This window comes from Hyperolius riggenbachi, chromosome 3 (genome assembly GCF_040937935.1).
Source record: "Hyperolius riggenbachi isolate aHypRig1 chromosome 3, aHypRig1.pri, whole genome shotgun sequence".
Classification (NCBI taxonomy): Eukaryota; Metazoa; Chordata; class Amphibia; order Anura; family Hyperoliidae; genus Hyperolius; species Hyperolius riggenbachi.
The window spans coordinates 360,881,851-360,953,939 of record NC_090648.1 but is presented as its reverse complement, the minus strand read 5'-3'; positions in this window follow the sequence as shown (position 1 = coordinate 360,953,939).

The window sequence follows — 72,089 nt, the reverse complement described above, 5'->3', positions numbered from 1 at the left end:
GTTCTGAATGACACCAGGAACAAGCATGCAGCTAATCTTGTCAGATCTGACAATAATGTCAGAAACACCTGACCTGCTGCATGCTTGTCCAGGGAGTATGGCTTAAAGAGAAACTCCGACCAAGAATTGAACTTTATCCCAATCAGTAGCTGATACCCACTTTTACATGAGAAAAATAATGATTTTCACAAACAGACCATCAGGGGGCGCTGTATGACTGATTTTGTGCTGAAACCCCTCCCACAAGAGGCTCTGGTACCGTACGGTACTCCTGGCAAACTGCCACAATGTAACAATGTTCAGACAGGAAATAGCTGCTTACAGCTGTCTGTTAAAGCCAGACCAGCTAGCAACAGCTCCTTAATCTGCCCACAGTAACAATGTCACCATGTAATACATGTCAGAATGTGAATCTGGGAGAGGAAAGATTTTACAATGAGCAAACACTGACTAAATCATGTATACATAATTATTGTAAAAATGAAGCACTTTTTTTATTACATTATTTTCACTGGAGTTCCTCTTTAAGTATTAAGGTGCATACACACATCAGACTATAGTCTTTGGAAAATGAAAGATCACAGACCAATCTTACCACTCTTCATGAAGTATGAGAGCCATACTCTATACAGTCTTTTCTATGGAGCTGAACTCAACATCAGAAAAAAATCTTTGCAAGATGCTGCACACACAGATGCTGTACAGACACAAAAGATCAGTATCTGCAAAAGATCTGTTCCTGCCAAAAATCCATTCCTGCAAATTGCAATGATAGTCTATGAGATCTGCAGATCATCACACACACATGATTTAACCTCCTTGGCGGTATGAAAAATACCGCCAGGAGGGAGCGCAGCAGTTTTTTAAAAAAAAATTTTTTTTTTAATCATGTAGCGAGCCGAGGGCTCGCTACATGATAGCCGCTGCTGAGCGGCACCCCCCCGCCCGCTTCGATCGCCTTCGGCGATCTCCGATCAGGAAATCCCGTTCATAGAACGGGATTTCCTGGAGGGCTTCCCCCGTCGCCATGGCGACGGGGCGGGATGACGTCACCGACGTCACTGACGTCGGGACGTCATTGGGAGTCCCGGGCCACCCCTCGGCGCTGCCTGGCACTGATTGGCCAGGCAGCGCTGGGGTCTGGAGGGGGGGGGGCCCGCGCCGCAGCAGATAGCGGCGATCGGGCAGGGGCCGGCGGCGATCAGAGTGCTGGCGCAGCTAGCAAAGTGCTAGCTGCGTCCAGCAAAAAAAAAATTATTAAAATCGGCCCAGCAGGGCCTGAGCGGCACCCTCCGGCGGCTTACCCCGTGTCACACACGGGGTTACCGCCAAGGAGGTTAACTGACATTCATCTGCAGATCAGATCCACCAGGGTGGATTTTCAGATCTGCAGATGACTGCTTGATCTGTTAAATCATGTGTGTATGTTGATCTGCAGATCTCATAGACTTTCATTGCAATTTGCAGGAATGGATTTTTGGCAGGAACAGATCTTTTGCAGATACTGATCTTTTGTGTCTGTACAGCATCTGTGTGTGCAGCATCTTGCAAAGATTTTTTTCTGATGTGGAGTTCAGCTCCATAGAAAAGACTGTGTAGAGTATGGCTCTCATACTACATGAAGGGTGGTAAGATTGGTCTGTGATCTTTCATTTTCCAAAGACTATAGTCTGATGTGTGTATGAGCCTTTAGAGGCAGTTGATTAGCTGGAGAGCCAGGCAACTGGTAATGTTTAAAAGGAAATAAATATGGCAGCCTTCATATCTTGCTCACTTCAGTTATCCTTTAAAGGGACACTGTAGGGGGGTCGGGGGAAAATGAGTTGAACTTACCCGAGGCTTCTAATGGTCCCCCATAGACATCCTGTGCCCGCGCAGCCACTCACCGATGCTCCGGCTCCGCCTCCGGTTCACTTCTGGAATTTCAGACTTTAAAGTCTGAAAACCACTGCGCCTGCGTTGCTATGTCCTCGATCCCGCTGATGTCACCAGGAGCGTATAACACAAGCCCAGTAAGGTCTGTGGGTGCGCAGTATGCTCCTGGTGACATCAGCGGGATCGAGGACACGGCAACGCAGGCGCAGTGGTTTTCAGACTTTAAAGTCTGAAATTCCAGAAGTGAACCGGAGGTGGAGCCGGAGCATCGGTGAGTGGCTGCGCGGGCACAGGATGTCTGCGGGGGACCATTAGAAGCCCCGGGTAAGTTCAACTCATTTTCCCCCGACCCCCCTACAGTATCCCTTTAAAGTATAACTGAAGTGAGAGGGATCCTGGTCCTCTGCCTCTATTACTTTTAGCCATAGCTCCTGAATAAGCATGCAGAAGATCAGGTTTCTCTGACATTATTGTCAGAGCTGCATGCTCGTTTCTGGTGTGTGATTTGGATTCTGCTGCAGCCAAATAGATCAGCAGGGCTGCCAAGCAAATGGTATTGTTTAAAAGGAAATAAATATGGCAGCCTCCATATTCTTCTCACTTCAGTTGTCCTTTATAGAGTCAGGGCAGATTGATGAGTTATCAGATCCACTTCACAGAAAGGGAGACCATGTTATACAGCAAGAGTTACATTTTTGTATTTCATTTTACATCCCTATTCATGAGTAGTCAAGAGATTGTCAATGAGATGCAAATAATTCTGCATTACATACAAATTTCATGTAAATTGTGGGAACCTTGGAATGAGACTAGGGCTGGGCAAACTATGGGCCCCTTAGCGTTTTGAATCTGTCTCCCCGATAGAGGGTTGGATTCCTCTCTACTCCTCCCACCCTCACTGCAGAGTTGCCAGTAGTATGTAATGATAGGTTTAATTCACCCAAACACATATTCCAATCTCCATGGCAACAGCAGCGTCATGTGACTAGAGATGGCCCGAACGGTTACCGGCGAACTTTCGGGGTTCACGATGGCAGAGAACCGCAAACTTTTCCGGAAGTTCGGTTTGCCCCCATAGTGCATCATGATGGTCAACTTTGACCCTCTACATCACAGTCAGTAGGCTCATTGTAGCCAATCAGGCTACACTTCCTACCTGGAGCCACTCCCCCCCCCCCCCCTTTATAAAAGGCAGGCAGTGTCAGGCTTTTCACTCACTCGTGTGCCTGCATTAATTAGAGAAGGGAAAGATGCTGCAGACTCATAGGGAAAGCTTAAGGCTCATACACACATCAGACCATAGACTTTGGAAATTGAAAGATCACAGACCAAAGATTTTTTTCTGATGGGGAGTTAAGCTCCATAGAATAGACTGTGAAGGTATGGCTCTCATGCTACATGGAAGGGGGTAAAATTGGTCTGTGATCTTTCATTTTCAAAAGACTATGGTCTGATGTGTGTATGTGGCCTGAGTTAGGCTCTTGTAGGCTTCTTAGCTTGCTCCTTGCTGATTCTTATTGCTAAACAAGCACGCCTTAAAATTAGGCTTAATTGCCTCAGCTGTGCAGCTGGGAGAGAGGGGGTTATTTACCCAGAAGTCCGCTGTCTTCTTTGCGTTCCAAACGTCTTGCACGCGTCCTATTGGACACGTTGCAAGACTCATTACGCGCACTTCCTCCTTCAAGCCGGGAGGAGGCAGTGTGCGGTAGTGAGTTTTGCAACGCGTCCAATAGGCCGCGTGTAAGGCGTTTGGAACGCATAGAAGAGAGCAGACTTATGGGTAAGTAACCCCCTCTCTCCTAGCTGCACAACTGAGGAAATGAAGCCTCATTTTAATCACAAATTTGAGTAGTGAACTACTCCTGACTGAGCCCATCCCTGGTTACAGCAACAACACACAGTGACCCATCAGGTTGTTTTGGCATCACATAGTAGGTCCCAGCCCTTATTATAGTTTCATTATTAGTACAGTGACCAGATTTTTGTAGGCTCAACCTGGGACAGGGTGGCGGGGGGGGGGGCACCGCACCCAAAAATGGGGGGCTGCATCGTGCCGAAAAATGTGGTGGCTGCGCCGCGCCGAAACGCTGAGACGCTGCGGCTAGTTCATTCAGTACGGTGGCCAGAGTCCCAAGGCCGGGACGTCCCGCTGCTAAAAGCGGGACGTTTCCTGGGACCTCATGCGGCCTGGGACAGCGCCCCCTGAAGGCAGAACGCATCCCGGGTAAAGCGGGACGTATGGTCGCCGTATTATTAGCCATCATTAATTACATTTTTAGGTGTATAACCTTGATCAGCACAGACAACACTTCCAACACCAGCATTTCCTATTGTCGGAGTTCAAAAGTCAGCATCATTTGTTTTATTTGACCCAGAACACAGATGACCAATTTGTTGGATACATCAATAAATGTGTCAATTGTTGCAGCATGTTCTACACATGCTACGTACTTTCAGCAAATCCAGTTAGACTTCAGTCAGGAATATCTGATCTGCATGCTTGTTCAGGGTTTATGGTCATACACTTATAGATTTGCAGCAGATTCGACCAGCAGATAGATTTCTGGCAGATGCCTGTCAAGTCCAATCTGACAGTAAGCTATCTCATGTGTGCCACATACTAGGAACAAATTTCCAATAAATTTAATTCTAAAATCTCTTGGAAAAAAAAAAAAAAATCGATCTAAATGCATTATTGGACCATTAGATCCTATGCAACTCTATGGGCCATCAATCTGCTGCCAGCAGCAGATCGACCTAGATTTTCCATCCTGTCAGATAGATCAAATCGATTGAAATCGGCCGCAAATTGATCAAATGGGGAATTTGATAGAATCGATTTCTGATCGATCGATTCTATAGATCGATGGCTGAAATCGACCAGTGTATGGGCCCCTTAAGGCAGAGGATCAGCATGACATTCTTTAAAAGGAAACAAATATTTTAGCCTCCATATCTCTTTGAGTTTAAATATGCCTTAAAGGACAACTGAAGTGAAAGAGATATGGAGGCTGCCATATTTATTTACTTTGAAAGGGACCCTGAGCAGAGGCATAACATTAAAATCTGGACTTACCTGGGGCTTCTCCCAGCCCCCTGGCATCCTCTGGGTCTCCCTTCCATGGTCCTGCTGGCAGCTACGGTCCGGCGGCTTCCACTTAAATCGCATATGCGTGGCCCATGCGCGCATCTGACTTGTCATCATGTCATCATTCTCTGAAGACTGAACTGCGCATGTGCAGGATGCTTACAGCGACTGGCGTGATGACTCATAAGGTGCACGCATGGGCAACGCTTGCGTGAATTAAGCTGAAGTCACCAGGTTTCCGGTGCCGCCAGTGGGACCAAGAGGATGCCGAGGGACCTCGCGGGCTGCGGGGGGCTGGAGAAAGACCCAGGAAAGTCCATATTTTAATTTATTATTATTTATTTATGCATCTGCTAAGGGTCCTTTTAAACTAAACAAGTTAGCTGGCTATCCTGCTGAACTTCTGCCTCTAATACTTTCAGCCATAGACCCTGAACAAACATGCAGCAGATCAGGCATTTCTGACATTATCATATCGGTAAAAATTAGCTGCATGCTTGTTTCTTGTGATTCAGGCACTACCGCAGCCAAATAGATCAGAAGGGCTGCCAGGCAACTGGTATTGTTTGAAAAAAAGAATATATGACATCCACCATATACTTCTCACTTCTGTTGACCTTTTAGGACATCAAAGCACATGGTGATACCCAGTGCAGGAATTACCTAACCCTTCACCTGTCAACAAAATGGAACATTCATTTGTACTGACATATGAATCCACAACCTAAGTCCTGGCACACACCAATTTTACCACCTCCATGTAGTATGAGTTTACTCACACAAACCGTTCATAGCATTCAAAATCTGTTGGCATACTGCATAGAGGTGGTAAAATTGGCCAATCAAAATTGAAAGTGTGTACCAGGTTTACATTCTTATCAGAATAAAGCCCAGCACAAACTTTCAATTCTGACTGCCCAATAACTGACCAATTTTACAACCTATTGAATACTATGAGCAGATTGTGTAGGTAGGCTCTCATACTACATGAAGGGGGTAATATTGGTCAGTGGTTGGACAACCATAATTGAAAATGTATACCAGGGCTTAGGGTGCATAGACATACAACTTGACTGACCAATTTTACCACTTCTATGTAGTATGGGGGCCTACAGATTTTGAATACTATGGACAGACTGTGTACATAAGCGCTCATACTATGAAAGTGGCAAAATTGTGTGTGTGTATGCACCGTCACTATGCAATGTATGGAATTTTAAAGCCTGGTAAACACCATCAATTTTAATTGGGCAATCACTGATCAATTTTACCACCTTCTCGTAGTATGAGTTTATCTGCACATAGAATACAAAGGCTATCATTCATAAAAGTGTGTTCGGTAAAGAAAATCAGTGTGGGAAAACACTGCATTCTGTATTTTAGACTTCTGGCTGCTCATTCATAAAAATGTTGCCAGTTGCGATAGCAGTGCGGTGATTTCCCAAACTAGGCAGGCTCTAGGCTGTCCTAACAGGAGAAGCTGCCTGAGTCCCTCCGTGCGCTGCTCTCACTGCTGCTGCTTGGGAGGTCTGTCTCCATTGACTTAGCTGTAATCCACATGCTTATCGCTACTTCCAAGGGAGCGGTATTTCCCATACTCATACCACTTGCTCTAATATTTATGAATAATGACATTTAGTAACATTTGTTAAGATAATCACCACACAAGGCGGTAATTTATCGCTCTGCTCGGGAATGTCAGCTTTTCGTGCAGAAACAGCCTTTATGAATAGACATTTTGCTATGTGCTCGGTAAAGTCAGCTGTTTTCAGCATTTCCGCATGCGGGAATGCTTTATGAATGATAGCCATAGTCTGTTGACTCGCATACTACATGGAGGTAGAAAAATTGGGCAGTCATTGGCCAAACAAAACTGAATATGTGTATCATGTTTAATTTTCACATGGTTTCTCATTTTGGTGGTCATTTACTTCAGACTCCTTTATATCTGCATTGTTATGACAATTTGACTTTTTCACACTGTCAGTATTCAGTTAGCAAATACAATCAGTAAAGGCGGGGTCAACAACACATGAACACTTTACCTGGCACTCTCTCTCTGTCAGAAGAACCTGACAGCTGTCAGTGGAACCAAAAGCAGGGTACGATTCCTGAGGCATTCGCCACTGAAGGTGGTGAATTTACTGGCTGCTGTTCACTGGCCAGGTGCTTGCTAGCACAGAGCACAGGCAGCGGACAGGCCACCCCACTATGGAGTTGCATCTGAGCAAAGCAGTTGCTGTCCTCAGACACGATAAGAGATCGGAACACGCATAGCAAAAATGCTAGCGTTGTGGAAAACGCAGCGTTTTTGCTGCTAATGCAAGTCAATGGGCCACATTCATAAATGCAAATGTGTAATGTATGCTTTTTGAAACATGCATTTTTAAAAACGCTGGTTTTGTTGCACAATATTCAATAACGCATCAAAAACGCACATACTGTAAGTCAATGGTAATGCAATGGTATGCGTTTTCCATGCGTTTTTATAGGCTTTAAAAAAAATAATTGTGATGTACTTCCGTTTCCTGTTGTCTTCCTAGTGATTTGCATAAAACACAATATAAAAATGCATGGAAAACACATATGGGTTTTGTAAATGTGAACTGAAAACGCATGCAAAAAGCTTGAAAACGCATATGCTGGGAAAAAACAACAAAGTTTACAGTTTAGCAGAGAGCACCCCTTTTCCAGACAACCCATCTGACTAGCTATTTCCAATACTGGGCCAAGATTATGGTTTATCACAGTGCCACAGGCACTAGTGGCCTCATAGAACCTGCCATACCCCTTAGGTTACTAGTGACAGTCACAGACGGTACATTTGTTGGTACTTTTCCATTAGCCGGGCGCAACTGAGCTATGTACCGATTCTATGTTTTTACTGGCCATCTCGCTGCAGCCAAATGTATCAAAAGTGAGTTAATTGAATTAAATTATGTCGCCGGCTTCGGCTCTCTCTCCTCCCCCTGCCTCTCTCCTATACAATACTGGCAGCCGGGGGACATGCGTGTCCCTCCCCCCCCCCCTAGAGTCGTTTGTCGCGGCAGGGAATCCTGCCGTTCGTTCTTGCAGAGCGGGTGCTGGCAGAAGCAATATCTGCAGTCTCCCGGCTCTGCTTGTTTCTTGCGACGAATGACTCTCAGGGACACACGTTTCCCCCGGCTGGCAGTGTTCTATAGGAGAGAGGCAGGGGGAGGAGAGGAGGCAGAGCCGAAGCCGGCGGCTTCATCTGTTCCATTAATTTAATTTACTCACTTTTGATACATTTGGCTGCAGCGAGACAGCCAGTAAAAACATAGAAACGGTACATTACTTAGCTCAGTTGCGCCCGGCTAACGGAAAAGTACCCATTTTTTATACCTTCACATTACATGGAACAGTCTTACCAGTTCCAGATGCAGTTCCTCTGGGCGACAGCGTACAGTTCAGGTGGGGTGAACACAAGTATTTTCCATGCTTTGCTGTTTCCACACCTTTTCTATATGGTGCATGTTGACTCCCACTTGTAAGTTGTTTTTCATGCATCAGACATTTTAGGATGCTCAACCCCACTGAAAACAAACACATAGCTCCTCTGGCTTTTGGCAATCCAGCTCCATCTGGCAGCCTTCAATTTTACTTCGCTGCTCTGGCACTCTGAAATTTGCGGTAATGTTCATTACAGCTATAGCTGCGCAGCAGGAATAACATTAAAATTACTGTTCTTCGGTGCCAGGAATAGCCGGAACCTGAATTACTCAACCTAAGGGAAATCTATTTGCTAGACTCCCCGAGATTAGCGCCATGTCAAGGCTTCTCCCTGCACCCAAATTACAGGCGGCGGAATAATGCGAATGCCCCCAAACACTTGGAGAAAACTCTCTTATCCAGGTCAGTTTGGTTACCTTTCACAACTTCACCACTCCAGTCACTGATAAGCCCTGAACTCCAGAAATCCTCTTCATCCAGAGCAGGTGCATTACTCTGAACACCGTGAAAAAATGTACACCTCTGCTACTTCCATGCTGGCTTAGACTGGTTAGCAGAGCAGTCTGCAAACGACCTCCTGGTCTGCCACACCTGTATGCCTACAGCACTGGCTGCAAGTTTCTCTTCACAGATAGTCTTTTCTGTGTTTTTAGCTCATGCTCACTGACAATATACTCAAAACACTCATTGCTGTCTTGAAATAGTCTCTCTTGGTCAGCAACTTCTCATTTATTGTTGCAATCTATAGATGTATTGTAAAGTTCATCCATGTGCAAAACTCCAGAGGTACAAAGCAAAAAAAAAAAAAACTTGAAGATGTAACACTTAACCCTTTCAGATTTGGTATGAACACCTTTCTGTTGTTTGCGCTATAGAGGGGTGAAGTAATGATGGTTTATTTAAATTGGTAGTATGGAGTAATACCTTAGAAGGGTCACAAAATGAGTGAGTCTTAGGAGTTGAGTGATGAGCAAAAAAGGCCAGTAGTTTATGCATTAATGTTTGAAAAGAATGAACATTTCAGTTATGAAGCAAACATGTCATTTTGCAAGTTCAGAGTAATTACGTTTGTGGATTCCATAAACTTATTTTCACAAAAACAGCACCATTGTGAAAATACATTTTCAGATTGCATTTTTAATGTCACAGACACACCATAGTGAATACACTGTTAATAGATCAGAGCAGTAGCTCACGCTCGATAACTTTCCTGGAAGCCATTACAATTTCCCTCTTTAAGCACATCATCTCTCCCTACTGCTATCTGATCCACTGACACTTCCCAAATGAGGCAAATGTGTCAACGAGCAGGTTTTTATACTTGGGCATTGTCTGTTTTCTGATTGGTTGATAGTAATGAGGTTTCTGGTATTGCATGGATTCATGGGAGTCCTAATAAGGGATGATTAACGAGATGCAAATAATTTCTCCTAACATTAAAATTTCATGTAGAATATATGAAGTTTGAAGTTGAACCAATCAGGTTAACTACCTGTCAATTTTTACGGGTCCAAGTTCAAGCTGCATATAATTTACATGAAATTTGAATGTTAGGAAACCTCAATGATCATTCCTAGTCCTAATATGTCATGAAAGGAAATTAGTTCAAGTTTAGGCCACTTTTCCATGGGCAGTGGATAGGCAGTGAAATGCATACATATGAAAATGGCGCAGATAGACTTGGGCGCAGGATACAGCTGTTAGGCCTCCTTTCCACGGACCGCTTATAGGCAGTGAAATGCCTCTCAAACTCTCTCAACTGCTCACTGCTGCCTGGTAACTGCTTGTCGCTGCCTGGTAACTGCTCACTGCTGCCTGGCAACTGCTTGCTGAGCACACAGCTCAACAGTTTGTGGAAAGGAGGCCTTAGGGTACATACACACATCAGACTAAAATGAAAGATCACAGACAAATCTTACCACCCTTCATGTAGTATGAGAGCCATACTCAGGGTTGCCAACCCAATTTCGTATTTTTCCTGGACAAAATGGTCAAAAAATCTGGACACCCCAAGGTTTGGACGGACAGGGGGTGGAGCCAGGGGGCGGAGTCAGTAGCGGGCTTTTTTGGAAACTTCTTGTGGGTTACAGGAGGAGAGAAACATACAGTACCTGAAGCAGGCGATTACTGGCTCATGTGAAACAGTCCTACTGAGCTGACACACAATGCTGTCCTGCAGAAGCCCACCACACACAATGCTGCCCTGCAGTGGTCGGCCACACACAATGCTGCCCTGCAGAGGTCTGCCACACACCGTGCTGCCCTGCAGAGGTCTGCCACACACCATGCTGCCCTGCAGAGGTCTGCCACACACCGTGCTGCCCTGCAGAGGTCTGCTTCTTATACACACATAATGATATCCTCCTGGGTGCCTGATGAAGGACATTCTCTGAGTTAAGCCACATTTTTCATCTGCAGGTTGCCGTTCTGCACATTTAGCATGGTTGTGATTGTAGAAGGGGGGGGGGGGGGACTACACTGAACAGAGGATCACATAGGCACTTAAATCCCAGCCTTTACAGCATAAAGAGGGTAAAACTAGCTGCTTGCCACATCTAGCTGGGGTGGGGGGAGACAGGCACAGCAGGAAGGGAGATGATGTGACTGCCCAGTCTGTTTACATTCAGTTCCAGCAGAGGAGACATTTATTAAACAGAATAAAAAACAAAATTGTCATTTGCAGCTGCTACCTCACAAATATTTATTACCTTCAGTTTCAGTAGTCCTTCCTGTGCTCTGACTGACAACTACCCCTGTGGTATTAACTGACTGTCACTACAGTGACAGTCTTGGTGGACGTGACGGCGGGCTGCTTGGCACTAACAGTCAGGTGGTGGAGGTGGTTAGTAATAGTGGCAGGTCCCAGGTGGGTCTCTAGTGGCAAAGAGAGGCTCTGACTCTCCTCACTCAGTCATGTCCTGTCGGAGGAGCGGAGGACCCGTCACACCACCAGACTCACTCACCCTCGGAATGCTGCTGCTGCGTGGCTGACTGGCTCTCTCTCTGGCGGCGGGCAGATGCTGGATTCTGGACGGCGGCGGGGGCTGGTGACAGGTCATTTCCCTCACTGGTTGCTGGGCTGGGATCTCTGGCGGCGCTTCTCCTCTCCATCGTGTCCTGCTCATGACTGGCTGGCCGGGCTGCATGACGTAGCTGCCTCTCTCTCTCTTATTGGGTAGAGAGAGGCGCCAGCTCCAAAAATGCAATATGTGATTGGATGGAAGGAGGGAGGCTGAGGGAGGGGGGAACAGAGAGGGAGAACGAAGCGCATGGTGCATGCGCACAGAAGATCAATTAAATGTAAGTGTATTTGGACGGACAAGTGCCTCAGAAATACGGGCAATACGGACAGCGTTTTTTTAAGAGCATTTTGACGGACTGTCCGTATAAATACGGACGCTTGGCAACCCAGGCCATACTCTACACAGTCTTTTCTATGGAGCTGAACTCAACATCAGAAAAAAATCTTTGCAAGATGCTGCACACACAGATGCTGTACAGACACAAAAGATCAGTATCTGCAAAAGATCTGTTCCTGCCAAAAATCCATTCCTGCAAATTGCAATGATAGTCTATGAGATCTGCAGATCATCATACACACATGATTTAACTGACATTCATCTGCAGATCAGATCCACCAGGATGGATTTTCAGATCTGCAGATGATTGCTTGATCTGCAGATGAATGTCAGTTAAATCATGTGTGTATGATGATCTGCAGATCTCATAGACTATCATTGCAATTTGCAGGAATGGATTTTTGGCAGGAACAGATCTTTTGCAGATACTGATCTTTTGTGTCTGTACAGCATCTGTGTGTGCAGCATCTTGCAAAGATTTTTTTCTGATGTGGAGTTCAGCTCCATAGAAAAGACTGTGTAGAGTATGGCTCTCATACTACATGAAGGGTGGTAAGATTGGTCTGTGATCTTTCATTTTCCAAAGACTATAGTCTGATGTGTGTATGTGGCCTAAGGCCTCTTTTCCACGAACTGTTGACAGGCAGTCAAATGCCTCTCAAACTCTCACAACTGATTGCTGCTACTTGGTAAATGCTTGTTGCTGTCTGGTAATTGCTGCCTGCTGCCTGGTAACTGCTTGCTGAGCACACAGTTCAACAGTTCGTGGAAAGGAGGCCTTATATGGCTGATCCTGCTTCTGCACAAGTCTGGGCCGTGTTAATTACTATCCCCCCTCCAGGCCGCCATGGATAGTGGGGGAATGATATAATTCGGCTTCCATTGCTGGAGGCCGAATTATTGTGATTTGTAGCCACCCTGGCGTTCTATTTCCCCAGGATTTAAGTGCAAAAAGTAGTTCAATTAATTTCCAATAATTTTCAACCCATTTTTTTTTGCAATCATTTTTTGTTTTGATATTGAATTCAATACAGGTTATTGTATTGAATTACATTTTTTTTAAAAAAGTGTTTGCTGCGAGATTTTGATGATGCTGTGTGACACTGGTTCCATCAGCGCCGATCGACGGGGGACATGTGATCGCCAAGGGAGAAGCAAAATCCGCCAAGGGACATGGAAGAAGGCACTGGGGAAGCTATCAGAGGTACACGACGAGGGATCAGCATGCCAATGGTGAGTATAAGACCCAGATGTGTAGCCAGATATATTAGCCAGATGTGCAGCCAGGTGTAGTTAGCCAGATGTGCAGCCAGGTATAGTTAGTCAGATGTATTAGCCAGGAATAGTTAGCCAGATGTTTTGCCAGGCATATAGGGAGCAAGATGTTTGCCAGGTGTATAGGAGACAGATGTGCAGCCAGGTCTAGGGAGTCATATGTATAGGGAGCCAGGTTTACGGGTGCCTCTGCCCCCCCCCCCCCCATTGCCCCCTGACTGTGGCTGGGTGTCCCTTCTGTGGGGGGCTCCCCTTCTGTGCTGGCTGGTAGTGGCCGGCGGGGATCCCCTCTGTGGGGGGGAATCCCCATACTGTGCGTGCGGGTGGCAGGGTGGCCCTTCTGTGTGTGCGGGGGGGGGGGGGGGGTGGCGGGTATCCCCTTCTATGGGGGCTAGTCGTGGTCAGTCGGGGACACCCCTTCTGTGGTGGGGGGGGAGGTGGGTGTCCCCATCTATGTGGGCTGTGGGTGGCCTCTCCCCCCCATCCCTCCCTCCTGATCCCCCGTGCCCCTCCCCCCAATCCCGTGTCTCCCCCGTCAGAAGCCCTGATCTACTCAGCTAAGGGCTTTCTCCTGCGGTGGAAGCAGCGCACTTCCTGCTCTATCGCGAAGTCTCATGTTCTCTGTAATTACAGTACGTGGCTTGGTGACGTCACCAAGCCGCGTACTGTAATTACACAGACCGAGACTTCGGCGATGGAGGAGGAGGGTGTCCATCGCGGCCGGCGCAGGAGAAAGCCCTCAGGTGAGTAAAGCAGGGCTTCTGACAGGGGAGAGACACGGGATCGGGGGGGGACACAGGATCGGGGGTGAGGGGGGGCGCGTGGGACATAGAGGGAGGGAGAGGCCACCCACAGCTCGCATAGAAGGGGACACCCACCTCCCTCCCGCACAGAAGGGGGGGGGGGGCCCGACCGGCCAAGACCAGCCCCATAGCAGGTGATACCCGCCCCCCTGCCCGCCCCCCCCCCCCCCCCCCCCCCGCACACACTAAAGGGTCACCCGCACGCACAGTACGGGGATCCCCCCCACACAGAGAGGATCCCCGCCGGCCACTACCAGCCAGCACAGAAGGGGACACCCCCCACACAGAGGGGATCCGCGCACCAGCAACCCGCTGGCACAGAAGGGGAATCCCTGCACAGCCCCACACATTCTCTGCCCCGCCGGCTGCACAGGGATTCCCCATGGTGGCTGGATGCTAGTTCTGTATGCTGTGGGTAGCACAGATAGCTACCCACAGCGTGCTGACAGGCATCCAGCCATCCTGGGGAATCCCTCTGATGAGGGAAAAGTGCAGCCGGCGGGGCAGAGGAACAAGAAATCTCCCTGGCGGTATTGACAAGCTCAGCTCGTCAATACTGCTTTCAGCAAGTTTTTCCTGGACGAGCTGAGCTCGTCAATACCGCCAGGGTGGTTAAGCAACTTCGGCTCCGTCTTCTGACGGCACCGACGTTACTCACTGAGCACCGCTATAGACTGATTCCCATTATAGTCTATGGCGGCACTGGCTGCACCCAAATCTAGCAGTGCTGAAAAGCACTGCTCCGAGTGCAAGGAACACACTTACAGGGGCCCCAACCGCCCCGATTTCGGCGGGACGGTCCCGATTATGGGGCCGTCCCGCTGTCCCGCGCTGCCCCCCCCCCCCCCCCCCCACCTGGTCCCGGCCGCTGGGGAGTGAGTGGGAAAAAAAACGATCGAGGCACCAGCCCGGTATGCGGCATGGATAGCCGCCGCCCGCCGCCATTACACTTCTCCCTCCCTCCCTCCCTCCTAATATGCCCCCAGTGTCCCCTTCTCCCCCGCAGAGTAAAATGGGCAGCGGAGCGGGCAGTAAGTCTTATTCACTGCCTCTCCGCTGCGTACGGGGATATCCTCTGATCTTCCTGCTTCCTGTGACGTCACAGGAAGCAGGAAGATCAGAGGAGATCCCCGTACGCAGCGGAGAGGCAGTGATAAGACTTACTGCCCGCTCCGCTGCCCATTTTACTCTGTGGGGGAGAAGGGGACACTGGGGGCATATTAGGAGGGAGAAGTGTAATGGCGGCGGGCGGCGGCTATCCATGCCGCATACCGTGCTGGTGCCTCGATCTCTCTCTGCCCGCCCACAGCCACCCTCACCCTCCTCCCCCCCACCCACTGGCACCCTCACAGCGCCTCCCCTTTGGGAGTAATTAATAATTTGAAAAAAAAACTTTTTTTGTGGGGTGGGCGTGACTAGGGGGTTAGGGGTGTGGCAAGGGGCGTGGCCTAAATGTCCCATTTTTCAAAATCAAAATGTTGGGAGGCATGCACTTAGCAGAAATGCTAGCTTTGCAGAAAACACAGCGTTTTTGCCACTAATGCAAGTCAATGGGCCGCATCAAAAAACACATGTGTTTTGTATGCACTTTGAAACATATATTTTTAAAAATGCTGGTTTTGTTGCATAGTTTTCAAAACACACATCAAAAACGCACATAATAAAAGTCAATGGTAACGCAATGTATGTACTGAAAATGAATGTATTGCTAATGTGAAAGTAAGGCCTCTTTTCCACAGGCAGTTGAACTGTGTGCTCAGCAAGCAGTGACCAGGCAGCAGTGAGTAGTTACAAGGCAGCAGCAAGCAGTTGTGAGAGTTTGAGGAGTGCACACATAGCTGTGCATGAAAGGTTGCATTTTAGGTCATGTGTTTTTTTTTTTTGTGTGTGCTTTTTTAGTGCGTTTGCTTTTTTTCCAGCTTATGCGATTTTCTAGCGTTTTGCATGCATTTTTATGCGTTTGCGCAAAACGTGGAAGAAGACAGACTCCTGGAAGAAACCCTCTCTACTGCTCGGCTGTAATGAAGAAGACGCCTGGGTACGTTTTTAACCCTCCCTCTTCTGCCCAGCTGCTGCACCCTCCCTCACCTGCTGTGGCAAACGGGAGTGAAAACAGATCTGATTGACAGGTGATCAGATGCATTTTCATGGATCCGTTTGCCAGTGTGGAGCAAGATCCGCTTTACCGGATCTGTTTGGCTGAAAAACACTGTGTGAATCGACCCTTAGAATAGGCTGCAAGTGGGTTTAACCTCCCTGGCGGTAAGCTAGCTAACCATGCCCCCCCCCCCCAACTTCCTCCACTCTCCCCTGATCACCGCCGTCATACATAGCCCCCAGGGATCCTGAGATGGCGCAGCCTCCCAATCAGCTCCAGGCTTTGCTATGGGGAGAATCGGGACTGCGCATGACGTCATGACGCCGATGACGTCAGACGTCATGTCCGATCGTCGCCATAGCGACGACTGAAGCTAAATGGTGAAGCTGCAGCTCTCGCGGGATCGTGGACGGGTAAATATTGCCGGTGGCAATCGGGGGGATCAGAGTGGTGCCGGGGGACTTGGGGGCTATAGTTAGCTAGCAAAGTGCTAGCTTAAGCATTTAAATCAAATTTTATTTAAAAAATCCTCCTGCGGACGCTGCATCTGAAACTGCGTACCTATAGGGAGGTTAAGCCCTCACAGGCCTAATGACACTGTCTGCCAGTTGTCCAGGCTTCTCCTGGATCTCTAACGCTGGAGTCTGGCTAAAGGTGGCCACACATCATACAATTTTTAAAATAGCTTTTGAATTCAAGAATTTCAATCCATTTTTCTGACTGATTGTAACATTTAAAAAATCTGACCAATGTACCACACACCTATGTTCAATTTTTACCCAATTATGAAAAAGATGATTGAAAACTCTGAGAAAATTGCATGGAAGTATATATAATGCTACGTACACACATACGACAACGATCGTTCGTTGTCAACGACGAACAAACTTTTAATTGATGAAAGAACGACCTAAGTAAAGTTAGTTTTAAAAGGTGTGTAACGATCAGATCGTTAGAACGAACGTTACATCACGTAAAAGTAACTATTGCGCCTGCGCATATAAATGAAAAGTTCCATGGAGAAATAGTGAAATGCGCATGTCAAGTCTAGTACGAACGTGCGTTTTCAACGATGTACTACTTTTGCAAACGATCGTCGTTGGAAAAAATCCGCCAAGCTAGATCGTTCGTTTTTACCGAACTAGCTCGTCCGTCGTTAGACTTAATAGTCGTTGGCTGCTTTTTTTTAAACGATCGTCGTTTGAAACGATCGGGGAACGATCGTTTCAAATGACTATAGTCGCATGTGTGTACACACCTTAACCACTTGAGGACCTAGGGCTTTCTACCCCTTAAGGACCGGCCACTTTTTTTCCATTCAGACCACTGCAGCTTTCACGGTTTATTGCTCGCTCATACAACCTACCACCTAAATGAATTTTGGCTCCTTTTCTTGTCACTAATAAAGCTTTCTTTTGGTGCTACTTGATTGCTCCTGCGATTTTTACTTTTTATTATATTCATCAAAAAAGACATGAATTTTGGCAAAAAAATGATTTTTTTAACTTTCTGTGCTGACAGTTTTCAAATAAAGTAAAATTTCTGTATACATGCAGCGCGAAAAATGTGGACAAACATGTTTTGGATAAAAAAAACCCCATTCAGTGTATATTTATTGGTTTGGGTAAAAGTTATAGCGTTTACAAACTATGGTGCAAAAAGTGAATTTTCCCATTTTCAAGCATCTCTGACTTTTCTGACCCCCTGTCATGTTTCATGAGGGGCTAGAATTCCAGGATAGTATAAATACCCCCCAAATGCCCCCATTTTGGAAAGAAGACATCCCAAAGTATTCACTGAGAGGCATAGTGAGTTCATAGAAGATATTATTTTTTGTCACAAGTAAGCGGAAAATGACACTTTGTGAGAAAAAAAAAAAAAAAAAAAGTTTCCATTTCTTCTAACTTGCGACAAAAAAAAATGAAATCTGCCACGGATTCACCATGCCCCTCTCTGAATACCTTGAAGGGTCTACTTTCCAAAATGGGGTCATTTGTGGGGTGTGCTTACTGTCCTGACATTTTGGGGGGTGCTAAATTGTAAGCACCCCTGTAAAGCCTAAAGGTGCTCATTGGACTTTGGACCCCTTAGCGCAGTTAGGCTGCAAAAAAGTGCCACACATGTGGTATTGCCGTACTCAGGAGAAGTAGTATAATGTGTTTTGGGGTGTATTTTTACACATACCCATGCTGGGTGGGAGAAATATCTCTGTAAATGACAATTTGTTAATTTTTTTTTTTTGTCAAAAGTTAGTGGAAAATGACACTTTGTGAAAAAAACAATAAAAATCAATTTTCCACTAACTTTTGACAAAAAATAAAATCTTCTATGAACTCGCTATGCTACTAACGGAATACCTTGGGGTGTCTTCTTTCTAAAATAGGGTCATTTGTGGGGTTCCTATACTGCCCTGGCATTTTAGGGGCCCTAAGCCGTGAGGAGGAGTCTGGAAATCAAATTCCGCAAAATGACCTGTGAAAGCCTAAAGGTGCTCATTGGACTTTGGGCCCTTTAGCGCAGTTAGGGTGCAAAAAAGTGCCACACATGTGGTATCGCCGTACTCGGGAGAAGTAGTACAATGTGTTTTGGGGTGTATTTTTACACATACCCATGCTGGGTGGGAGAAATAACTCTGTAAATGGACAATTGTGTGTAAAAAAATCAAAAGATTGTCATTTACAGAGGTATTTCTCCCACCCAGCATGGGTATGTGTAAAAATACACCCCAAAACACATTGTATTACTTCTCCCGAGTACGGGGATACCACATGTGTGGCACTTTTTTGCACCCTAACTGCTCTAAGGGGCCCAGAGTCCAATGAGTACCTTTAGGCTTTACAGGGGTGCTCACAATTTAGCACCCCGCCCACTTGCCAGGACAGTTAACAAACCTCACAAATGACCCCATTTTGGAAAGAATACACAACAAGGTATTCCATGAGGGTAATGGTGAGGTCATTGAAAATTTTATTTTTTGTCACAAGTAAACGGAAAATGACACTTTGTTAAAAAAAAAAATAAAAAAAAAATTCTGCTAACTTGTGACAAAAACTAAAATCTTTTATGAACTCACCGTGCACCTCACATAATACTTTAGGGTGTCCTCTTTCCAAAATGGGGTCATTTGTGGAGTCTGTCCTGGCATTTTAGGGTCTCTGCAATCATTACATGTATGGCCAGTATTAGGAGTTTCTGCTATACTCCTTATATTGGGTATACAAGTAATGCACTCTGGGCTGAAAGGAAAAATGAACGGCAAACATACCTTGCTCCACATCAATGGCAGTGATAACCTCAGGAGAGAGACACCCCGTGCCACCCTGCACTCAGGGTGAGCCACCAACTTATGTGACTGGGCCTCAGACCTTTAGTATACAGCATTATGCCTGTAGGATACAGCAATATGCCTGCCAATAGAGATGACTCTGTGTGGCATTAAAGCATCATCATAGGCCCAAATCACATATAAACCGGGGGTGTCCACACACAAGGGAAATTCAAACATGCCGTCTTATATCGCCAACCCAGGACAGATCAGCAATATCAAGCATGGAAACCGATCCTTCTTCCCACTTTTATGCTTACCCGTTTGGTCTTCAAGCTTACCTCTCCTCTCCCTGCGACAATGTGCAAAAGACCACCGAGTGTGTGCCTACTCCTGTGTCTGGAGTTCCCTAGGTTCTAATATTGTACCTGCTCGTGGTACCTCTCAAAACACGGCCCTACGCATAGGCCAGGCTGGTCAGGACAGCGGGGACAATAATAAACGTTGTCACTCCTTGTTCCAGCCCTGCTGCAGACACGGCAACGTTTTCTTCGGATGCGCTGACCTGGGGCACACGGAAGCTGATAGGCGTAATGCCTTCCATGCAGTCGGCTAGTTGCATCTGGGGGGGGGGCCCTGGCACCACCTGGATACAGGATGTCCAGAATGATCTGTTCCTGAAATTGGAGGAAAGATCCAGTTCTCCCAGCCTTACTGTAGAGAACAAAGCTGTTGTAAACCGCCAATTGAATCAGATAAAAAGACACTTTCTTATACCAGCGTCTTGTTTTCCGGGTAACTAAATAGGGCGCTAACCTCTGGTCATTGAAGTCCACCCCTCCCATGTTGACATTATATTCGTGGACGACAAGGGGCTTTTCAATGACCGCAGTTGCCCGTTGAATTTGGACTGTCGTGTCTGTGTGAATGGTGGACAGAAAGTAAACGTCCCTCTTGTCCCTCCATTTCACCGCGAGCAGGTCTTCAGTACGCAAGGCGGCCCTCTGCCCCCGTTCAAGTCTGGTGGTAACGAGCCGTTGGGGGAAGCCCTGGCGACTAGGCCGCGCAGTGCCACAGCATCGGATTCCTTCTAACTTTAAGTGCTGAAAGAGGGCCACACTTGTGTAATAATTGTCCACAAAAAGATGGTACCCCTTCTGGAACAAGGGTGACACCAAGTCCCACACAACCTTTCCACTGCTCCCCAGGTAGTCAGGGCATCCGACCGGCTCCAATTTTGAGTCTTTTCCCTCATAGACCCTAAAACGACATGTATAGCCTGTGGCCCTTTCACAGAGCTTATACAGTTTCACCCCATACCGGGCGCGCTTGCTTGGGATGTACTGTTTGATGCCAAGGCGCCCGGTAAAGCGTAAGAGGGACTCGTCTACGCAGATGTTCTGTTCAGGGATATAAGCATCTGCAAATGTTGAGGACAGGTGGTCTATGAGGGGCCGAATTTTGTGGAGCCGGTCATAAGCAGGGTCTCCCATTTCATGACAGGTTTTGTCGTCGTTGAAGTGCAGGAAGCGCAGGATGGACTCAAATCGTGTCCTGGACATGGCAGCAGGGTACAAGGGAACATGATGTACTGGGTTCGTAGACCAATACGCCCGCAATACATTTTGTTTCATTAGTCCCAAGTGAAGGATAAGGGCCAAAAAGATTTTAATGTCGGAAACTTGGACTGGTTTCCACCCGAAAGGCTGGGCATACATGCTCTCCAGGTGCTCGGTGATGAATTGTGTGGCTTTACGATTGGTCTCAACCACAATTAAGTCCAGGAGAACCTGGGTGATGAACAGCTGCAAAAAGTCTAGGGCCGTTCCTAGATGAGCTGTCGCCACCTGGACTCCAGACTGGGCGGTGAAAGGGGGCACTACGGGTGCGGCGGGAATCAGGGGATTGCCAATCTGGTTGTGCCAGCACCTCTGGGAGTCTATGGGTACTACGGGCCCGTCTTCTTCTTGGTGGCTGCGACGGGGGTACTACTGCACTTGCCACCGTACCAGTTTCAACTTCCATGCTGACGCTCACCACTTCGCCAGGGTCTACGGAAGCACTGGCACTAAGTCCAGGAGATGCTGCGCTGCTGGTGCCTGCCTCACCAAGAAAACTATCAACAGCGCTAGTACCACCCTGCTGCCCTTGAGGCGGATCCTGCGCCACCTGCGGTCTAACGACTTGGGGTCTGGTACGCCTGGCTCTAGCTGGGACCATAGCCTCGTCATCAGTATCGGTCAGGGAACCACTGCTTTCTACAGGTTCAAATTCGGACCCGGAAGATTCGACGGATGATTCTTCCCAAAAGAACTCATCCGACTGGTCCATGTACCTGTATACCTCGTCATCGGAAAGCCCCCTTCTTGCCATTTTGGATTGCTAAATTTATGGGGTTTTCCTCCGAGACTACCCAGAAAAAAAGAGCACCTACCTAGCAAAAAGGGAGTATTTGAGAGGTATTGGGGTTGGTGGGAAGTGGGGTCTCAGAGGCAATCAAACAATCAAATACAATTACAGCACAATCGACTCCAATCACAGCACAATCAAATCTGATGCACTCGGAAGGTGATGGGGGGAGGGTGGGATTGGGTGTGGCGGGAAGTGGGGTCTCAGGCAATCAAACAATCACGGGGCAATCGAAGCCGATCACGGGACAATCAAATACAATTACAGCACAATCGACTCCAATCACAGCCCAATCAAATCTGATGCACTCGGAAGGTGATGGGGGGAGGGTGGGATTGGGTGTGGCGGGAAGTGGGGTCTCAGGCAATCAAACAATCACGGGGCAATCAAAGTCGATCACGGGACAATCAAATACAATTACAGCACAATCGACTCCAATCACAGCACAAGCAAATCTGATGCACTCGGAAGGTGGTGGTTGGAGGTGGTGGGGGGGAGGGTGGGGTTGGGTGTGGGGGGGGGAGGGTGGGGTTGGGTGTGGCGGGAAGTGGGGTCTCAGGCAATCAAACAATCACGGGGCAATCGAAGCCGATCACGGGACAATCAAATACAATTACAGCACAATTGAATACAAGCGCAGCACAATCGAATACAAGCGCAGCACAGTCAAATACAATGCACTTGGACGGTGATTAGGGGGGGGGTCTGAGGGCGATTTGAGGGGGTGGGGGGTTGATCAGGAGCCTGCACGGGGCAGACTGAGTCCTGATCTGATGAGAGGCAGACACAGGGGGTTACTGATCAAAGATCAGTTAGTGATTGCTGGGGAGGACAGATGTAAACAAACAGCAGGGGATGTAATCAGAAGGGGGGTATGAGGGCAATCGAGGGCCTGGGCAGGTGATCGGTTACCCCCGCGGGGCAGTTAGGGTCTGCTCTGATGGGTGGGGGTGCTGAGGGCTGATGGACAGGTGATAGACAGGTGATCAGAGGGGGATCAAAGGGGGATCAGAGGGTAATGTAGCTGTATACAGATGTATACAGTATACAGGGGGGTAGTCTGGGATGGGGTGTGGGGGTGATCTAAAGGTAGGGGGGGGATCAGGGGTGACTAGGAGGCAGTTAGGGACCTAACACAGGGGATAGCGTCGCTAGTTAGTGATAGGTGGGGGGGTGGGGGTTTTAAATGGGTGCAAGGGTGCTGGGCAGGGGTCTGCTGGGGTGATCAGGGGGGGTATGAGGCCTGGGGTGGGAGATCAGGGGGGCTGTAGGCCAAAAAAAACACGTGTGCTGTACTACTCACAAAAGGCTTCCTCCTCGCTGGTGGTCTCTGCAACAATGAGACCACGAGGCGAGGAGGAAGCACGTATAAGGCACTTTGTTTACCTAACAAAGTGCCTTATACTCATTCATTGGTTACATTTGCGGATTCCTCCGCTCGCCGGCTCTGCTAAGTGGCCGGCGAGCGGAGACAAAATGCCCGTGCTTCGATCCCGGGCGGAGGATCGCGTCACGGATGACGCGATCGCTCCGCCCATGCCCTTTAATGGACTGCCGCCTCTGTGGGTGAGCCCGTCCTGAAGGGCTCCACTTCCCCGCCGCCCCTGTGTAGTGGGCGGTCGGGAAGTGGTTAAGGCTACTGACAATACACCATTCAGTTTTCATTAAAAAAATATCAGAAAAATCCAGCACTCCCGATAAACTTTTATCGAATAAAAACAGGAAATCAGATCAGAGTTCTTGCTCGAATGAAAAAAAAAAAAAAAGCTTTTGATTTTTCAGAAAATCCGATTGTTTTTATAGAATTGCCGTAAAATCAGATAATTTTATTGTATCGTGTGTGGCCACCTTTAGGGCTGATTCACATTACAAGAGCTTTTCTAAGCACTTGTGATTTTAAAAGCTCCTGCTAATGTTATCCTATGTGAGGGCTGGTGCACACCAGAGCGGTTCTGGAGCGTTTTTTTTAAACACTTGCAGGGTGGAAACCGCTTGGCTAATGAAAGGGAATGGGATGGTGCACACCAGAGAGGTTCGTTTTTTCCACAAACGCAAACTCGGGGGCTGCAGCATTTTTTAGATTTCTGAGGCGTTTCTGCCTTAATGTTAAAGTATAGGAAAGTGGAAACCAGCTCTGAAAAACGCTAGATCAGAGCTGTTTTTCAGGCGTTTTTGTTACAGAAGCTGTTTAGTAACAGCTTTTACTGTAACAATATTTGAAACCTGCTACACAAAAATGCTCCAAAAACGCTAGGCATGTTTAGAAAACCTCTCTATACATGCCTAGAATCACTCTCAAATCTGCTTCAAAAACCTCTAGCGTTTTGTGGATCTGCTAGAGGTTTTTGGTGTGCACTGGCCCTATGGCCTAGTGCACACCAGAGGAGTTTTTCTGAGCGTTTTGAGTTTTTGAAACCTCCTGCTAATGTTATCCTATGTGTCGATGCACACTGGAGCGATGAGATTCTGTAAAAATAAACCCATAGCATTACATTGTGAAGAGCTTTTGAAACCTCTAGCGTTTGGGGAGCTTTTCTGGTGTGTCTCAGCCCATAGTGTGAATCAGCCCTTAGAGCTTTTTCAAACTAGAGACCCACTAGCAGTGTTCAGTGGTGCTCGAATGTACCCAAATTCGATTCGAGTACATTTGAATTCGGGTCTGGGTCAAATTCGGATTCAGCCGTGATCACGCCCATCGAATTCGATTCGAATTCAACTCATGATAGGTTCTTGAATTCGGGTAATAGTCGTGATCAAGAATTCGGATGGCCTTCAAGCCAATTTTTTTTATTTAAAGGGAAATCACAATGAAATATGTAATGTTAAAAAAAAATGTGACGGAAAACTTTTTTTCTGCATTTCATGTTTATTCTTCTTCACCGTCTTCACCTTCTTCTTTTTCTTCTCTCCATCTTTTTCTTCACCGTCTTCTTTTTCTGTTTTACCATCTTCTTTCTCGTCATCATCATTCATCACCATCATTTTCATCATCTTCTTCTTCACTGGCACCTGGTTCTTCTTCTTCTTCACCTGGTTCTTCTTCTTCTTCTGGTTCATCTTCACTTGGTTTTTCATCTTCTTCTTCACCTGGTTCTTCATCATCATCATCTGGTTCTTCTTCTTCATCATCATCATCTGGTTCTTCTTCTTCTTCATCATCTGGTTCTTCTTCAATCAACTGGTTCTTCTTCTTCTTCATCATCATCATCATCTGGTTCTTCTTCTTTTTCTTTACCTGGTTCTTCTTCTTCTTCTTCTTCACCTGATTCTTCTTCTTTTTCTTCCCCTGGTTCTTCTTCTTCTTCTTCACCTGGTTCTTCTTCTTCTTCTTCACCTGGTTCTTCTTCTTCTTCTTCACCTGGTTCTTCTTCTTCTTCACCTGGTTCTTCTTCCTCTTCTTCTTCTTCACCTGGTTCTTCTTCTTCTTCACCTGGTTCTTCTTCTTCTTCTTCACCTGGTTCTTCTTCTTCTTCTTCACCTGGTTCTTCTACTTCTTATTTTTCTTCACCTGGTTATTCTTCTTCTTCACCTGGTTATTCTTCTTCTTCACCACCACCATCTTTTTTTTTTCTTTTGTGTTCATATTCTTCCTCTTGTACTCAACTATGTTTTTTCCCTTACGGAACTCAACTGTTGTAAAAAATTTTTTACAACAGCATAGCTAAATTTGTGGTGTAATAGCTATTGGCGCATGACAGCAGCGCATAATTCTGTGGACCCTGGTGGTGGGAACACAGAGAGCAGGAGGTTAACTACAGCAGCAGCAGCAGGAGGAGTGACGTGTGGCAGCAGGCAATGTAACGTGCCATGGTACCTAGCATTGGTACCACGGCTGTAAATAAACACCAACAGCAGGAGGTTCCGGACAGCAGTAGTGCAGCCTCATTGTGCCCAATGCAAAACTGGGACAGCACAGTTTTCAACCCAGACACCTCAGAATTTTATTTTTTTTACAACAAAATGTAGCTATTGTAGTGGCGTAATAGCCAGTGGCACATGGCAGCAGCGCATAATTCTGTGGACCCTGGCAGTGGGAACACAGACAGCAGGAGAGCAGGAGGAGGAGGAGTGACGTGTGGCAGCAGGCAATGTAACAGGGCCAATTATTTAAGAAGGGCAAAAAATCAGATCCAGGAAATTATAGACCTGTAAGCTTAACATCAGTTGTATGCAAACTATTTGAGGGGTTACTAAGAGATACTATACATGACTTCATAGTAGAAAATAATCTTATTTCTCAGCATCAACATGGGTTTACTAAAGACAGGTCCTGTTTGACTAACATGCTCAGCTTTTATGAGGTAGTGAATGCTAATATGGATATTGGGAATGCTGTAGATGTGATATACTTAGACTTTGCTAAGGCCTTCGACACTGTTCCCCACAAAAGTCTGGTGCAAAAGATGAGGATGCAAGGACTGGGGAAGAGTCTGTGTGCTTGGATAGGGAACTGGCTAATGGACAGAAAACAAAGAGTTGTGGTCAATGGATCATACTCAAAATGGGAGACTGTTAGCAGTGGGGTCCCACAGGGGTCTGTACTGGGTCCAGTGCTCTTCAATTTATTTATTAATGACCTAGTGGATACAGTAGTGAGCAATGTTGCTATTTTTGCAGATGATACAAAATTGTGCAGAATCATCAACTCTAAGGAAGATAGTGTTATATTGCAACAGGATCTGGATAGGATGGCTATATGGGCACATACATGGCAGATGAAATTCAATGTTGACAAATGTAAAGTCATGCATTTTGGTCGTACCAATGGTCTAACACCATACAAAATAAATGGGATACAGTTGGGGACATCAAACTTGGAGAAGGACTTAGGAGTACTCATCGACAACAAGTTAAATAATCGTACTCAATGCCAAGCCGCTGCAGCTAAAGCTAACAAAATTTTGGGATGCATTAAAAGGGAAATAAAAACTCGAGATGCTAGCATAATATTGCCCCTGTTTAACTCTCTAGTAAGGCCACATCTGGAATATGGAATTCAGTTCTGGGCACCACATTACAAAAAAGATATTGCAGTTTTAGAGCAGGTGCAGAGACGAGCAACAAAATTGATACGTGGGATGGAAGGTCTCACTTACCAAGAAAGGTTAGATAAACTGGGTTTATTTAGTCTAGAGAAAAGACGCCTTAGAGGAGATCTAATTAACATGTATAAATACATCAGAGGGCAATATAATAGCTTGGCGGATGAGCTTTTTGTCCCTAGGCCTTCTCAAAGGACTAGAGGACATGATCTGCGCATGGAGGAAAAACGTTTTAGCCATTTATTTAGGAAAGGGTTCTTTACAGTAAGAGTGATTAAGATGTGGAATGCATTGCCACAGGAAGTCGTTATGGCAAACTCTATACCTGCATTTAAAGGGGGCTTAGATGCTTTCCTTGCGTTGAATGACATCCATGGCTACAATTACTAGGTAATGCCAATGATGTTGATCCAGGGATTTTATCTGATTGCCATCTGGAGTCGGGAAGGAATTTTTACCTTGTAAGGGTTTTTTCGCCTTCCTCTGGATCAACAGGGATATGTGAGGGAGCAGGCTGGAGTTGTACTTTGTACTGGTTGAACTCGATGGACGTATGTCTTTTTTCAACCAAAGTAACTATGTAACTATGTAATGGTACCTAGCGTTGGTACCATGACTGTAAATAAACACCAAGAGCAGGAGGTTCCGGACAGCAGTCGTGCAGCCCACATTGTGCCCAATGCACAATTGGGACAGCACAGTTTTCAACCCAGACACCTCAGAATTTTTTTTTTACAACAAAATGTAGCTATTGTAGTGGAGTAATAGATAGTGCCGCATGGCAGCAGTGCATAATTCTGTGGACCCTGGTGGTGGAAACACAGACAGCAGGAGGTTAAATACAGCAGCAGCAGCAGGAGGAGGAGGAGTGACATTTGGCAGCAGGCAATGTAACGGGGCCATGGTACCTAGCATTGGTACCATGGCTGTAAATCAGGGGTCTCAAACTCAATTTACCTGGGGGGCTGCAGGAGGCAAAGTCAGGATGAGGCTGGGCCGCATAAGGAATTTCACAATCGTGGCGCACCGCCGCCCCTGCCCGCCCCTCACTCTCCCTTCACAGAGAGGGGCGGGGAGAGGTGGCGATCCGTGCGGCGATTGATGTCAGGAAGCTGAAAGCTCTGCCCCTTCCAGGAAATGCCGGCGGATTGCCCCCTGGGCGATTTGGAGGCTCTGCAGCCCTCATTTAGCGGCGGGGATGTGGCGGATTACTTGGGAGCACTGAAGCAAACTATAAGGAAGCTTTTGCCGGCGAGGGCCACAAAATATTGTATCGAGGGCTGCAAATGGCCCGCGGGCCGCGAGTTTGAGAGCAATGCTGTAAATAAACACCAACAGCAGGAGGTTCCGGACAGCAGTCGTGCAGCCCACATTGTTCCCAATGCACAACTGGGACAGCACAGTTTTCAACCCAGATACCTCAGATTTTTTTTTTTACAACAAAATGTAGCTATTGTAGTGGAGTAATAGCTAGTGGCGCATGTCAGCAGCGCATAATTCTGATGACCCTGGCGGTGGGAACACAGAGAGCAGGAGGTTAACTACAGCAGCAGGAGCAGGAGGAGGAGAAGGAGTGATGTGTGGCAGCAGGCAATGTAACGGGCCATGGTACCTAGCGTTGGTACCACGGCTGTAAATAAACACCAACAGCAGGAGGTTCCGTACGGCAGTCGTGCAGCCCACATTGTGCCCAATGCACAACTGGGACAGCACAGTTTTCAACCCAGACACCTCAGAATTTTATTTGTTTTACAACAAAATGTAGCTATTGTAGTGGCGTAATAGCTAGTGGCGCATGGCAGCAGCGCATAATTCTGTGGACCTTGGTGGTGGGAACACAGACAGCAGGAGAGCAGGAGGAGGAGGAGGAGGAGTGACGTTTCGCAGCAGGCAATGTAACAGGACCATGGTACCTAGCATTGGTACCATGGCTGTAAATAAACACCAACAGCAGGAGGTTCCGGACAGCAGTCGTGCAGCCCACATTGTGCCCAATGCACAACTAGGACAGCACAGTTTTCAACCCAGACACCTCAGAATTTTTTTATTTTTTTTTTACAACAAAAATGTAGCTATTGTAGTGAAGTAATAGCTAGTGGTACATGGCAGCAGAGCATAATTCTGTGGACCCTGGCGGTGGGAACACAGACAGCAGGAGGTTAAATACAGCAGCAGCAGGAGGAGTAGGAGGAGGATGAGTGACGTTTGGCAGCAGGCAATGTAAAAGGGCCATGGTACCTAGCATTGGTACCATGGCTGTAAATAAACACCAACAGCAGGAGGTTCCGGACAGCAGTCGTGCAGCCCACATTGTGCCCAATGCACAACTGGGACAGCATGTAAAGAATGGGGAATTGTCTCCGTGGTCAGCGCACAACTTGTGCGCTGACACTGCGGAAACCCTCCACAAGCATTTAAATAAGAGAACCCAGCTTTGGTGCAAATGCACCAGTAGAGAGAAATTCCAACTGGCAGATGGAGCTGTGGAGTGCAGAGGAATAAACCCTCTGCACTGCCACAGATGCCAGGTAGAAATTGTACGAGATGAAGCAATACAGGGCAAGATAGCCCCTCGAGAGAGAGTGAGCACAGAGACAGAATGTATGTATGTCCACCAATCTAGTCGCCACCCAGTGACGGTTGACATACAACAGCGAAGACCAAAGTGTGAAAGCAATCGCAAGAATGGCGATTGCTAGCAGAGACACAAGACAGAGTAAAGACAGAACATAGGATGAATAAAGACAGAACCAATTAGCAACTGCAATCCAACACGAATGAACAGACAGGACTAGCTACACGTGGTCACCACATGTTAAGCGCAATAGCGACAAAGCGCGTGCAAGGCACGGTCACCGCACGTTAAGTGCAACAGCAACAAAGCGTACCAACTCTGACTAACAAATGAAACATGAAAAATGAAAACAAACAGAGAGCGCGAACGCTTGCTAAACGTTTGCCTCACCCAGACAACAGCAAGCGTTTGTTCCAGACAAGACAGACAGAAGGAGTAACCAGTAGCTACCGCAGCTCTGGCTTACACTCCTAGACAGAGTACAGAAGGAACCACCGCCTCTACCGCTAGGGCGGATGCGATCCAGACAAGACAGGAGTGTAAGCCAGAGCTGCGGTAGCTACTGGTTACTCCTTCTGTCTGAGACAGAATACAGAGAGATCCACCGCCTCTAACGCTAGGGCAAATGTGATCCAAACAGACAGAGCGATTGCCTGTCAGCCGCCGCTGGTGACAGAACAATCGCAACAGATAAGACAGAACTAGGCAATACAGATAATAAACAACCTGACTACGCTAGAAGGAATGCTAGTGCACTCCCAAGGATAACTGCTCTAAGATAATATTAGCAAACAATTAGCATAGGGCTGAAACTCAAGGTAAGTCTAGCAGGACCAAACCTTTATGACCAGCAGGGAATTCTGGGAGGAAATGGTATTTATACTGCAAGCCTTCAAAGGAAGCAGATAAGCAATTTGCATGACAAGTGGATGCAAATCCCTCACCAGAACAGCAACTCTGAAACTTGCAGAATGAAGACAGGTCTCCTTTCCAGGGACCTGAAGCATACAGACCTGAAAATGGTCAAAAAGCTGCCTGCCTGTGCAGACAGCAGAGCAGATCGTGACACAGCACAGTTTTCAACCCAGGCATTGGTACCATGGCTGTAAATAAACATCAACAGCAGGAGGTTCCGGACAGCAGTCGTGCAGCACACATTGTGCCCAATGCAGAACTGGGACAGCACAGTTTTCAACCCAGACACCTCAGTTTTTTTTTTACAACAAAATGTAGCTATTGTAGTGGAGTAATAGCTAGTGGCGCATGGCAGCAGCGCATAATTCTGTGGACCCTGGCGGTGGGAACACAGACAGCAAGAGGTTAACTACAGCAGCAGCAGGAGGAGGATGAGGAGGAGTGACGTGTGGCAGCAGGCAATGTAATGGGTCATGGTACCTAGCGTTGGTACCACGGCTGTAAATAAACACCAACAGCAGGAGGTGCCAGACGGCAGTCGTGCAGCCCACATTGTGCCCAATGCACAACTGGGACAGCACAGTTTTCAACCCAAACACCTCAGAATTTTTTTTTTTTACAACAAAATGTAGCTATTGTAGTGGTGTAATAGCTTGTGGCGCATGGCAGCAGTGCATAATTCTGTGGACCCTGGTGGTGGGAACATAGACAGCAGGAGAGCAGGAGGAGGAGGAGGAGTGATGTGTGGCAGCAGGCAATGTAACGGGGCCAATGGTACCTAGCGTTGGTACCACGGCTGTAAATAAACACCAAGAGCAGGAGGTTCCGGACAGCAGTCGTGAAGCCCACATTGTGCCCAATGCACAACTGGGACAGCACAGTTTTCAACCCAGACACCAAACAAAAATGTAGCTATTATAGTGAAGTAGTAGCTAGTGGCACATGGCACCAGCGCTTAATTCTGTGGACCCTGGCGGTGGGAACACAGACAGCAGGAGGTTAACTACAGCAGCAGCAGGAGGAGGAGTGACGTGTGGCAGCAGGCAATGTAACGGGCCAATGGTACCTAGCGTTGGTACCACAGCACCTAAAGGAAAACCAGGCCAAAGTAACAGGGGACTGATGGTTGATGTTGTCAGCGGTCACAAATTAATTCCCAGCCACCTCATGTCCTCCTGTCACCGACAACAGGGGCCTGGAACGTGCCTTCAATCTAGGCCTGGTTGACTTTCAGGAATCACTACAGAGAGAATTGAATGTGTGCATTAAACACCAAGTGAACACCTGACAAAACTGGCTAAGCAAATTTGGCCTAATTGGCTATTCATGAGGCAATGCTCATGCAAATATGCATTCTCTTTCGCATGCCAAATTATGCAGGGTCCAAAACGGCTGCCGCAATGCGGTTGCCCTGCGGGAATTAGTTCATGCTACAATAGCACTATCCAGGAGCGCCACGAGGAGGCTTCCCAATGCCCCCATACAACCGGGGGACCGCGGGGTCCCAGGCGCTCTCACTGCCTGAGAACCACAGCAGCACCCGGGAGGGGAAGGCTGGGTGGCACAGGCGACCCCCCCAAGCGTGGCCAGCGCCGGGGAGAGCCGTCCGCACCCACCTCCCAATATTTAAAAACAGGCACTTACCTTAACGTCCATTGCGTTCTGCTACTGAGCATAGCTTGGGTGCAACACATTTGAAAAGGAAAGGAATGAAGCATGGGTCGCACTGAGCTTTGGAGCTCAGGGCTGGCTCACACACTGCACTCCAAGGGGGGGGGGGAGGACAGGCGCAGACAGCCCACTCCAGGGCTCACACCACCTGGAATGAGCCATCCACCACCCGCCTCCAAAGGGGCGTAGACATTAATCACTACAGAGAGAATTGAATGTGTGCATTAAACACCAAGTGAACACCTGACAAAACTGGCTAAGCAAATTTGGCCTAATTGGCTATTCATGAGGCGATGCTCATGCAAATATGCATTTGCTTTCGCATGCCAACTTATGCAGTGTCCAAAACCAATGCCGCAACGCGGTTGCCCTGCGGGAATTAGTTCATGCTACAATAGCACTATCCAGGAGCGCCACGAGGAGGCTTCCCAATGCCCCCATACAACCCTATGGACCGCGGGGTCCCAGGCGCTCTCACTGCCTGGGAACCACAGCAGCACCTGGGAGGGGAAGGCTGGGTGGCGCAGGCGACCCCCCCAAGCGTGGCCAGCGCCGGGGAGAGCTGTCCGCACCCACCTCCCAATATTTAAAAACAGGCACTTACCTTAACGTCCATTGCGTTTTGCTACTGAGCATAGCTTGATTGCAACACATTTGAAAAGGAAAGGATTGAAGCATGGGTCGCACTGAGCTTTGAAGCTAAGGGCTGGCTCCAGTGGCGGCGCCACGCTGGGGCTTACCCAGGCTTCAGCCCCAGCTGGCGACTCATTAGCCCCCCTAAAAGCCCCCCCGCCGAGTCCGACCCAACAGTGACGACGAGCCTGGCTGGGAGTCTGAATGGGAGGAGCCGAGGAGGGCTTGGGCTGGCGCTGACTGACTGTCACTCACCTCACCACACCACCAGCGATCAGTCACCGCCGCCCGCCCAGTCCCGGGTGCTGCTGCTAGTACGCGCTACGTGTATATCACGTGACGTGCAGCGTGTGCTCCTCCTCGCCCGCCTGCGCAGCTAGTAATTTTGCCGCTGCACCCGCCCCGCATAGCCAGCCCAGCACGTGACTCGTCGTCGCCGCCCGGTCAGTGCGACCCGACCCAGGCAGCCAGTCTGGCAGTGTGTGACCCCCCCAGCCAGCCCAGGCAGGCACGTTGGCACCCCACCCACGGTGACGGTGGTCAGCGGCAGCGCACACAGTCAGGTCCATCCGACGGCGACTAGAGGCTACAGTCTGCAGCTCAAGGTGGGTGTCCTGTCCTGCTGACTGTTCACTACTCCGGCAGCCAGGTCAGCCAATTTTTTTTTTTGCACCAGTTTGACAAGGCACTGCAGGCAGCCACCCAGGCCTGAGCTGCCCTCCTGAGCCTAGCACCACCACAGCCATCGGCCAGGCGGCACCACCACCCACACCAGGCCTGGGGGGCCCCCCACCCACCACCAGCCAGGAGCCAGGCCTTAGCTGCCCTGGGGCCCCCAGCCTCCCACCACCAGCCAGGCCTGATCTGCCCTGGGGCCCCCAGCCTACCTACCACCACCAGCCAGGCCTTAGCTGCCCTGGGGCCCCCAGCCTACCACCGCACAAGCCAGGCCTTAGCTTCCCTGGGGCCCCCAGCCTACCTACCACCACCAGCCAGGCCTTAGCTGCCCTGGGGCCCCCAGCCTGCCACCAGCCAGGCCTTAGCTGCCCTGGAGCCCCCAGCCTACCTACCACCACCAGCCAGGCCTTAGCTGCCCTGGGGGCCCCAGCCTACCACCACCAGCCACGCCTGAGCCCTTCCACCCAGCCCACCACCACCAGCCAGGCCTAAGCTGCCCTGGGGCTCCCAGCCCACTGCCACCAGCCAGGCCTGAGCTGCCCTGGGGCCCCCAGCCCACCGCCACTAGCCAGGCCTGAGCTGCCCTGGGGCCCCCAGCCCACCACCACCAGCCAGGCCTGAGCTGCCCTGGGGCCCCCAGCCCACCACCACCAGCTAGGCCTGAGCAGCCCTGGGGCCCCCAGCCCACCACCACCAGCCAGGCCTGAGCTGCCCTGGGGCCCCCAGCCCACCACCACCAGCCAGGCCTGAGCTGCCCTGGGGCCCCTAGACCACCACCCCCAGCCACGCAGGCCTGAGGCCTCCAGCCCACCACCAGTCAGGATTGAGGTGCCCTGGGGCCCCCAGCCCACCACTACCAGCCTGACTACATATACTGGGGAGAGCTATACGCCTGGCTACATATACTGGGGACAGATATACACCTGGCTACCTATGCTGGGGACACTGTCTGTCTGTCATTATGTGCATTTACTGGTGAAAATTGTCTCTTATGTGCATTTACTGGGGAAATGCTGTCTGTCATTATGTGCATGAACTGGTGAAAAGTTGTCTCTTATGTGCATTTACTGCGGAAATGCAGTCTGTCATTACGTGCATTAACTGGTGAAAAGTTGTCTCTTATGTACATTTACTGGGGAAACGCTGTCTGTCATTATGTGCATTTACTGGTAAAAAGCTGACTCTTATGTGCATTTACTGGTGAAAGGCTATCTGTCATTATGTGCGTTTACTTCTAGAGTTGGGCCGAACCTCCGATTTTCGGTTCGCGAACCGGGTTCGCGAACTTTCGCGAAAGGTTCGGTTCTCGTTAAAGTTCGCGAACCGCAATAGACTTCAATGGGGATGCGAACTTTGAAAAAAAAAAATAATTATGCTGGCCACAAAAGTGATGGAAAAGATGTTTCAAGGGGTCTAACACCTGGAGGGGGGGATGGCGGAGTGGGATACATGCCAAAAGTCCCCGGGAAAAATCTGGATTTGACGCAAAGCAGCGTTTTAAGGGCAGAAATCACATTGAATGCTAAATGACAGGCCTAAAGTGCTTTCAAACATCTTGCATGTGTATACATCAATCAGGTAGTGTAATTAAGGTACTGCTTCACACTGACACACCAAACTCATCGTGTAACGCACCGCAAACAGCTGTTTGTGTTGTGACAGCCGTGCTTTACTGGTGCGCACCATGGCGAGAGTGCAGGTTTTGGTGGCTTTACAGCCCATATGGTCACCTGGCTGATGTAGCTGAATGACAGAACAGTGACTGTCCAGCTGATCAAATTTGGTCTGACCACAATTAGGCAACGACCTTATTATCGTGGGTGTGCCCCCCGAGACACTCATCTAGGCGCCGGTCATTGCTCCATTGTGATACGCAAGTCCCTTCACCACGGCAAGGTAATGATCACGAAGGGGAATGGGCGCATGTACATGCCTTTTCTTTTGTTGTTGCAGCTGCCCGCAGTGCAGCCAGAAAAATTAGGCAGTCATGTACACGCACCCGAAAAATTATTACAGCGGCCGCTGCTAGCAGCGGCCTAAAAAATTCAGCAATCCGCCTGGAGTCCCGGACCCTGTTGGTGGTGGCGGAGAAGGTAGTCAAGCGGCCTGCAGGCAGACATGCTGTGTGGAGGGACTGGGAGCGACTTAGTCTTCTTGGGGCAGGCCAGGCAGCCAGTCACACGGCGTGCAGGCAGAGATGCTGTATGTGCGGGGACTGACTTAGTCTTGGGGCGGGCAGCAGCCCTCCGGGATCCATGCCTCATTCATTTTGATAAAGGTGAGGTACTTAACACTTTTGTGACTTAGGCGACTTCTCTTCTCTGTGACAATGCCTCCAGCTGCGCTGAAGGTCCTTTCTGAGAGGATGCTTGCGGCAGGGCAGGAGAGAAGTTGGATGGCAAATTGGGACAGCTCTGGCCACAGGTCAAGCCTGCGCACCCAGTAGTTCAAGGGTTCCTCATCGCTGTTCACAGCAGTGTCTACATCCACACTTAAAGCGGTTTAACACCCAGCATTACAACTTTGCTTTAAAAGATTGCGCACAGCTTACAAACTATTATGCCAGATTTTTTTTTAAGCAGAAATTCACTGAATGGGTTAAACATGACATTTTAGTGCTGCATTTAACTAGGAATCCGCATCCGTTCTTATCTTTAGTTACAAAATGTATCTTAATTTGGAATACAAATAGACCTTTGAAAAGCCTGCCGGGGAAGCCCTCTTTGTTCTCTCAGAGCAGTGTTTGTTTGTTACATTGTAGATAGATACATTTGTAACTAAACAAGCAAGCACGAGGAGCATTTCTAGCTAAATGCAGCACTAAAATGTCATGTTTAATCCATTCAGTGAATTTCTGCTAAAAAAAAAATCTGGCATAATAGTTTATAAGCTGTAAGCAATCTTTTAAAGCAAAGTTGAAATGCTGGGTGTTAGACCACTTTAAGGCCAGGTAGTCAGCTACCTGCCGTTCCAGGCGTTGGTGGAGGGTGGATCCGGAAGGGCTACGGCGAGGCGTTGGACTAAAGAACGTCCGCATGTCCGACATCACCATGAGATCGCTGGAGCGTCCTGTCTTTGACTGCGTGGACACGGGAGGAGGATTAGTGGCAGTGGTACCTTGCTGGCGTTGTGCCGTCACATCACCCTTAAAGGCATTGTAAAGCATAGTTGACAGCTGGTTCTGCATGTGCTGCATCCTTTCCACCTTCCGGTGAGTTGGTAACAGGTCCGCCACTTTGTGCCTGTACCGAGGGTCTAGTAGTGTGGCCACCCAGTACAGCTCATTCCCCTTGAGGTTTTTTATACGGGGGTCCCTCAACAGGCAGGACAGCATAAAAGACGACATCTGCACAAAGTCGGATCCAGTACCCTCCATCTCCTCTTGCTCTTCCTCAGTGACGTCAGGTAAGTCAACCTCCTCCCCCCAGCCGCGAACAATACCACGGGAAGGTTGAGCAGCACAAGCCCCTTGCGATGCCTGCTGAGGTTGTTCTCCTGCCGCTGTCCCCTCCTCCTCCTCCTCCTCCTCCTCCCCCAAAGAAACACCTTGCTCATCATCCTCTGAGTCTGATTCGTCTTCTGCACACGACTTCTCTTCTTCCTCCTCCTCCCCCCTCTGTGCTGCCGCAGGTGTTGAGGAAACAGCTGGGTCTGATGAAAATTGGTCCCATGCCTGTTCCTGCCGTAACGGTTCCTGGTCACGCTCATTCACAGCTTCATCCGCCACTCTACGCACAGCACGCTCCAAGAAGTAAGCGTAGGGAATTAAGTCGCTGATGGTGCCCTCACTGCGGCTCACCAGGTTGGTCACCTCCTCAAACGGCCGCATGAGCCTGCATGCATTTTCCATCAGTGTCCAGTTGTCGGGCCAGAACATCCCCATCTTCCCAGACTGTTTAATTCTACTGTAGTTGTAGAGGTAGTGGGTCACGGCTTTCTTCTGTTCTAGCAGGCGGGAGAACATGAGCAGGGTCGAGTTCCAGCGAGTCGGGCTATCGCAAATGAGGCGTCTCACCGGCATGTTGTTTTTGCGCTGAATTTCCGCAAAGCGTGCCATGGCTGTGTAAGACCGCCTCAAATGCCCACAGAACTTCCTGGCCTGCTTCAGGACATTCGCTAAGCCAGGGTACTTTGCCACAAATCTTTGAACCACTAGATTCATGACATGTGCCATGCAGGGTATGTGTGTCAGCTTCCCCATATGCAAAGCGGCAAGCAGATTGCTGCCGTTGTCGCACACCACGTTGCCTATCTCCAGGTGGTGCGGGGTCAGCCACTCATCCACCTGTTTCTTAAGAGCAGCCAGGAGAGCTGCTCCAGTGTGACTCTCCGCTTTGAGACAAGCCATGTCTAAGATGGCGTGACACCGTCGTACCTGGCATGCAGCATAGGCCCTGCGGAGCTGGGGCTGTGTAGCTGGAGAGGAGAACTGCCACTCAGCCAAGGAGGAGGAGGACAGCGAAGAGCATGTAGCAGGAGGAGAGGAGGTGGCAGGAGGCCTGCCTGCAAGCCGTGGAGGTGTCACAATTTGGTCCGCTGCGCCCTGCTTGCCATCGTTCACCACCAGGTTCACCCAATGGGCTGTGTAGGTAATGTAGCGGCCCTGCCCGTGCTTGGCAGACCAGGCATCCGTGGTCAGGTGTACCCTTGACCCAACGCTCTTCGCAAGAGATGACACCACTTGCCTCTCAACTTCACGGTGCAGTTGGGGTATGGCCTTTCTCGAAAAATAAGTGCGGCCTGGCATCTTCCACTGCGGTGTTCCGATGGCCACAAATTTACGGAAGGCCTCAGAGTCCACCAGCCGGTATGGTAACAGCTGCCGAGCTAACAGTTCCGCCACGCCAGCTGTCAGACGCCGGGCAAGGGGGTGACTGGCCGAAATTGGCTTCTTCCGCTCAAACATTTCCTTCACGGACACCTGACTGCTGCTGTGGGCAGAGGAGCAGGAACCGCTCAAGGGCAGAGGCGGAGTGGAGGAGGGTGCCTGTGAAGGTGGAAGGGAGAAAGCGGCAGAAGCAAATAATGCACCTGATGGAGGAGGAAGAGGAGAAGGAGGGTGGCTTTGCTTTTGTGTGCTGCTGCTGCTTTTGCTCAGGTGGCCATCCCATTGCTGTTTGTGCCTTTTCTCCAGGTGCCTTCGTAAGGCACTTGTCCCTACGTGAGTGTTGGCCTTTCCACGGCTCAATTTTTGTTGGCAGAGCGAACAGATGGCTTTGGTCCGATCTGAGGCACACACATTAAAAAATTTCCACACCGCTGAGCCACCCTGGGATGTGGGCACTATGGGGACCTCAGCAGCTGATGCTGAAGGGCAAGTTGGCTGGCTGTACATAGGTGACAATACATGGTGCCGGACACTGCCACCAGCTGTTTCTGACGAAGAGCTGCCCCAGCTTCTTTCAGCAACTTCTCTCCTCCTCCTACTCTCTGACTCCCCCTCTGAACTGTCCCCCTCTTCATCTCCTCTATTGGGTACATACAGAGGATCCCTATCATCGTCATCATCGTAATCATCCTGCCCAGCTTCGCTTGCCTCAGACAAATCCAAACATGCACCAACATCAGTAGGTCCTTCATCCTCCTTACACGTTACATCCATAATGTTGCCGCGTAACTCAGACATATGAGCTGGTGAAAATTCATCTGGCTGTAACAACAATGGCTGTGCATCAGTGATTTCACCACTAAATAATTCTTGCGAAGTGTCAAATGCAGCGGAAGTGGTGCTAGTAGTAGCACTGGTGGCTGAGCAAGATGAGGTGTTCTGTGTCGCTAAATACTCAACCACGTCCTGACAATCTTGGGAGGTGATGGGACGTGCCTTCTTCCGAGCACTGTACTGTGGGCCAGGTCCACACGAAATTACATTTACACGACCTCGCGCAGACCTGCCGGGTGGCCTTCCTCTGGCTCTGCCACTACCTCTTCCTCTACCTGTTTTGTCCATATCGGGTATGCACGGAGTGGTATATCACACTGCGTGCACTCACGTAGGTAGGTGGGTTCACTTAACTGCACAGGTATGCGCACTGATGCGGTGGGTTCACTGAACAGAACAGGTATACAGTGGCGGGTTCACAGAACAGGTATGCAGTGGCGGGTCCACTGAACAGAACAGGTATGCAGTGGCGGGTTCACTTAACTGCACAGGTATGCGCACTGATGCGGTGGGTTCACTGAACAGAACAGGTATGCAGTGGCGGGTTCACTAAACAGAACAGGTATACAGTGGCGGTTCACTAAACAGAACAGGTATGCAGTGGCGGGTCCACTGAACAGAACAGGTATGCAGTGGCGGGTTCACTTAACTGCACAGGTATGCGCACTGATGCGGTGGGTTCACTGAACAGAACAGGTATGCAGTGGCGGGTTCACTAAACAGAACAGGTATACAGTGGCGGTTCACTGAACAGAACAGGTATGCAGTGGCGGGTTCACTTAACTGCACAGGTATGCGCACTGATGCGGTGGGTCCACTGAACAGAACAGGTATGCAGTGGCGGGTTCACTAAACAGAACAGGTATACAGTGGCGGTTCACTAAACAGAACAGGTATGCAGTGGCGGGTCCACTGAACAGAACAGGTATGCAGTGGTGGGTTCACAGCACAGGTATGCAGTGGTGGGTTCACAGCACAGGTATGCAGTGGTGGGTTCACAGCACAGGTATGCAGTGGTGGGTTCAATGAACAGGTATACAGTGGCGGGTCCACTGAACAGAACAGGTATGCAGTGGTGGGTTCACTAAACAGAACAGGTATGCAGTGGCGGGTCCACTGAACAGAACAGGTATGCAGTGGCGGGTTCACTAAACAGAACAGGTATGCAGTGGCGGGTCCACTGAACAGAACAGGTATGCAGTGGCGGGTTCACTAAACAGAACAGGTATACAGTGGCGGTTCACTAAACAGAACAGGTATGCAGTGGCGGGTCCACTGAACAGAACAGGTATGCAGTGGCGGGTTCACTTAACTGCACAGGTATGCGCACTGATGCGGTGGGTTCACTGAACAGAACAGGTATGCAGTGGCGGGTTCACTAAACAGAACAGGTATGCAGTGGCGGGTCCACTGAACAGAACAGGTATGCAGTGGCGGGTTCACTTAACTGCACAGGTATGCGCACTGATGCGGTGGGTCCACTGAACAGAACAGGTATGCAGTGGCGGGTTCACTAAACAGAACAGGTATACAGTGGCGGTTCACTAAACAGAACAGGTATGCAGTGGCGGGTCCACTGAACAGAACAGGTATGCAGTGGTGGGTTCACAGCACAGGTATGCAGTGGTGGGTTCACAGCACAGGTATGCAGTGGTGGGTTCACAGCACAGGTATGCAGTGGTGGGTTCAATGAACAGGTATACAGTGGCGGGTCCACTGAACAGAACAGGTATGCAGTGGTGGGTTCACAGCACAGGTATGCAGTGGTGGGTTCACAGCACAGGTATGCAGTGGTGGGTTCACAGAACAGGTATGCAGCCAGACAGGAACAAGCTAAGCCTAACTAATCTTTCCCTGAGAGACAGTCTGCAGCAGCTCGCCCTACTCTGACTAATGCAGGCACACGAGTGGCCGTAATGGCCGCCGCTGCCCTCCTTATATAAGGGGGGGTGGGGCTCCAGGGGCTAGTGTAGCCTAATTGGCTACACTGGGCCTGCTGACTGTGATGTAGAGGGTCAAAGTTGACCCTCCATGTGCATTATGGGGCGAACCGAACTTCCGCAAAGGTTCGCCTGCGGGACGCGAACGCGAACCACTGAAGTTCGCATGGAACCGTTCGCAGGCGAACCGTTCGGCCCAACTCTATTTACTTCATTTTCTTAATTTAACTACGTTAGCTGGTACAACTACATTACAGTTAGCCCCGCCCACACGACGTCATGACCACGCCCAATTTTTCTCCCCCCCCCCCTCGCACTGAGCTTTGGAGCTCAGGGCTGTCTCACACACAGCACTCCAAGGGGGGGGGGGGGGGGGGAGGACAGGCGCAGACTGCCCACTCCAGGGCTCACACCAATGAATGAGCCATCCACCACCTTGCATTAAACACCAAGTGAACACCTGACAAAACTAGCTAAATATTGGTCGGTGGGTGCGGACGGCTCTCCCCGGCGCTGGCCATGCTTGGGGGGGGGGGGGGAGGTTGCTTGCGCCACCGAGCCTCCCCCTCTGGGGTGTCGCTGTGGTTCCCAGGCAGTGAGAGCGCCTGGGACCCCGCGGTCCCCCGGTTGTATAGGGGCATTGCGAAGCCTCCCCGTGGCGCTCCTAGATAGTGCTATTGCAGCATGAACTAATTCCTGCAGGGCGACCGCTTTGCGGCATTGGTTCTTGACCCTGCATAAGTCGGCATGCGAAAGTGAATGCATATTTGCATGAGCATTGCCTCATGAATAGCCAATTAGGCCAAATTTGCTTAGCCAGTTATGTCAGGTGTTCACTTGGTGTTTAATGCACACATTCAATTCTCTGTGTAGTGATTTATGTCTATGCCCCTTTGGAGGCGGGTGGTGGATGGCTCATTCCAGGTGGTGTGAGCCCTGGAGTGGGCTGTCTGCGCCTGTCCCCCCCCCCCCCCCTTGGAGTGCAGTGTGTGAGCCAGCCCTGAGCTCCAAAGCTCGGTGCGACCCATGCTTCATTCCTTTCCTTTTCAAATGTGTTGCACCCAAGCTATGCTCAGTAGCAGAACGCAATGGACGTTAAGGTAAGTGCCTGTTTTTAAATATTGGGAGGTGGGTGCGGACGGCTCTCCTAGGCGCTGGCCCCGCTTGGGGAGGGGGGGTCGCCTGCGCCACCCAGCCTCCCGCTCCGGGGTGCTGCTGTGGTTCCCAGGCAGTGAGAGCGCGGTCCCCCGGTTGTATGGGGGCATTGGGAAGCCTCCCCATGGCGCTCCTGGATAGTGCTATTGTAGCATGAACTAATTCCCGCAGGGCGACCGCTTTGCGGCATTGGTTCTTGACCCTGCATAAGTCGGCATGCGAAAGCGAATGCATATTTGCATGAGCATTGCCTCATGAATAGCCAATTAGGCCAAATTTGCTTAGCCAGTTATGTCAGGTGTTCACTTGGTGTTTAATGCACACATTTAATTCTCTGTGTAGTGACTTTCGGGAATGTCAGTCTGTCCACGGATTCTGTGGACAGACGAGAGCGCTTCTCGGTGACCACGCCACCGGCCGCACTGAAGCACCTCTCGGACAGCACGCTGGAAGGGGGGCAAGAAAGTACTTCCAGGGCGTACTGCGCCAGCTCACCCCAGATCTGCAAGCTCTCGTCCCAGTACTCCAAGGGGTCCACAGACTCCTCGCTGCCTGTGTCAAGCCCGCTGAAGGACCCCATGTAGTCAGCCACCATCGGGGTCAGGCGCTGGCTGTGACTTTGAGAGGAGGATGCTGCTGCACGCACCTCCTCTCTCGGCTGCTCTACCGTCATGTAGAGCGCCTTAGTCAATGACAGCAGGTCTTCTGGGTGCCAGACGCTGCTGCTGGCCGCAGGCACCGGCTGCTGTGCTGGCTGGACAGGGACAGAGGGAGTGGAAGGCTGGGGATAGGCTTCCTCCAGTCGCTGAACAAGGAGCTGCTGCAACTCCCTTGTTCGCTGCTCACGGTCTCCAGCAGGCAGGAACTGAGCCACCTTCCCCTTCAGCCGTGGGTCCAGGATCATGCTGATGCAGGTGTCCTCCCGAGCTTGCATCTGCTTGACCCTGGGGTCTGTGCGCAGACAGCGCAGCATGTGCGCTGCCATGGGGAACAGGGTGGTCCGTCCAGCGGAGACATCAGGGTCAGCGGCCGCAACGCTGTCCTCCTCCTCCTCTGGCCCCTGAGCCTCTTCATCCTCTCTCCACCCTCGCACCACTGCTGCTGCGCTACGCTGTTCCCCCTCAGCAGCAACATCCAGGACCTCCAGCTCCTCTTCCTCCTCCAACACCTCAAAAACCTGCGCAGAGGTGGACTCCGCAGGCAGCTGCTGTTCCAGCTGGATAAGGGCCTCCTCTCCCACATCTACCAGATCACAAAGTGCCATGTCCAGCAGACCAACAAAAGGCACCCATTGGCAGAGGGATGCCCGTTACTTGCTCACCAGGTTGGTTCCCTGCAGGAAGGGAGCCAACACCAAGCAGACCTGCTGCATCTGCCCCCACTGTGCGTTGGAAAGGAGCTGGAGTTTGGTGCTGCCGGCGAGAGTGCCCTCAATGATGTGGTGGTTGACAGCCCTCCTCTGCTCAACCAGCTGCTCCAACATCGCCATGGTGGAGTTCCAGCGAGTTGGCACATAGATGATTAGCCGGTGTCCTGGCAGGCCCTCGGGCTGCTGCATGTCAGCCAGGTTTGCTGCAGCAGCTGCTGAATGGCGGAAAGTGCGCACAATTTTCCAAGCCGCTTGCAAAAGATTGTCCATCCCCTGATAGGTGCGCAGGAACTTCTGCACCACCAGGTTCAAGACGTGGGTCAAGCAGGGGACGTGGGTCAAGTGTCCCCTGTTGATGGCAGACAGCAGGTTGGCCGCATTGTCAGACACCACCAATCCGACTCTGAGGGTCAGCCACGTCTTCTCCTGCTCCCTCAGGTAGCGGAGCACGTTGGCTGCTGTCAGTTGGGTCTTCCCAAGGCTAACCATCTCCAGCAGTGCTTGGCAGTGGTGGGCCTTCACGCTGCTGCTAAGGCGGGTCCACTTGGCAGCGGGAGCTGCTGCTTCTCCCCTGACACCGCATGGTGGCACCACATAGTGGGCGACTGGTGCTGCTGCTGCGCCCGAGGATGGACCTGCTGCTTCCTCGCTCCATGAATCCATGGTTATGGGGATCCGCTCATTCACGGCATGATCGAGCGCGCGGCCCACATTCACCATAGCCAAACGATGAAGTGCTGGGATCGCCGTGTGGGAGAAGTAGTGACGGCTGGGGACTTGCCACTTCAGCTTAGCCTTTAACACCATCTGTCCGGACATTCTGATCGACAATCTTGAGCATCTTGGGGTAGATTCCCTCCTCTGCAGCTGGGTGAAGGACTTTCTCTCCAACAGAACTCAACGGGTCAAGCTTGGTAGTCGCTTCTCCAGCGAAAGAACCACTAATGTTGGCGCACCGCAGGGCTGCGTGCTGTCACCACTCCTGTTCTCGCTGTATACCAACAACTGCACTTCAGCCTCCGACTCCGTCAAAATTATTAAATTCGCAGACGATACCACACTTATCGGCCTCATCGACAGAAACGGGGAGGACGCTTATCGAAATGAAGTTGCGAAGATCTGCAATTGGTGCAAGGACAATAATCTTGTCCTGAATACGGCGAAGACCGTGGAACTGATCGTGGACTACCGGAAACTTCCTCCGGCCCCCCTACCTGTGTACATCGATGGGTCAGAGGTCTCCAGAGTTCAAAGCGTTCGGTTCCTAGGCACAACCTTAACAAGCGACCTCAAATGGGGGCAGAACACTACCAGAACTCAGAAGAAAGCTCAGCAGCGGCTATTCTTCCTACGCCAATTGAAAAAATTTGGTATGTCACGGGAACTGCTTACAAGCTTTTACTCCGCGACCATCGAATCCATCCTCTGCTGCTCCATCATCGTCTGGTATGCAGGAACAACCGCTAAGGACAAATACAAACGCCACAGAGTGGTAAAAGCAGCAGAAAAGATCATTGGCGCCCACCTGCCCTCGCTAGCTCTCCTCTACTCCACAAGAATGAAGACAAGGGCCTCCAAGATTTTACTCGACCCCTCCCACCCGGGCAGACGCTACTTTGAGACCCTTCCATTGGGCCGCCGTTTCAGATCCATCCCCGCCAAAACCACTATGCGCATGAACACCTTCTTCCCCCAAGCAGTTCTCCTGTTGAACTCACTGAACTCAAGACACTCCCCCCCCCCCCCCCCTAATGACTTGAAACACGGACTGTCACAGCTGTAAACTCTGACCTCCCAAGACTCGAATTGCGATGCTCTATCTGTTTGCTGTATGTTTTGCATGCCTTGCTATGTTTGCCGTGTGTTGTTATTTGTTCCTGATCTGCCTCTTGCCATGTGAACCACAAGCAATTCCGGGCACTCCATTCGGTGTGCTTGGCGACAAAGATGATTCTGATGATTCTGATTCTGACTCCAGGTTCCCAAACTGCAGCAGCATGAGTACGGCAGGAGCTGGGAGCACATGGCCCAGGCAAGCAACCCATTCAGCACCCGGATGCGCCTGTTGGTGGGAGGCAGCACCTTGCTCACACCGGGAAATGACTCGTTGAGAAGGGTCTGGCGGCGTTTGCCTGCACGGGACGAAGAGGAGGGGACTGTGGAGGGAGCAGATGATGAGGCCACTGTGGACTGGCTGCCCAGGGGGGGAGCAGTGTATTTCTGTGCTCCTGCTGCTGGATGAGCAGGAGGGTGGGATGCTGCTGCTGCTGCTGAAGGCTGTCTGGCTCTGACCACTGCCTGCGCCACTGTCCTTCAGCTTCAGAAACTCATTGTAGTCCTGAAAATGTTTGGTCTCCAAGTGGGTCTGAAGGCACGAGGTACCGCAACTGTGGCAAATGACATGGGTCTTGTTGTCTTCGCACACAGTGAAGTAACGCCAGACTGCGGATTTCAACTTGCCCTTCAAGCTTGAGGGCTGAGGAGCTTTTTTGCCTTTGAAGGGCTGTTTTTTGGGGGGGAGGAGCTTTGGTGCGGGTGGTGGTGGTAGCGGCAGAAGCAGCAGGCTGTGGCTCCTGCCTTCCATGCCCTGTACTGGCTACCATGCTGCTGCCACGCCTCTGTGCCAGAGTCACCTCCTCCTCCGATGATGAGCTGCCTTCAGCCAACTGTGCTTGTGGTGGCACATAGAGACGATCCAGCGCATCATCATCATCTCCAAACATTTCCTCTGAGCCCGCCTCAACCAACTCCTCTGCCCCAACATCCCCTGCATCATCCCCCTCCTCCTCCTCCTCAGCAAAATCAGGTTGTTGTTCAGCGCCAACAACAAATTCCTTCACCTCCTCCTCCTTGCATGCCCCCGTCTTCTCCTCCTCAAACTGGGCAACCACATCCCTGAAAACGCGGGTCCCTGGGGTGAAGAGCAAGCTCAGTGAGGGCAGGCTGGTCGCTGGGGTCGACGTGACCTCAAGCGGTGGTGGAGACCTGCTGCGGACCGGAGTGCTGGTGGTGGTGGCACTGGTCTTGCTGGCACTGGAGGTCTGGCTAGAAACGGTGGCTTGCTGCTCCGCCATCATTTCCACCACAGCCTATGCTTGGCTCTCCACAATGGGCCGGGGGCGACGACCCGTCTCAAATATGGGCGCAACACCCTGCTGTCCCTCCTCCACAACTCTGTGGTCAGTGGTGGGAAAGATGTAAACTTTAATAAAGAGTCTGGGTTGGTGGTGAATGGTGACTTTGAGTGACCCCCCAAAAAAATGAAAGTTTTTTTTTTTTTTTAAATAGTTGTAGTACTAACAGACTGTAGTGTAGTCTACACTCAGTACACGATAACTAACTCGTGCGACCGAGAGGGACAATCAAAGTCTGTCACACACGGACGCAATCAATAGGGTCAGGCAGAGATGTGACAGGCAGTCACTCATAGATGACAACAGATGCCACCCTCTGTAAAGTAACTAACACAGTACTGAAGCTAATAAACTCACAGAGTAACAACAGTACAAATTAGGTAAACTAGTACGTAGGTAAATAACAACTAAGTATAATCTCTAGTAGTAGTAGTGTAGAATGGACTAGTAGTCGATAACCAACTCGTGTGACCGACGGTGACAATCAAAGTCTGTCACACATGGACGCAATCAATAGGGTCAGGCAGAGATGTGACAGGCAGTCACTCACAGAGGACAACAGATGCTGCCCTCTGTAAAGTAACTAACACAGTACTGAAGCTAATAAACTCACAGACTAACAACAGTACAAATTAGGTAAACTAGTACGTAGGGAAATAACAACTAACTATAGTCCCTAGTAGTAGTGTAGTGTGAACTAGTAGTCGATAACTAACTCGTGTGACTGACGGTGACAATCAAAGTCTGTCACACACGGACGCAATCAATAGGGTCAGGCAGAGATGACAGCTGATAGGCAGTCACAGTCAGATAAGATCACAACAGATGCTGGCCTGTACACAGTCACTAACACAGTACTGAAGTTAATAAACTCACAGACTAACAGTAGAAATTACGTAAACTAGTACACAACTAACTATAATCCCTAACCTACCTAAACTAGTAGTAGGCTAAGGAACAGTTTGTTAATGATCACTACTATTCAAAGCATCTATAGAAGTGATTATTACCACCACAGGACCAATAAACAGCTAATACTTTGGTTGAGGAAGCGCTCCATGGGGCCCCTCTGGCCCAAGGGCCCCGATGCGGTCGCTACCTCTGCAACCCCTATTGCTACGCCACTGCTAGTCTGCACAGAGACCTAACACTAGCCTAGCACAGTATACAGTATACACTGACTAAACTATAACAATTAAATCACTAACTATAAATCAACATAATCAATGTGTTAAGAATGTGTTAATCGCTTGGTTTAACAGTTGAAAAGCACTTGCTAGACACGCAGCAGCACTGGAGATGCTCTCAGTACGCTCAGTCACAAGCAAGGACCGGCTCCGCAACATGGCCGCCGCCTTATATAGAGGAGAGGAGGGCCAGGCTCCCCTCCTCTGATTGGTTGCTAGGGCCTCGGCTGGGGGCCTTCTGATTGGCCCAATGACGTTCTCCCATGGATACCGAAGCCGAATTTGTGATCACGCGTGATCCCGGCCGAATTCCGAGAGCGCTATTTGGGTACATTCGGATTCGGCAGCAGCATAGCTCTTTGAAATTAGACAACCATGAAAATCTACCCGTGATCACAGGTAAATTTGAATTCGCGATGCCTGGTGAGCACCACTGGCAGCGTTTTTCTATGCGCTTGTGACTTGAAAAGCACTTGCTAATGTAATGTAATTTGTGTGATCCCATTTGAGAGATGTGATGTGAAAATCCCCCATATCATTTCATTAGCAAAAGTTTTGCAAATCACAAGAGCTCAGGGCTGGTGCACACCAGAGCGGAATTGTGAGCGTTTTTGAAAATGCTAGCGGTTTGAAAACCGCTTGGGTAATGTATTTCAATGAACTGGTGCACACCAGAGCTGTTCGTTCTTTCCACAAACACAAACTCGGGGGCTGCAGCATTTTTTAGATTTTTGCTGCATTTATCCCTCAATGTTAAGTAGGAAAGTGGAAAAACGCTAGATCAGAGCAGTCTTCCAGGTGTTTTTGTTACAGAAGCTGTTCAGTAACAGCTTTACTGTAACAATACTGTATATGAAATCTGCTACACAAAAAACATTCCAAAAAACGCTAGGCATGTTTATAAAACCTCTCTAAACATGCCAAGAATCACTCTGAAAATCTACTTCAAAAACCTCTAGCGTTTTGTGGATCTGCTAGAGGTTTTTGGTGTGCACTGGCCCTCAGAAAAGTGCTGCTAATGGGTTCCAGACTCCCAGAGTTTTAAACATGAGGTAGGGTCAAAGAAAAAAATGTATGCATAGCTGGGGGTTCCTCCAGCCTGATCGCTCTCTGGTTGGCCTCAGTCTCTGCCTGGATCCTCCACAAATTGTCCCAGAAAGTCCTGCGGTACGGGGTATACTGCGTATGCGCAACCCGGCCATACACGCGCCCTGGGCACGCTCCCATGGCCAGGAGAGATCTGAGCAGGCCCAGAACACTCGGCCACGGGAGCGAAACAGGGGCGTGCGTACAGCCAGGTCGCACATACGCAATATACCGCAGGTCTTTCCAGAGGAAATTTGCGGAGGATCGAGCCTGAGACTGAGGCCAACCAGGGAACGATCAGGACAGAGGAAGCCCAAGGTATGCATATATTTTTCCTTTGGCTCCATCTCAGGTACACTTTAAGCCACAGCGAAAAAGCTCCTGCTAATGTAATGCTATGGGTGAGTTAAAAATCACATCGCTGAAGTGAGAACACACAGCATTAAGCCTGGTACTCACCTTCTATTTTGATTGTCCAATCACTGACCTATCTTACCACCTTCATGTAGTATGAGGGTTTACCTACACAATGGGCTCTATTTACAAAGGGCAGTTTGGTAAAATCATTTTGGTTGGTAAAATACCTAATTCAGTATTTTACACTTTATTTCCAAATTCACAAAAACATTTCTGCATGAGGCAGCTGTTCGGTAATTTACAGAACACACATGCCTCAATTCACTAAGCCTTGGTCGGTAAGTGTCACTTACCAGCCATGTAGCAGGTCAGCGTTGAGGCAGGGAGCTGCGTGTATCAGAGGTTTTCTCTGCAGTGTATCCTGTCACCCCTTTAGATGTGCTGCTACAGGGGGAGCTCGTCTGTATGCTAGAATACAGATTTTCACATCTAAGGGCCCATTCACACTAGTGTCAGAATCTCATATTAATGCAGAGAAATGATCATCTCCCTAGCCATACTGTGTCCAAATATTTGAAATGGTTTGCAGATAAATTGAGTGAATTTCAAGATCCGTGAGTACGGGCAAAATCAAAATTAGATTGTGTACTTTTCAATGTTATTTTTGGAAGTGAGCTGTTTATTCCTACAAGGTTAAAAATGAGATAGTATTGAAGAAATGTTCACGTTATGCAGTATTGTTTTTAGTAAGTTTAACCATCTAGGGTCAAGATATACAAGATATACCCTGCTTAAGCTAAGCCTATTTTATACGTAAGATGTTAATTTACGGTAATCACATAGTGTTCACGCATATCTAATAAGCTGATCAATAATATACACTCAATTTCATATTGAAACAGTAGGCCATAAGCCTTGTGTCGGCCATTACAACTTATAACCACAGGGTGCATCTCTTGTGCCTGCTACTACCACATATAACCACAAGGGGAATCTAGATATCCCTATCTAAAAATAAAGGGTGAGGTAATGTTATAAAAAGAACATGACTTCATGTAAAATCCCCTACCCCGACACCATATTGGAAAAATTACAATAAAAAGGCCTGGCAGGCTAGCACATTGGAGCATCAAGCCTGAAACTCTACTGAGATCGATTGAGGCCTAGCAAGAGACTACCTTCCATTGTGATTCTGAAACCCAAGAGAGGTAATATGCAATTATTCTTGGTGAATTCTTTGACAATTAGTCTATATAAACGTTAAAGACTTGTCTTTTTAAACTTCAGCAGTTTTTTGAGTTTTTTAGATAACTTTTTTCTATGTTATTTTTCATATACAATCAGTAAGCATTACTATTCAAATGCAAATGCAGGCTTAGAGATAATTACCAAGCTTTGAGTGATTAAGAGATATCTACTTTAAGTTCTTTATACAAGAATAGAACTTCATATATCATATTTTTTAAGGATAAAGCTATATTGTGTGTACCATACACTGTACAATACAGAGACAACAATTATCGATGAAGGATAAAAGCTACAGCAGAATATTTGCTATATTTAAATGGACTGGTTTAACTAAAGGAACTTTGAAAATGTATTTTTGGATGAAAATGTATTTTTTGGATGATTGACAACTGGAGAGATGTATATTCCTGTATATAAGCTTTATCAATTTTTTAATAACAAGATAATTTTATAAAATTCAACAGCTGAGTGTTGCGTATTTCTTTCAGAGGTAAAACTGTTAACCTATAAATATTCTGTTTATAGTGAACAACGCACCCACTACTGTCTAATCTTGGTTATGACGACCTCAAGGCTGGCCCTTTGAGGTAGTTGGTAATCATTTTAAGCAGATATCGATCAGATATTTGACACTAGAAGCGCTTTTCTGAGTGTTTAGATGTACTGCCACAGGGGGAGCTCGTCTGTATGCTAGAATACAGATTTTCACATCTAAGGGCCCATTCACACTAGAAGCGCTTTTCTGAGCGTTTTGCGATTGATTAGCGTTTTTAAAATCGCTCCCATTCACTTTCATTAAAATCTCTGGAAAATTAACCGCAATTTTAATGAAAGTGAATGGGAGTGAATTTAAAAACCGCTAATCAATTGCAAAACGCTCAGAAAAGCGCTTCTAGTGTAAATGGGCCCTAAGGGCTTGTTCACGCTACAAGAGCTTTTCTAACTGCTTATGATTTTAAACTCTCTTGCTAATGTTATCATATTAGTGTGTTCACACTGGAGTGATGTGATTTTGTAAAAATCACCCATAGCATTGCATTAGCAAGAGCTATTATAATTCTCTAGCGTTTAAAAAGCTCTTGTAGTGTGAATCGGCCCTAAAGGGATGCAGAAAAGCCCCCCAAAATGTCACCTTACTCTGCTCTGCTACAGTGAAGACTCACCCGATACCTCATCACATCAAACCAGATTGAGCATCAAGCTGCACCGCATAATTATGTATTACACTGGTGGGTGTGCTATGTGGGGGAAACCTACTGTGTGCGAGCTGGTGGCCTCTTGCAGATGGAGCTAGAGACCCCACTGACATTTCCCAGAGAAAAAAGTAAATGCTCAGGTGACGACAATGTGGATGATCTGTAAATGAGATTGGAAAGGGTGTAGACCTCATCCACACCATGCCTGTTGCGTAAACAAAGGGATAGCACTGCTTGTATAACTTAGGCCTCTTTTCCACGGACTGTTGAACTGTGTGCTCAGCAAGCAGTTACCAGGCAGCAGTTACCAGGCAGCAACAAGCAGTTACCAGGCAGCAGTGAGCAGTTGTGAGAGTTTGAGAGGCATTCCACTGCCTGTCAACAGTCCGTGGAAAAGAGGGTTACGTGGGCAAATGCACATCTCTACATCACAATGTGCTGACTACAGCATACTTCTGTATGATGCACATAAAGACATGTATGGACTGTAGTATCCACCAATTGGGGTGTGAATATTACATGCATAGTGTAACTGTCAGTACTATACACTTGCATTGTAAGGTGTGTCATATGATCGAGGTCTTGAGCCTCATTCACAGTGGTGCGTTACAGTGCTGTGTAACAGCTTTGTAATGTGACTTACCACACTGCAATGCACAACCCATGTGACGTACACAATGCGGCACCAGCATTGCAGTATGGTAACGTACCGCATGCAGTTACCGCAAAACGCGCATACAGTGAAGCATACGTTTCATTGACTGTATGTGACACAATGCAGCCCTGCGGTGTGGTACAACTTTTTTTTCCGTTGCAGTTCCTGTTATACATGGAACACAACATCCCACTGTGAATGTGGCCTCAGGCTCCGCAGGTTACCCGCTCATTGCGTTGCATACGGTCAATGAAAATTATGCTTCAAGGTCACTGTAAATGCGAGCATTTTGTGGTAATGCTCTGAATGCAGTGTGTTACAATGCAGCACACCATTAAACCCCAACGCACCCGCCACACTGTGAATGTCGCTATAGGTGGTGCATTGCATTGTGGAAAGCTGCGTTACAAAGCTGCAGTTATGCCGCACGACAACGCACGTGAATGTAGTCTTACTCATAAAAAAACGAAAACATAAGTGTTATTTTATTTTTTAAATGTGTTATTTTCATGATTTATTGTGTTTTAATTTTATTCAGTTAAAATGCATTAAAAGAAATACTATGACTGTATATAGAGTCACGCTAAATCCGTATAGCCTTAACAGATGGTGAAGCTTCTAAAACGTGCAAAAAAAAAAGTGAGATCCGCTGAGAAGTGGAGAGGGTTCACGCTAGCAGCTGGAGTGGAGACTTTACACAGAACAGAGGAGGTATTTATAACCAAACAGAGAAAGTGGACATTTCTGTGTACAAGTAAAAATATTTCCACATACATTTACCAATAACAGGAAGAGAAATAAGCTTCTATTTCTGTCCTTGAGCCTGTATCAAGTCACCTTTTTACTCCAAAAGCAACCCCCACATAACCTTGGACATACTGTAGGTTCCTGTTTTAAGAAGACATCTTTTCAAGAGTAAAACCTGTAACTTTTTTCTTTCCCAAGTAAACCTCCTTCAAGCAGATACCTTGGTTCTACAGCAGAAACTACATCTGCACATCAATAGTTATAACTGATTTTTTTTTTACTAATGAAACTCTGCATTCAAGTATTGCTAATGCTAACTGTATGGCCTAGTGCACACCGGAGCGTTTCCGCTGCGGTTTGCGATCTGCTTGCGGGTGCGGATCCGCTAGGGTAATGTATTTCAATGGGCTGGTGCACACCAGAGCAGGAGGCGTTTTGCAGAAACGCATACTCCCGGGCTGCTGCAGATTTTGGATTGCGGATGCGTTTCTGCCTCAATGTTAAGTATAGGAAAAACGCAAACCGCTCTGAAAAACGGCACTTCAGAGCGGTTTGCCAGGCGTTTTTTGTTACAGTAGCTGTTCAGTAACAGCTTTACTGTAACAATACATGAAATCTACTATACCAAAACCGCTGCACAAAACCGCAAAACGCTAGCTGAAACGCTGCAGAAAAATAAGAAAAAGCGTTTCAAAATCTGCTAGCATTTTGCGGATCTGCTAGCGGTTTTTGGTGTGCACCAGGCCTATGTGTTTTTACTTTTCTAGTAGGTACCACTTTCTGTTGTTCCCACTGTTTATTATACCTATCTTTTCCACAAGAGGTGAACAAAAGAAAAAGCAGTATTGTATCCTCATCAGATTTATTTTTTTTCAGCACCCCCTTCCCATTCCTTGTCCAGTGCCCTCTCTCATGTGTAACATCCATGTGCTGCAAGCCCCTTCATTTGTATACAGCTCCCCATTTCCCCGTGTTGCTCATCATTTGTAACCTCTCCTTTTAAAGGGGTTCTGTGGCATGTTAATAAAAAAAACAAAAAACCTGACACTTACCTGGGGCTTCCATCGGCGCCCTGTAGCTGTCATGTCCCGCGCCGTCCTTCTACGATCATCCGCTCACCGCCTCCGGTCCTCAGTCTAATTATTCTTCTAACGCGACTGAAAAACCTAAAAAAAAAACTGCGACTGAAAAACCTCGTCCTGGGCCTGCGCAGTAAGCTCCCAGAGACGCGAGTGGGAGCACGCACTGTTCGGCTTGTTAGACGAATAAATTGACTGGTGCCAGCGGCGGGGAACGGATGATTGTAGAAGGACGGAGCGGGACATGACAGCTATAGGGGGCAGATAGAAGCCCCAAGTAAGTGTCAGTTTGTTTTGTTTTTAACATGCCACAAAACCCTTTTAAATTGCAGCAAACCCTCTTCCATGTCCAACTACCCAAGACCTAGGCCTTTGTGGCCCCTCATCCTCTTTAGGAAAATCCACATGAAAGAGATTACTAAAAATTTCCGTGACCAGGTCTGAACAGTGTGTGCATCATGCAGTCATATGATCATAACATGTGTGGGAGTATTATTGGAAACTCTGAGCCCCCAGTGGTTACATGTTGTACATCCACTGAGATTGAACATAATAGATTATTATATCTAGCAGGCCCATCATGTTGAATATGGCTAGAAATACAATATTATGCTGTTTTTAGCTTTTTTTAATTTTGTGTATTATTGATATGTGTTTGCAAAGTTTGTAATAAAGAATTTTTTAATTGATACATATGGTCTGCAGTGGTGCTGTTTATAGGGGTATCTTTTCTCTTATAGTATTATGTGTACACGTTCTACCCCAGCACACGCAGTCAATATTACTTGGGGTGCTGACAAACCCTTCTGTGTCATACTTGTATTATTGGTGATTCTGCATATCATCCATAATCAGGTATACATCTGTATTGTTGATGATTCTGCAGATCATCAATAATCAGATTCTCTCTGTGTGCTGACACCAATCGTTACAGTTTTAATGGGAAAATAGGAAAAAATGTGGGAAAAAAATATTATTTTTCAGTTTTCGGCCATTATAGTTTTTAAATAATGCATGTTACTGCAATTAAAACCCATGAAATGTATTTGCCCATTGGTCTCGGTTATAAAACCGTTTAAATTATGTCCCTATCACATTGTTTGGCGCCAATATTTTATTTGAAAATAAAGGTGCATTTTTTTCAGCTTTGCGTCCATCCCGAATTACAAGCCCGTAGTTTATAAAGTAACAATGTTATACCCTCTTGACATAAATATTTAAAAAGTTCAGTCCCTAAGGTAACTATTTATGTTGTTTTTTTTTATTGCATTTTTTTTTTTAAATTACAAAAAAAAAAAAAAATTGGGGAGTGTGGGAGGTAATGAGTTAATTTATTGTGTAAAACAATGTATTTGTATGTGTAAAATGCTTTAGGGTGTAGTTTACTATTTGGACACAAGATGGCCACAGTGAGTCTGTTTACATGCGACCTATAAGCTTACAGGAAGCAGTAGGAGGCTGGGAGAATCACAATGATCGCGCTGTTTCTAATAGAAGCAGCGGATCATTGCGGGGGCTTAGATCAACGAACAGGAATGGATTTTCCCGTTCATTGATCTCCGGGCGAGCGGGCGGTGGCGTGCACGAGCGGCGGGAGCGCGCGCACGAGCGGCGGAAGGTACGGATTTCTCCGTCCCTGTTTTTTTAGGGGGGAAAAAAGGGACGGAGAAATTCATACCGCCGGGGGTAAAGTGGTTAATTACGTCCCTAATACAAAGTATGGTGACAATATATTATTTGGAAATAAAGTTGTATTTTTTCTTTGGTGTTTTTTTTTCAATATTTTCACATGCACATACTGGAGCCATTAAGAGTCTCTAGCAGGACGTTTTTTATAAGTCAGCTTGTCATTAAGTGGTTAAAAAAGTAATAAACCCCCCTCCCCCTTCTTTTGTATTACAATTTCTACATGGTTTATAAGGATTACAACCAGAGCGGGTCTTTGTCCGGCGTGCTCTCTAGGGCACCACAATAGGAGAGAACACAGGAACCGTTGCAAAGCTCAGCCCCCCACAGGCATATACTTGTGTGCAGCTAGTGATTCTTCCCAGCATGGATCCTGGAGAAGCGAGTTACTTCACACTCTGCAAGGGGGCACTCTCTGGCTATGGATTACCAATATTTTACTATCGTGAATAACAGAAGATTGGTAAAATTAACGATATTCAAGAGAATGGCCTCAATTCACTAAGGTTATCGCCTGTCTTTTATAACATTTCTGAGCGGTTTCTAAAGTTATCACCATGGTGATAAGGCATGTAGTATTCAGGAAACATTTTACCTCAGGCAAACCTTGTAAACTCCTCTGTCTAAATTAAGAAGATCTCTAAAGTTAGCGTTTCAAACCTTAAAATAACTTTAGAATTCTAAAGTTAAAGACAGACTGTTAATTAACTGTATGTGAAAATAACTACAGAGGAGGTAACTAGTGAAAACTTATCCAATGGCAGCGAGCGCACAGCATGGAGGGAGCTCATGGGATGGCTGTGGGGCCCCCTGCTACTAATTATCAGTGACTGTTTGCAGGTGAGCGGCGCGTAGCAGAGGGACTGAGGAGCCTATCGGGCGGAGGAGCCTGCATTCCTGCCCAGATACAGCCGCTGATTGGTGGGAGCTTTCCTTTTAAGGAACTGCGCCACCGATGAGCTCACCTGTGGAAGAAGAACCGCAGCGTGGAGACCTCTTCCTTCAGCAGCCGGACCAGAGAGTATGGCGGATCTTCTACAGCGGCTGCTTCAGCAGGTGGAGGCTGAAGGAGGAGAGAAATGGCTTAGGTGTGGTTTAGAAGCGCCTGAAGCGGCTACCGCATTTGCGGAGCTCGCTCCTAATGCGGACTTCCCCCCCCTAATGCGGACATTCCCCCGCCTACGCAGCAGCCCGCCCAGCGGAGGAAGACCTGCATCCATGGGCGATGGGCGTGCTTCGGTCGGCAGTAGGCGGGAGAGGAGGCATGAAGAAAGAAGGTCTGTTTCTGGGTGGTCGAGAAGCCGTTCCCGCCCCAGGAGTGTCACGAAGACACCCATCCCCGCAGCCTGAGCTGGCCCGCATCTCAGCTCCCAGTCGCCGCAATGTTAATGTTGCACGGCGAGGAGGGAGGAGCAGGCAATCCAGGCGGAGACAGAGGAGAGGTGGGAGAGAGCGCTCCAGGTCGCCACAGCCTTCCTCTGCACCAGCTGTCCAGGAATTGCCTCGGCAGGAGCCGGTGGCTGCCCAGGACGGACCCATGCCAGCAAATCCAGGAGATGGTGAGAGCACCATGTCAATGATTGATAAATTGTGTCAGGTGGTCGGGTCTTTAGCTGAGGCCCTTTCTGGTTTATCTAAGAACCAGTCAGCTGCGCAGCCTGTCAGTAGTGTATGGGCTGGCCGAGCTGCGCATGCGGTTGCTGTTTATCAGCCTGTTATACAGTCAGCTGTGGCGCTGCCAGCAGGTCCCCCGGTTAGACCTGCGGGGGTAGCTGAGTCTGTCTTGAAGGAGGTTTTGCCTTGTGGATTGTCTCCCTTAGGCTACCATTTATCCGTTGCTATAAGGGAGAAAATTTGGCGAGGCGAGTTCATTGACCTATTATCTTTGCTGCCTGCTTCAAAAGAGTTTTTGAGTAAATCCGACAAAAAAGGTGAGGAAAGGTCTGAGGAGGATAGGCGCAGAGCCATTCCTAGGACCTTGCAAAACTGGTTGCAAGCATTTTGCATTTTTGCTGCAGTCATGGGAGAGAAATACCCCGAGAGGTGCTCCGGGCTATTCCAGAATGTCGACATCATATTGGAGGCTTATCGCAATTTTGGCGGCATAGCATGGTACATATATGACAAGGCGTTCAGACAAAAAATGGCAGCGTTTCCGTCATTGAAATGGGGCACCAAGGAGGTGGGCCTTTGGCTTAACCTCATGTTGCCACAAAGGCCTCCTGTGGCGTCGGCTAAGCCTGCTGGAGTAAATGCTCAGCCTTTTCGTAAAGGCGTGTGCTTCGCTTAGAATGAGTCACAATGTAGTTTCCTGTCCTAATGTAAATACCGTCATGAACATGGGCGTCCACACATATGGCAAAATCGGGCATCTGCCCGACCCTGGCCGCGTGCCTGTGCAGCCAGCAGGAGGGGAGCAGCGCAGAGAAGAGGGAGAGCTATGGGCACAGTGGGGAAGGGCGGACGTCTCCCCCCCCCTTCCCTCACCTTAGGGGGCTCTCCCTCCCTCGCTGTCCCCTCCGGAACGAAGTGTGCAGCGGCTGGGCAGCGGGCGGAACTTACCTTATCTCGCTCCTGCGCCAGAAGTTCTGGTGCCGCACTCTGGTCTGGACAGAGACAATAGGTTTGGTCATGACACAACAACACCACCCCAAATTTTCACTGTGGCCCCGCTTTTTCCTCCCCCCTTTCCCCCCCCCCTGGAATATTTTCTGCGGACGCCCATGGTCATGAATGTAACTATTGTGGGGGAGCCCACTCTGCAAGCAGATGCTTCAAGAAGCCTTCCACGAGCCAAGCTGCCCAGCCAGGTTCCCACAAGGGCTCGGACCCCGGTGAACCTATCAGAAATGCGCCCGTGGCTGGAGGCGTATCCAAACCGGCAGATGGCAGCTCTGCTCATGAAAGGCTTTGATGTAGGTTTTGAGGTTCTGCCTTTTAACAGCTCAGGCTGTGTATGGGTGGAAAATCGGGTTTCGGTGCGCAGGTTCCCGGAGATTGTAGAAGAGTAAATTGATAAGGAAATTTTGGAGGGCAGAGTTGGAGGCCCATTCGTGGAACCACCTTTTGATGCATTTAGGTTGTCACCGTTAGGAGTTGTACCTAAAAGGGAGCCTGGCTCTTTTACACTTATCCATCACCTGTCATTCCCAGATGGTATGTCTTTGAATGATCAGGCTGATAAAGGTGTGGCATCGGTTTCATATGCATCCTTTGATGAGGCGCTGTCCTTGCTTCGGTCATTTGGGAAGTGTTCTATTCTGTCAAAGGTGGATGTGAAATCTGCGTTTTGTTTGCTGCCGGTTCACCCTGATGGGTTTAATTCGTTAGGATTTCAATTTAATAGGTTTTATTTTTACGACAAGTGTCTCCCAATGGGCTTTTCATTATCGTGTTTTTATTTTGAGCTTTTTTTCTTCATTCTTGCAGTGGGTCGTTTCATCTGTATCAGCATCAGCTGGAATGATTCATTACTTGGATGACTTCCTCATCATTGGTAGAGAGGGTTTCTCGGATTGTGAGGACACTGACTTTTTTGCAACATGGCGACTTGTTTTGGCATTCCGCTGGCAGATGAAAAAACACCCATGCACCTGCTTGGAGTTTTTAGGGATTGCAATAGATACCCGGGAGATGGTTTTTTGCCTGGCAGGGGAAAAGATTTTGCGTATGCGGTTTTTTGATTTTGCAGTTTTTAAAATCCAAAAAGGTAAAACTTCGGGAGATCCAGTCCTTTTTGGGTTTATTAGCATTTGCGTCCAGAATAATCCCTATGGGTCAGGTTTTTTGTCATCTGTCGTCAATGTTGATACGGGGCCTGAAGTCCCCTTTTGCGCTACATGATAGTCGCTGTGCAGCGGCATCCCCCCACCCTCTTCGATCGCCTCCGGCAATCTCCGATCAGGAAACCCCGTTCAAAGAATGGGATTTCCTGGAGGCCTTCCCCCATCGCCATCGACGTCATTGGGAGTCCCGATCTACCCCTCAGCGCTGCCTGGCACTGATTGGCCAGGCAGCGCACGGGGTCTGGGGGGGGGGGGGGGGGGCAATCAGAGCAGAGCGGCGGCGATCAGAGTGCATATGCAGCTTACCGCCAGGGAGGTTAAGTAAGACTTGGTCATTTGGGACCAGTTCTTAACAAATTTCAACGGTCAGTCCATTTGGCAATCGGAATTTGTTGATTCTGAAGCCCTTGGTTTGGCTACGGATGCATCTGGCTCCGTCGGTTTCGGGGCGTTTTGGCAGGGCCACTGGTGTGCGGAAAAATGGCACATCTCTTGGGGCTCTGGTGAGATTCGTCTTAACATAGTTTTGCTGGAATTATTCCCCGTGGTGGTGGCTTTGGTCATCTGGGGTCCTTCATTTTGCAATAAACGCATTTTGTTACGCACTGATAATAAAGGGGTGTTATATGCAGTTAATTGCCTGTCTTCACGCTTTGAGCTGGTGGTAAAATTGCTGAGATATTTGGTGCTGGTGTGTTTGGAGCGTAATATATGGCTGAAAGCGGCTTATGTTCCTTCCAAGGATAACGGCATCGCAGATTCCCTTTCCCGTTTGCAGATGTCACGGTTTCGGGATCTGGCGCCAGATGCCATTATGATTGGAGTGAACTGCCTGGCTTTCCTGTGGAATCTGTTGTGGGATTAAAGCGGACCCAAACCAAACATTTTTTTAATTAAAAATATTTAGTTGCACCAGTCTGACACATACAAAGATAAATAAACACTCCTTCAAACCTATGATCATTTCAGTGCATGCTTTTCACTCTTCTCTTTGCATAGCTAGGGTTATACTGGGGGTAGCCATTAGCAATTCCTCCATTGCCAGACACCATCTACTCCACCAGTTTGCCGGAAAAATCCCGGCAATTTGAAAGGAGGGGAGGGGTTCCTCCAATAAATGTAAAATATTTTATATTTGTCATCATGCAGCTGAAAAAAGGCTGCTATTTATTATTATAATTTAGAAAATAGATTTTATTTCTGAAATCTTGTATTTTTAATTTGGGTCCACTTTAAGTGGAGATTATGTGAGAAATTCACTTGCTGAGAAGACATGGTACTGCTCCTTTTGGTTAAAGTAGTGTGCCTTTTGCCGGGGCTCCGATGCAGACTTTAGGTCCTTATCTGAGCCTGTGGTTACTGATTTCTTGAACACCATTGGGGGGTTGTGAGGAAATGCGGAAAAGCCTGCCGCTAGTACTCAAGGTGGGGCGGCTGATTCCACGTTTGACATGACAGCTAGCGCGCAGTCGGAACGCGGAGAAACCGCCGCATGCCCAGACAACAGGGCGGCGGATTCCGCGTCTGGCGCGGCAGGTAGCACGCATAGGCCTACTCTTGCCAGTAACACTGAATGCGGAGAGAACGCCGCATGCACGGACAGCGGTGCGGCGGATTCCGCATTCAACATGGCAGAAACATTACAACACGTCTGGTGTGGCTGGGACTGGTGGTTCGCGCTGGTTCAGGAGGATGCGCGCGCGGAGAGGCAGGGCCTTTATGACGGTCAGAAGAGAGTCAGCTGACCAGGCCGGTCAGCTGACAATTTCAGCAAGTTTCATTGGTCCAGCACTTAGGGGAGGCGCTGGAGAGCGCTTGAGTATATATACTGGGTGCTGGTCGTTTCTCTGGTGTCTGGCGTTGCGATCACTACGTGGTAGCACTCAGACCTTGTCAGTATCTGTGTTATTAAACAGTTTCGTAGGTGTTGATGATCACGGAGCTCACACCTTGGTCTAGGAATTCTGTACTATTTGTATATTGTTATTATCTAGCTTAGTCCCTGGAGTGTGAGAATCTTGGAGCTCACACTCAAGTCTAGGCATTGTTGATTATCTGTTATGACCTTCCGCTTTCCTGACCATCCTTCTGATCTCTGATTTTGTACCTTTGTCATTCTGATCCTCTGTTGCCGAACTCTGCTTGCTTTAGACTCCGCATCTGCCTCCTGTCTCTGTACCTTATCTGTCTGCACGTTTACGACCTGGCCTGTCCGACCTTGAGAACTATCTTCCCTGTTAGGAGATAGTTCACAGACCTGTCAGTGACACTTCACCATTGGTGTCACTCACATTCTGTCCTTCCCACCTACAGTCTTGCTCCGCCCCTTGGGGAGCTTCAGACCTGTGGAAGGAATCCGAGCTTTGGCTATATCCCACACTGCTTAGCACCCTTCTGGGGTGCTCTCCTCAAAGTATACTGTTGCACCAAACACTCATCACTCAGGTGTCCAGAGGTTAGAAATATATCTGCTTATCGGTGATACTGCAGATCATCAATAATCGGGTATATATCTGTATTTTCAGTGATACTGCAGATCACAGATAATCAGATCCTCTCTGTGTTACACCGATCGTTGCAGCGGTCCAGCGGTTCTTATTCTAGCTTATATAAAACACTTTCAGGGATTTTGTTTTTTGAGATTTTTCGGTTTACCTTCATTGCTTTCACTCACTGTACTCAGTAAAACTTTTTCTTCGTGGCTTTCGTCAGTTGCATTCTGCCCCTGATGCTTGCAGACTTATATCTCCGGAGCTATTGTCAAAAATAGTCCAGATCCTCCTGCAAATGTTTTTCGGAGTTTGAAGCGTATCTTTTGCAGCTATTTTTTCCCTTAGTTTTTTCGGTGCGTTCCGTGTGCGTGAAATTACTGCCCCTAATAACGAAGGAGTTTCTATAATTTCACTCGGCGATGTTGTTATAAGGGACCAACAGCTTTTAATTTTTCTGAGAAAATCGAAAAGTGATCAGTATGGCTCTGGCAGATCAGTGGTTTTATCGGAAGCGGGTATCCCTGCAATTTGCCCTGTCCAGCTGATCTCCAATTATTCATGCGCCTGACCAAAGGTTTGCGGTTCATATTTTGTGCATAGCAATGGTTCCCCGGTAACCCAATACCAGTTTAGCTCTATTTTATCTAAAGCTTTGGCTGGGATGGGTTTGACAAACCTAAGGATAACCCCTCACTCTTTTAGAATGGGAGCCAACTCTCTTGGTTTCTCTGGTCAAGAGATTTGCCAGATCAGTAGATGGAATAGTAATAGGTATAAGGGTGGCCACTAATGATCCAATCTTTTTCATCCAATCTTACCCAATCTATGTGGTATAAAGGTAAACTGAGTGAATGTACTGAATGGATCATTTAGGCAGTTACCTTATATTACATAGAAATGGTAAGATTGGATGAAAAAGATTGGATAGTTAGTGGCCAGCTTAAGATTTATGTTCATCCATCTCTGATGTTATAACTGCTTATTTTACAGATTCTCTAGCTGGTGTAAAAGTTTGGATTATTGGACACTCATATTTTCTGGGCTCATGACAGAGCAGTTCGTAGAGTTTATGGGTCTAACTTATCTTTGAATGTTGATGTTTATTCTGTGCATTGGAGGGGTGTAAGGGGCCTGAAGTGGAGCTCCCTGTTGGATCAGGTATTCTTAGCGTGTGAAGTATTGCCCTGGCGTTTTGATAATTCTTGTGGTTGGCAATGACTTGGGGAGGAGGGAGACTGGCAGGCTTATCTGGGAAATGAAGAGGACATTTTATTTGTTAAAATCATTCCCTAGATGTACCATAATTTTTTCTGAAATAATTCCTTGCCTCTGCTGGTTTCCGTCCTCCCCTTTCGGGTTACCTAGATAGAATAAGACGCAGGGTTAATAGGGCGATTGCCTTTTTCCTAAGGAATATGGGTGGTTTTTAATTCCGCCATAGAGAGCTGGGAGGGTTTATTCAATTTTGACAGGGTTCATTTAAGCCCAATTGATTTAGATATATTTAATAACAATTTACTAGAAATGATTGAGAGGGCCGTGGTTGGGCGGGTCGAGGCTGCAGTATGATTGGGCTGGTGATTCAGCTCCGCTGAATTTACTTACGTTTATGGTTTACAAGCTGTTTGATGGTTATTGAGCATAAGGCTTAGTGTGTTGGTCCTTTAATAAAAACCACGGCTTATTAACTGCAATCTTGTGTGATGTATTCATTTATTAATAGTAATGTTATATATTCTGTTTGGTTCCCACATGTCATCCCATACACCTTAATAGGGCAAGCTTCTTTAGTGAATGAATATTGTACATACCAATCAATGTGTAGTGATACGTTTTCTCTTGCTTTAGCACAAGCATGATCTTAGTGAATTGATGCAAATATCTGTAAAATTAACAATATTTTATTACGGTTATTTTGTGCCTTTATTGTCATTTTTGCACCTATTTTACATCCAGGAGTCAGGTGCGTACACCTTTTTGGATGTAGGCCTTGTATGCCAAAGTGGTCAACTTCTTGCTGGGAACTCCAATTAACTGCCAACTTTATTTTTAATGTGCAATGTAGCATCACATTAGGTATTTTTGTCCTCCCGCCCCCCCCCCCCCCCCAGTGTACCTCCCTCACCCTAATGCAGAGCAGCACAGGGAGCTCTGTAATGCCATTATACACGGTAAGATGAGCTACCCAAATTAACTTAACCCCAAACTATGCCTTTTGGGCAAAATATGATGATTTTCTACAGAAATGCTTGAAGACATTCTTCAAAGAAACACTCTTTTGCATCATGTAAGAACGTGCTATGAAAAGACTTTCTCCTGACTTCCCAAATCTCTCGACCTAGAAAAGGATTGATCGATTCTAGCAGAAACTTTTGAACTATTTTCCTTCCTAGTGGTTATGGATAAGCATGAGCTACATCGGTATTTTTGGCTCTTTTCCTTGCTGTTTAAAACACCTGCTATGTTTGTTTTGAAAGTGTCAATTAAAGGGGAACTTCAGCCTAAACAAACATACTGTCATTAAGTTACATTCGTTATGTTAATTAGAATAGATAGGTAATATAATTTTTTACCCATCCTGTTTTAAAAGAACAGGCAAATGTTTGTGATTCATGGGGGCTGCCATCTTTGTCATGGGGGCAGCCATCTTTTTGGTTGAAAGGAGGTGACAAGGAGCAGGAGACACAGTTACAACTGGCCGGTGTCCTGATAACCCCTCCCAGCTGCACACGCTAGGCTTCAAATGTAAAATTCAAAATGTAAAAAAAAAATTTGCACCAAAACAGCAGAACGAGAGCAACAACATCAGAAATCCCATCATGCTTTGCACAGCATCAGGGGAAAAAAGCCCGGGCAGTTTTCTTCTGTGCAGCTAAAAATGAGGCTTGGATAAGAGAAACAAAGTTCTGATGCTGTGAAACTGTTAAAGAAACACCAGGCCTTTTCAGTGCTGCTGAGTCGATTTTTAGTCCGGAGGTTAACTTTAATGAATTTTTTTTTTCTTTAGTTTTGTGCCATCTTTCTTTTATTAACATACATTATTTTTTAGTCAAATTTTATAGTTTCTGCTAAATAAGAGGAAAAATACCTGCTGCAGCAAATCTCAGGCCCACTTCTTTTCAGTAACCTCTGGCTGCCAGTTTACTTTTAATAACATCTGACATGCACCTTCCTTTTGGATTGGCCAGTTACTAAACAATTTTACCACCTCCATGTAGTATAACCTACCTAGGTTTATTTTCACTATCTGCTCATAGCATTCAATATCTGTTGATATGGTAAAATTGATCAGTGATTGGCTAATCAAAATTGAAGGTATATGTGTAAAGGTGCGTACACACGTAACTAGTCATTTGAAACGATCATTCCCCACTCATTTCAAACGACGATAGTTTTAAAAAACCAGCTAACGATCATTAAGTCAAACGATGGACGAGCTAGCTCGTTAAAAACGAAAGATCTGTCCTGGCGGATTTTCTTTAAATGACGATTGTTAGCAAAAGTAGTACATCGTTAAGAAATGGTCGTTCGTAGTAGGCAAGATATGCACATTACGTTTTAGTCACAGCACATTCAATTTTCTCCTCGCTATGTAACTTTTGTTCTAGGATTGTGCCTAGTGATGTGTTGTATACTACATGATTAGACCATAACAAAGAATACACAGGACAAAATGTATGTTTTGTCAACACTATATTATCTAAATGCTCTACTACATACCGACAGTATGAAATAGAAATTTAGTTATGTCATATGCGTAACGTTAGTTTTACAGTGTAACATACGTTTTAAAGCTTTAAACTTCACTCTGGTTTGTTTCAACTGGTTAAAGTGTTAATGTGTTCACAACAATGTTTTGCATTGCTATGAGGTTTCTGTGCACATCTACAGGTGTTCAAGCACACCTGAGTGAGAGGGATATGGAGGTGGACATTTTTTTTCTCTTTTAAACAATGCAGATTGCCTGGCTGTCCTGCTGATCGTCTAATGCTGGGAATACACAATACGTTTCAGTCTTTATACCATTCGTTTGATTTTTGATTAGTTTCTCAGCTCAATTCTCTTATCTTTTCTTATAAATTTCCAGTCACTTCTATGTGAAACGGACCGATAAAACGATCAAAAGTAAGACCAGACATGTCAGAAATTATCAAACCATCTATCTGCCGAAAAACCACATGGTGTATTCCTAGCATAATACTTTTAGCCATAGACCCTGAACAAGCATGCAGATAAGGTGCTCGGACGTCTAACTAGATTAGCTGCATGCTTGTTTCAGGTGTGCAATTCAGATGCTACTGCAGCCAAAGAGATAAGCAGGATACCAGTCAACTGGTAGGCCTAGTGCACACCAGAGCGGTTCTGCTGCAGTTTGCGATCCGCTTGCGGGTGCAGATCCGCTAGGGTAATGTATTTCAATAGGCTGGTGCACACCAGAGCGGGAGGCAAAAACGCATACTCCCGGGCTGCTGCAGATTTTGGATTGCGGATGCGTTTCTGCCTCAATGTTAAGTATAGGAAAACCGCAAACCACTCTGAAAAACGGCACTTCAGAGCAGTTGGCCGGGCGTTTTTTGTTACAGTAGCTGTTCAGTAACAGTTTTACTGTAACAATACATGAAATCACTACACCAAAAACGCTTCACAAAACCGCAAAATGCTAGCTGAAACGCTACAGAAAAAGAAGAAAAAGCGTTTCAAAATCTGCTAGCATTTTGCGGATCTGCTAGCGGTTTTTGGTGTGCACCGGGCCGTATTGTTTAAAAATAAATATGACAGTCTCTATATTCCTCGCTTTACGTTCCTATTAGAGCCATGAAGGCAGGGGGGTGATTTCTTTTGTCAGCTGAAGCTATACCTCCCTGCTGACTGTTAGACACAGCTTGGACTGAGACTTGGGATAGTGACTAAGCAGGTAGTAGGTGTTGCTGAGGATTTATGAACTGGTACAGAAAACTACTTTTTTTTTTTTTTTTTTAAATGCCACAACTTTCTTAGAACTTTGTATGAATAATTTAAAATAACGTTCTATTCAATGCATGAGAGACAAAGCATGGGGAGCAGTTACCAGGCAGCAGCAGCAAGCAGCTGTGAGTTCAGCAGGCTTTTCATTGCATATCTACTGCTCGTGTGAAAAGGCCCTGAGGCCTTGTTCACATTGCGTTCAGCTCGTGTATCCCGTCCGCGGTGGCCTTAAGATTCCCAGCGGTTTTTTGGGGAGGGTTAGTGGTTTCTGACATTGTTTTCCATTCCATAATCTACCTAGCAATTAGGCATTGTTCTACTCAGCAGGAGATAACCAGAAGACAATGTACCAGATTATGACCAGTCTCAACAGAAAATAATCTAATGCAGAAAATCTAATAGAAAAATCGAACAGAAAATTGTATGGCGTGTACTAGGCATAAGATTTTTCTGTTGAGACTGGTCATAATCTGGTGCATTGTCTTCTGGTTATCTCCTGCTGAGTAGAACAATGCCTAATTGCTAGGCAGATAGATGGTTAGATAGATAATGTTGGAAATTATCTGGCAGGTAAATCTAAAAGAAAAAATTGTATGGTGTGTACCTAGCACTGAATGATCATCAACTCTCAGGGCCTGTTTCCACTACACGCAGATTGGATGCAGAAAAACTGACTTCAATGAATGCCTATGGGAAAATCTGCATCAGAAAAATTGCGTTTAGTGGAAACTGGCCCATAGGCTTTCATTGGAGTCAGTTTTTCTGCATCCAATCGGTGTGTAGTGGAAACAGGCCCTGAATGATCAGCCTGTCAGCACGTCTGCTAGAAACATAGTATTAATGTTCCTTGGCTTTTAATAGTATGAAGTTGGAGAAAAAAATAATGCCATTAAATAAGATAACTTGTGAAACCCCTCAAGTTTCTTGTTATATTTACTCCAAAGTTTTCGCTTTGCTACTTTTTTTTTTTTTTTTTTTTTTAAATACAGACCTGTGTAGTGTTTAAACTGTTGCACTGTGGTTATACTAACAGTAAACTAGTCACATTTGTGATTCTTGTATTTTGGAATAGTTACCATTCCTTCTACAGTAGCAAATTTACTTTCTACACTCATTATATACCCTCTACTAGGATACTGATAACATCAACAATGGCAAGCATATATTTTAAAGGGAATCTAAAAGTGAAAGGCGTGTGATGGTGGCCATATTGGTTTTCTTTTAAATAAACCAATTGCCTGCTGATTTCTATGGCTGCAGCTGCATGTAAATCACACATCTGAAATACTCCTATTAGATCTACCGGTAATGGAGTTTCTAAGCGTCTTCCGGGACAACAGGAGAGATCCGGTCCCTCCTCCGGATCTGGGGAAACTATCAATCAAGAAAGCATTAAAAGTCCCCACCCACCCTCATTCCTCAGTGCATCTACAAGTAGAACCTACTAGAACCCACCAGAAATGAAGATAGAAAAAAAAAATAGACACCCAACAGTGATTCATCTTAACTGACATAGAAAAAAATAGAAAGGTGGCCCCAGCTAGGGCCGGGTTATAAGCGTTGTCCCGGAAGACGCTTAGAAACTCCATTACCGGTAGGTCTAATAGGAGTATTTCTCTAACCGTCATCCGGGACAACAGGAGAGATGGACAAGAAGTCTTTTTAGAAGAAAAAGTCTCACCTAGGGAGGGACAACTGCTTGGAGCACCTTTCTGCCAAACGACTGATCTTGCTGCGACAACACATCCACTCTGTAATGTTTGATAAACGTGGATGCTGTCGACCAGGTTGCCGCTTGACAGATCTGCTGTATAGTTGCCCCTGCTCTCTCAGCCCAGGATGTGGACAAGGAACATGTGCAATGGGACTTAATTCTGGTAGGTATTGGACAATTACTAGCCTGATAAGCTAAGATTATAGTTTGCCTAATCCATCTAGCAATAGTTTGTTTTGATGCCTGTTGCCCCCTATTTTTACCTATATATAGTATAAATAGATTACTCGACCTCCTAAACTCCCTAGTCCTAGTCAGATATGACAAAAGAGTGTGCCTCGCATCCAAACAATGAAACTCCTTTTCTTTGCCATTTGAAGGTTTATCACAAAAAGGAGGGCAAAATAATCTCCTGAGAGCGATGAAACTCCGAAGAAACTTTCGGAATATAAGCTGGGTCTAATCTTAAACGAATACTATCTGGACATATAACCAAAAAAGGGTCTTTAATTGACAATGCTTGTAGGTCTCCCAATCTCCTGGCTGATGTTATAGCTATCAGAAAAGCTAATTTGAAGGAAAGGAGCTTAATGTCAATTTCATCAACAGGTTCAAAAGGAGGCCTCATGAGACAATTGAGAACCAAGGATAAATCCCATTGAGGAAAAATCTTTTGTCTTATCGGAGTAGATCTTTGAATCGCCCTGAAAAAATTCTTTACTAGTTCCTCCTGAGCTAGATGCCTGTCTAATAAGATCGACAAGACGAGCATTGTACTTTAAGAGTACTAGGTGCCAGCTTCATCTCAAACCCATCATGTAGGAAATCTAGGACTGAACTAGTCAGATTACAATCTTTGTTCTTTGAAGTACACCATGATAAAAAAACCTTCCAAACTTTCCGATAAATTTTCTGAGTTACTGGCTTCCTACACTTCATGAGAATTTCAATAACCTTCTCTGAAATACCCTTCTTTCTTAGAATCACCCTTTCAGGATCCAAGCTGCCAGTTTGAATAACTGGGGCTTGGGATGACTCAGAGGCCCCTGCCTTAACAGGTCCTGTCGAATTGGGAGAGGAAACTGGTCTCTCTCTGATAACCTCAACAGGGTTGCATACCAGGGTCTTTTTGGCCACATGGGGGCTATTAAGATCAATCTCACCTTTTCTTTTTGTAACTTTATCAGAACCTGAGGTATCAGGGCTAATGGAGGAAAGGCATAACATAGGTTGTATTGCCATGGGAGACTGAGTGCGTCCAATCCCAGAGATCCTGGGCTCCTGTGCAGTGAGAAAAATCAATCCGCCTTTGTATTCTCTGGAGTTGCAAAGAGATCTATCTCTGGAGTGCCGAAGATCTCTAAAACCGTACAAAAAACCTCCGGATGGAGACTCCATTCCGACTGACTTATCTGCTGACGACTCAAAAAATCCGCTTCCTGATTCAACACTCCCTTTATATGAATTGCAGATAAAGATAGAATCTTGTGCTCTACCCAACTGAAGATCTCTGAGGATAGGAACATAAGGTCTCTGGACCTTGTTCCCCCTTGTTTTGCCAAATAAGCCACTGTCGTAATATTGTCGGAAAAAATTAAAACAGGTTTCCCTTCTATCATTTGTTGAAATGCTAGAAGTGCCTCCCAAACCACCCTCAGTTCTCTGAAATTGGACGATTTTATTCTTATAGTCTGGGCCCAAGAACCCTGTGCATGTTGCCCCAGAGCTGTTGCACCCCAGCCCCATGAACTCGTATCTGTGAAAAATTTTATCGGGTTCGATTGTCTCCACCATCTCCCCGTCTGTAAATTTTCCTGCTCTAGCCACCACCTTAGACTGACTTTCACTGGGTCTGGAATGGCAATTCGAAGATCCAGCGAATCCTGGGATTTGTCCCAATTTGTCAGAACATTTTGTAACAGTCTGCCGTGAGACTGAGCCCATATAACAGCCGGAATTGCGGCTGTGAAAAGAGCCAGAAGTCTCATAGTTTGACGAAGTGAGCACTCCCTCAAACCCAACATCTTTTCCACCTCTAACTGGATTTTCCGAACTTTCTCCTGAGGCAGAAAAATTTTCTGCAACATGGAGTCTACCTGGTATCCTAAAAAGGTAATTCTCTGAACAGGGATCAAAGCTGACTTGGCATAATTTATTATCCAACCTACCCGCGTCAGGGTTGTTAGAACGATCTCCCTGTGTGCCAGAATTAAGTCTTCTGTTTGTGCAAACACTAGGAGATCGTCCAAATAAGGGACAATTGAAATACCCTGTAATCTTAGCTCCTTCATCACCTCGGCAAGCACCTTCGTGAAAAGCCGAGGAGCTGATGCAATGCCGAACGGTAGTGCTTGAAACTGAAAATGGCAAATCCGAAACTGGTCTCAGATCGCAAACCTTAAATATTTCTAAAGACCTGAAAAAAATCGGTATGTGCAGGTACGCGTCCTGAAGATCTATCGAGATAAAAAACTCTTTGCCCTGAAGGAGAGCCCTCACCGAATAAATGCTCTCCATCCTGAATTTTTTGTAGACTAAAAATGGATTGAGGGACTTTAGATTCAAAATGAAACGAAAATCTCCGTTTGCCTTTTTCACTAGAAAAACGTGTGAATAATAACCCTGGAATTCCTCTACCTGAGGAACCTGAATTATTACTCTTTTGTCCAAAAATTTCTGAATTTCCGATTCCAGACCCAGTGCTTTTTCTGGGTGCCTTGGAATCTGGTTCACAAATCTCCTGTGGGGGGGAGGAACTGAAAATTTCAGACGGTAACCCCGTTTTATAATTTGAAAAACAAAAGGATCAGGTTTTAATTTTTCCCATTCTGTCAGAAAAAAAATTTAATCTGCCCCCCCACTGGTAGAACGTCATTTGTTCTGCTTTTAAGGGTTGGAATTCCCGAGCGTAAAGCTTCCTTTCCCTTTACCCTTCGGAAAGGACCACTTTCGCTGCACAGTCCGATTTTTATTAGGCCATGAACTCTGATCACTAGCCGTCTTCTTGGCTACAAAAGGTCTTTTATCTTTAAAGACCTTCTTCTTATTAGGAAATTGCTTCCCCTTCTCCGCAGAACGAGATAAAACATTATCTAATTCTGTTCCGAAGAGAAGATTACCCTCAAAGGGAATAGAGCATAATCTGTTTTTCGAAGTCAAGTCCCCCTCCCAGGTTTTCAGTCATATCACCCTTCTGGCTGAATTAATAAGCGCAGTAGTGCGCGCTGTGACACGAACCATCTCAGTAATTGCGTCCGCCAAAAAGGCAACCGCTCTGGGAACAACTGGCAAAGAGGCAGCATAATCTTTAGGAGGAGCCCCTTTTTCAATCTGAGAAATCAAATTATCCATCCAAATTCTCAGATTGCGAGATATACACGTGGCTGAAATCCCAGGAAGGAAACCAAAAGCTGCTGACTCCCAAGCCTTCTTAAGGAGACCCTCCACTCTTTTATCCATCGGGTCCTTCAGGGTC